General features: G+C 39.6%; 1 protein-coding gene across 1 annotated transcript; it reads left to right on the top strand.

Annotated features, from left to right (window-relative positions):
* The first annotated feature begins 70,375 nt into the window (after nt 1–70,375).
* On the top strand, nt 70,376–71,956 carry LOC143878910 (uncharacterized). The gene is made up of 2 exons (XM_077381123.1): nt 70,376–71,149; nt 71,231–71,956. The coding sequence occupies exons 1-2, from the start codon at nt 70,376–70,378 to the stop codon at nt 71,954–71,956; spliced, it is 1,500 nt and encodes a 499-aa protein (XP_077237238.1).
* Nucleotides 71,957–72,089: the final 133 nt, after the last annotated feature.

Here is a 72,089-nt window from a genome sequence, read left to right as displayed (position 1 = left end):
CTTTGTGCCAAATACAAAGAAGATGAAAGGTTTTAGCTTGCTTGCCTCTAAATAGGCTAATTATAAGTAAAGCTCACTCACTCTCAATGGAAAAGGATCAACAAATGAAAACCCAAAAGTCTTTCAAGAATAATCTAAGGTAAAGGCACAAGAGAGAGATGGAGAGTGAAAATCTTGAGGAGAAGGAGAATCAATGCCTTTTAGAGCTCTTAGAATATTTTTTGAACTCCTTAATTGGTTCCCCAAAAGTCCCAAGGTTTATATTTATTGAGGGGAGAAAATACACCTTTTTTAAACTCCCTAACGGTCTTCTCAGACTCCAGGCTCGGAGCTCTGAGTGGGCCGAAATCCCTTTAAATTTAAACCTGGAACCATTCTCGGAGTTCCGAGAATTTTTTCGGAGTTCCGAGAATCCTATGCACAACAGTTTTTCCTTATATTTTTGCTCACTTTGTTTGGGCTTTTGGAACTTTAATTAATGAAGTTAAATGGAATGTCATGAGGGTCCAACAATGTTGGGACACCACTATGAACATTCACAAACCCATTAAGTTCTACTTAGTTTGATTTTAACTCTCCTTTGTGCCATAGACCTAGATTATACATGAAGGACCATTTACATTTTAATTCTACTTGGTCTTCAATCTTGTTGGCACCTTGTAGAGGCTTTGCCATGTCTTTACTCAACTCCATTGATGCTTGAGCCAAGCTTGAACTTTTGAGTTGATTGCTATTCTTGTTAGGGCAGAGTTCAACCTTGTCTTTGAATACCTTTGAGATGGTGATGCCTTCTTCATGCCTTTGATATCACTTTGAGCTTTAATGATTTGCCATTTGTCATGCACTCTTGAGGATGCTATGCTATGAACACCATAACTTTGCCAATGGAAATCATTAGTGTATAAAACCTTTATTTTATAACAAATTGAGTTTGTTAATCATCAAAACATTTCAATGGGAGTACTTGTTGAACCCTTGGGCTAACAATCTCTCCCTTTTTTATGATGACAAATATAATTTGTTTTAGGGTAGGAGCTCCCCCTTTAGGGATGAATAAAACAATTTGTGCTCCCCCTAAGAGTTTGATTTAATTGAACATTTAAAGCATTACTTTTAATAATGGAAATTTGATTGCAAAATTATAAGCATGGAGCTTTGCTCCCCCTCAATATATGCATATTATTATGACTTAGGAGCTCAAATATTCTCCCCCTTTTTTCATCACAAAAAAGGTGGAACAAAATGAAAGAAGGTAGGTGAGAGCCAATGAGACAAGTGAATTGCAATTCAATAGAGAAAGCAGGCATAAGACAAGGTCTGCGAGCAAAAAAAATAAAATAGAGAAGCACACCGCATAGTAAACCAAAGAGAGATATATATATATATATATATTTATATATATATATATAGATGATGTGAAATGTCATACATAGAAGTGCATACAACTAGTCAAAGGACATAGCATCTGCGACACATCATAATAGTGACATAATTATATAAACCGAATACATCCCAAAAAAGATCCAACTGACCATAGAAGCATCTAGCTAAATAGGATCCATACAACCAACTTATAATCCAAAGACGACCGAGGCAAATAGAAACATATAGATAAGCCTAATATAAAGAGAAATCTGAGCAAAACGGGATCCATCATCAGAGAACGAGAGCCATCTACTGCTCCGGAGGAGGCGGTGGCTGATGAGAAGAACTGCCCGGTGCTTGGCCCCACTGGCCACTGGAGAGGTAGCGATAATAGGCGGCCCACTGGTCATCAACGCGGGTAGTCATGGTCTGGAAGCGAGTATAAATCTCAGAGTCGACATGGGTAGACAGCCGCTCAAACTATGAGGCCATGGATCGCTCAATGGCCTCCTGCATGTGAGCCAAATCCTGGCGAGTGCAGAACTGAGATGTATCTTGTGACGGCTGGGGTGCCGGTGCAGCCTGGTCCTCAGCTTCGTAGCCGCCGCCATCGTCAGAATCAATGTCAATCGCTGCTTGATTAAGAGCCATGCGGTTAAAGGTCTGATCATCAAACGGGGCAGTAGGAGTCATGGTCATCTCTTCATCCAAGATGATGCCAAAGTGGCAGAAGACACGGGTGAGAATCATGCCATATGGCAAAGAAGAGCGGTAGCGGCCAGAGGTCTGAAACATGTAGCGAAACATGATATAAGGCAGACAAAGCTGGCGGCCCTTTAGGATGCTGTAGATAATATAGGCCTCTAAGGGTCTTAGGGCTTCACGCATCCCAGCACGAGGTATGAAGATGTGGTACATGAAGTTATGGAGCATGCGCGCAACCGGAATGAGGTCGGCAAATTGTATGGGCATATTAGGTTGGTAGCGCCGTGTAATCCAATCATAGACAGTGTCATGATCAATATCATCAAGTGAATGTGTCCCATCTTCCGGCCAAAAATAGTGTAAGAAGCCCTCATGGCTAATCCCAAGAAGTGTGGCAAAAGTGTGATAGGTGAGTTTGATGACAATTTTCTTGATCTTAGATTCGATTCTGAAGAAGGAAGGAAAAATGGTGAGATTGGCATAGAAGAGACGCACCAATCGAGGGTAAACAGGTTCGTTGATGTGAAGGATGGGTGTCCAATGAAGGGCATCAAATTTGGCCTTTAAATCAAAATTTTGAAGGACAGGGGGATCAATGTACCTACCGGTGAGGATGCCCCTAGTGCCGACGTCGGCCCAGAGTTTCTTGGCCTTATCCCCAGTGAAATAGGAGTTTGGCACAACCTCGGCCGCCACAGCCTCGGCCTTCGCCTTCTTCCGTGAAGGCCCTTCGTCCCTGGGAATGTCTTCAGGAACGTATTTGGGGTCTGCAACTTGGGAGGAGCCTCCAATGTTGAAAATTTTAGTTTTAGGAGGCATGGTGAGAGAAAATGTGGGTGGAGAGAAAAATAATGTGTTAAAGAAAAATAGAGAAATAGCCCTAAAGTGGAGGAAAACTGTAACCCCAATGGTTCCCACCTTGGCAATTCCCATCTTATTTTGATGATTCCAATACACAAGTGATTTATGATCACTAATGTGTTTGATTGTCTAAGTTGTAGATCATAATTGCTTAAAGACATCATTGCTTGGATTAAGGCCAAAGAAGCTCGCATTGGACCGCTTATGAAGGCCAAAGACATCGGAGATCCAAGATAAATGAAGACTTGATGAATCGCATTGAAGATCGAAGTCAATTTAGATTGTATAAAATCCAATCTTAGTTTTAGATTTTAAGAGGCATAATTAAGGAAATAAACACACACCCTAAATTTATATGTGATTGTCTTTGTGGTGTTCCAACACCTTGGAACCCTCATAGCAATCCCAACTTGGTGTTAAGTTGGAAGCCCAAAAACATGAAGTGAAAAACTGCTCTTCATAGGCTTCTCGGAACTCCGAGAGAAATTCTCGGAACTCCGAGAAATGGTCCAGTAGACTTTTTTCAACTTCTGTGTGTATTCTCAGAACTCCGAGATTTTTTCTCGGAACTCCAAGATTTTTTCTCGGAACTCCGAGAACACTACAACGGTCGGAAAAAGAGCCGTTTGGAATTTTGCTGGAATTACCACAATGCCATTGAACGGTCATATTTTGGTTTTCCTATATATATGGGCATTCTAAACTTCAAGATAATTAATCCTAACACTCTAAAAACCTACTTGAACATCCTTAGAGTGAATCAAACTTGTTTATGCCTCTCATCATCTAAGATTAGGATTTGGATCATAGGCTCAATTTGTACATCTTCTACATTTTGTAAACCCTTGTGAGGGATTGTTTTCTTGTTCCTTCTTTCTTTTCAAGAACTTGTATTGGGCGAGTGTTCGGAGAAGCGTAGCCCTCTCTCCGTGGTGAAGATCGCCACCAAGGTTAAAGGCGGTTGGAATTTGTAATCGGCACTGATCTTCGCCGAAGTTAAGAAGATCACATAGTGAAGCCATCAACGGGTTTGGTTGGTGGAGTGGAGTAGGCCTCGCGTTTTGAGGACCGAACCACTTTAAATCTCGGGTGCAATCTCTCTTACTCTTGCTCTTTATTTTGCATTTGCACTTAAGATTTAACTTGTGTAATTGAATTTCATTTTGATCTCTTAATTTCCAATTTAGGTTTGAGTTTTCAAAAGATTAAAACTTGTTAGAAACCTAATTAATTTTCACTCCTCATAGTTGCCGTACTCGGGACCACCCTTGGAATTTCAAAAACAGGAGAAATAGAGAAAGAGAATGGACAAAGATGGAGGAAGATAGAGGAAAATGAGAAAGAAAGGGAGAAAGGCAAGAGAAAGGAAAAAGAAGAAAGAAAAAATGAAAAAGGGGTGAAATCCTAGGGTTTTAATTGAAAAAAGGGTGTTAGGAAGAAGAGAGGGATTTGGAAGGGAGAAGAGGATTTTGGAAGAAGATGTAGGGGGGAAATGAAGAAAAAAAAGAAAAATGGAGTTAGGGTTTGAAGAGAACTGGAAGGAAGAGGGAAAGAAGAGAAGAAAAATAAGAAAAACTGAACCGGGTACAGGGTTTTAACGCTCCTGGCCCGATTCTCGGAGTTCCGAGAACACAAGAATTTTTTATTTATTTTCTACTGGCCCGAATCTCGGAGTTCCGAGAAATTTTCTCGGAGCTCCGAGGACCACCTGGACGAAATCTCGGAGCTCCGAGAACCTTTCCAGGTTCCCTCTGCCCCTATTCTCGAAGTTTCGAGATTTTTTTTTAATGCAAGGAGGACATAGTTACATATGGATAAGGTGATATTTCAAATTCACTTACTTGTAACACTATACACACATACACATAGATAGATATGTATATAGGTGACATTGCAAGTTCAAACCATGATCCAATGCATGAATCACACATATGACTTACCGAAGGTTTAGATGATGGCACATGGCCAAAGTTTTAGGTATCTTAATTAAGGGTGATGGTACCGACTCCCCCTTGAAATGAAGTGTGCTATGGGTACCAATTGAGTGAGTTTTAGAGTTAGGGCTGGATCATCTGAAACCATGTAGTCACTATCAAAACAAGATATATATATATATAGATATATACAAGGAGAATTTTGTCTTCTATTCATGCTTCATGTGCAAACTCTTTGACTTGATCCAAACTCTAAATGTTGAGTCCACTCCTAAGGTCACAAAATCGATCCTCATTAAGGGTTTTTGTGAAGATATCCGCCAATTGTTCATTAGTGTGGATGTACTTAATTTCAATATCTCCTTTTTGAGAATGATCTCTTAAGAAATGATGCCTTACCTCTATGTGCTTAGTTCTAGAATGTTGAATTGGATTTTTTGTCAAGTTGATGGCACTTGTATTATCACAATGGATTGGAACATTACTAAATGCAAGATTGTAGTCTATGAGAGTGTTATTCATCCATAGGATTTGTGCACAACAAGCGCCGGCCGCAATGTATTCTGCTTTAGTAGTAGACAAGGCTACCGAGTTTTATTTTTTGCTAAACCAAGACACTAGAGACCTTCCTAGAAATTGACAAGTGTCACTTGTGTTTTTTCTATCAATTCTACAACCGGCAAAATCGGCATCCGAAAATCCTACTAGGTTGAATTCATTCGATCGTTCATACCATAAACCTAAAGAAGGAGTTCCTTTGAGATATTTGAATATCCTCTTAACGGCACTCAAATGAGACTCTTTAGGAGCCGATTGAAACCTAGCACAAATACACACGCTAAACATTATATCCGGCCGACTAGCGGTCAAATATAATAGACTACCTATCATTCCTCTAAACTTCTTCTCATGAACCGGTTTGCCAATTTCATCCTTTTCTAATTTGGTGGAAGTGCTCATAGGAGTTGGCTTGATTTATGAGCTATCCATGCTAAATTTCTTAAGGAGTTCCCTAGTATACTTCGCTTGGTTGATGACAATTCTATTTTTACATTGTTTGATTCGAAGTACTAGGAAATAGGTAAGCTCTCCCATCATACTCATCTCAAACTCTTTTTGTATGGATTGTGCAAATTCTTCACACATCTTATCATTAGTAGCACCAAATATTATATCATCTATATAGACTTGAACAATAAGCATATTTTTTCCTTTTCTTTTAATGAACAAGGTTTTGTCAACCGTGCCCATTTGAAAGGCACTCTCTAATAGGAAGGAGCTAAGCCTCTCATACCAAGCTCTAGGAGCTTGCTTTAGACTATACAAGGCTTTGTCCAACCTACATATGTGATTAGGGTATTTGAAATCCTCAAAACCGGGAGGTTGTTCAACATAAACTTCCTCCATAATATACCCATTTTGGAATGCACTCTTCACATCCATTTGATACAACTTAAAGTTTTTATGGGATGCAAATGCAAGTAGCATCCTTATGGCTTCCAATCTAGCAACTGGAGCAAAGGTCTCATCATAATTGATACCTTCTTCTTAGTTGTAACCTTGGGCTACCAATCTAGCTTTATTCCTTTGAATATCTTCATGCTCATCGAGTTTGTTTCTAAACACCCATTTAGTCCCAATAATCGGGTGTTCACTAGGCCTAGGAACTAACCTCCATACTTAGTTTCTCTCAAATTGGTTTAGTTCTTCTTGCATAGCAACCATCCAAAATTCATCATTTTTAGCTTCTTTTTTGGATTTGGGTTCTATTTGGGAGATAAAGGCCATGTTGGCACAAACATTCCTATAGTGAGATCTTGTCTTGACTCCTTGTGAGGCTTCACCTATCATTTGAGTAGAAGGGTGACTAGACATGATTCTACTATGTTTGGGAAGTCCTTCTACTTCAAGCTCTTCTATAGGTTGACCTTCTAAATCAAGATTTTCTAAGGGTTGAACAATGGACTCTACTTGACTATGAGGCTCTAGAAGATTGACACCATCATCATCTTCATTAATGACTTTAGGAGGTTCAAATGACTCATCAAATTTGACATGCACGGATTCTTCTACAATTTGAGTTCTTTTGTTATAGACTCTATAAGCCTTACTATGGGTTGAATAGCCTAAGAAGATACCTTCATCGGATTTTGAATCAAACTTGTGCAAGGTGTCTTTCATGTTTAATATAAAACATTTACAACCTAAAACTTTGAAATAGCTAACTTTGGAGGGTGTTCAACTCCATAGTTCATAAGGTGTTTTATTAAGGTGAGGTCTAATGAGCACTATATTTAAAAGATAGCAAGCCGTGTGAACGGCTTCCGCCCAAAAGTTTCTTGGAACATTATGCTCATTTAACATGGTTCTAGCCATTTCAATAAGTGATCTATTTTTCCTTTCAACTACCCCATTTTGTTGGGGAGTTTTTGGAGCTGAGAAATTGTGCTTGATTCAATTTTCATTACAAAAGGTATCAAACTCAATGTTTTCAAACTCGGTTCCATGATCACTTCTAATTTTATTTATGAAAACCCCTTGTTCATTTTGAATTCGCTTGCACAAGTTGACAAATTTCTTGAAGGTTTCATCTTTACTAGTTAAAAATAACACCCAAGTGAACGTAGAGTAGTCATCAACAATCACATATACATATCTACTTCCTCCTCTTCATGGGACCAAATAGGTTCATGTGAAGGAGTTGTAGTGGACAAGAAGTAGATAATACACTTATGGGTTTAAAAGAGTCTTTAGCATGTTTTCCATGAATGCAAGCATTACAAACTTTATCTCTAATGTATTTGAGTTTAGGTAACTCTTTCACAAGATTCTTAGAAGATAATCTTAAAATCAAATTCATATGAGCATGACCAAGTCTCCTATGCCATAACCAAGGGTTATCATCCATGGCGGAGAGACATTGGATGTTTTGATTTTCAAGGTCTTCTAATGCTAATGAATACATATTGACATCTCTATATGCAACAAATTCAACTTCATTATTCTTAGCATTCAAAATCTTACATCTATCTTTTTCAAAAAGAACTTTGTGACCAAGATCACATAGTTGACTAATGCTTATCAAATTAAATGAAAGACCGTCAACAAGCAAAACATGTTCAACTCTAATGTCCTTAATTTTAATGGTACCTTCACCGATGATTTTGCTTCTTGTATCATCCCCAAAGGTGACATTTCCTTGATGACTCATGGTGATGAAGGCGAACTTGGTTACGTCTCTCGTCATGTGTCTTGAGCAACCGCTATCAAAGAACCACTTGTCCTTTGAGGGTTTTCCTTTCAAGCACACCTACAAGAACCAAAGCTCATGTTGAAGTTTTAGGTACCCACTTTTTCTTGGGTTCTTCAAGGTTAGCAACATCATAAAGCTCATCTTTTTTAACCCACATAAATTTAGATCCTTTTGATTTCTTACCATTGCATGCAAACCTTAAGTGTCCTATTCTACCACAATAGTGACAAGTAGGAATAAAAGCACTAGTGTCAGCATGGATGTGGGAGGAATTCATTATAAACTTATTTTTGAATGAGGCTTCTCCTTTAGAAAGGGGTTGGTAACCAAGACCAATTTTTTTATAGAGAGACAAGCTTATTTTCAAGAATTTCATCTAGTTTATTTTTGCCATATGAGAATTTTCTAAATGTTAAATCAAGTTCTTTGCATTTCAAAACAAGTTTCTCATTTTCCTTTTTCAAGCTTTTATTTTCAAAAATTAATTTGTTTCTTCATTCAAACCTTTGTTTTCCAAAATCAATTTTTCACTTGTATTGGTTTGCAAATCGAATTCCTTTTTCAAGAACCCAAGATCTCTAGTTATATCTTGTAAGGAATTTTTCATTGTTTTGTTTTTGGCAAGTTGTAAATCCAAATTTTCATGAAGTTTTTCACAAGCAAATAATAGTTCATCATTAGAGAATTCATGAGACATATCATCAACTTCATTTACCTCGGATACGGAGATGTCTTGTGTCACATCGGCGAGTCCCATGAAGCAAAGGTCATCTTCATCCTTTCCGTTGGATTCATTTCCGGATGAAGCACTCCCTTCATCCCAAGCCACCGCACACAAAGCCTTTTTGCCATTTCTTCTATTCTTCTTATTCTTGTCATTGTTGTTGATGAGTGGGCAATTTGGCCTTATATGACTAACCTTGTTGCACTTATAGCATCTCATCTCCTCTTTGCTTGAAGGCCTATTTCTTCCTTGGCTAGGTTGCCTCCTCTCTTGAACTTGAGAAATTTTTTGAATCTCTTGGTGAAGAGAGCAAGATCATCATCTTGTGTGTCTTCTTCACTCTCTTCCTCCTCACTCTCAACTCTTGCTTTAAAAGGTATTCATTTCCTTTTTGTATATTCCTTTTGTTTGTTAAGGTTTCTCTTCCTTTTAAAACTATTTCAAAAGTTATTAAGGAACTATTAAGTCTTCTAAGCCCATTTTTTATACGTCTTTTGCTTCTTCAATGGCGGTGACCTTGGGATCCCAATCTTTAGGTAATGACCTAAGTATTTTGGTAATGTGGACCCCGATCCGAGAGAGGCGGGGGGACGTGCCCCCACGCGAGTCTCAGGATCATCCACGTGAAGGAGAGCTCCACCAAGAAACTCTCGAAAGAGTGCCCCTCACAGCATGAACGGCGATGTAAAGTGAGATACCTCTCGATTCGGGGACCAGCCCGGATTCGAGACGCACCTTAAACAAAGAAAGAGTCGCCATCCAAGGAAGTAGGCCCTGGATCCCATGCTGTGCTCTGTCGCAACAGATAACCAGAGATACAAAAGGTCCGTGCCTGATGACGAATGGGGAAGGGGTTAGGCGCCCCCAATTCGCCCAAGTGCAAGCACCTGGTCTCTTATGCCATTTATTATTAACTTTGAAGAGCTTTGGGCAAAAATCATGTGAAATGGGAACAATCATCCCCGAGAAAACGTCTATCTAAGCATGCATGACCCGGGGATGGGCAAAGAAAGTGAACATCCAAATCCTAACTCATCGCATCTAATCCTAACTCATCACATCTAAGAAAGCAATAAACAATCGCATGCATAGCTACAACTAAGCAGATAATGATAGATATAATGAGATAAGGAAAGCAAATATCTAAGTTTAGACAGATAATCAAACTAAGACGAATGGATAAACGCTATAGCTAAGCAATCAAAGCAGTAAAGTAAACACACTAGCATGCGAGCCTATGCAAGAGATAAGACTAAGAAAATGGCAATCGATTGCACGCTAGAAGAACAAACGAACTAGAATGCATGAGAAATCTAAGATAAGCACACAACAAGCTAAAAGGTGTAAGAAAAGAAAGAAATCGGAAAATCAACGGCATGTGAGAACCAAAAATGCCAGGGGAAAGAAGATGGAACACACGATAGGCTCAGAGGGTGATTCAAAAGGAATCAAGCCCAGCGATCCTAATCTGCTGAAGATCGGAGAAGTATCGCGATCGTCATAACCTATCGTTGGGCTCAGCGAGGGCAATCCCTGTAAAGGGGCCACGCTATGTCATCGCCCGTCCCAAAACCCGATAAAACGTCAGAAAACCGATGGAAACCGAAAAATCACGATGAAAACCGGAAATGGAATGAAAAGAGGGCTCCAAGTGACCTGGTAATCACCATCCTTGCCCATTTTTGCTTTTGTTTTGAAATGTTTGAAAATATTTATTAAAAAGGTTTGACTGAACTTGGGTGGACGAAAATGTGAGAAATATTTGTAAAATGGTGATTTTAAAAAAAATGGTGTAAAAAAAGGGTGTAAAAAGATGGTGTAAAAAAAGGTGTAAAAAGATGGTGTAAAAAAAAGGGTGTAAAAAGATGGTGTAAAAAAAAAGGGTGTAAAAAGATGGTGTAAAAAAAAGGGCGTAAAAAGATGGTGTAAAAAAAGGGTGTAAGAAGATGGTGACTGGACTCAGGATGCCAGCTGCACGCCTGAGCTGCCTACGTACCCCTCAGCTAGGGATCAAGCCATCCGTAGTTCGGACCAAAATTTCCTAACTACTCTTAATGACTCTTGATTTTTGAGATTTTTTGTTTTTAGATGTTTTTGAAGTGTTTTTGAATTTTTGACACAAGAGGACAGAATCCTCTCATCATAAGGGTAGGATAGACTCCTGATATCCCGCAAAGGTTGGACAGCATCCTATGCTTTGCGGGGGGAATGGACAGAATAACAACTCTGCAAGGGTTGGACAGCATCCTATACCTTGCAGGAGCGGATAAAAATCACATGATTTGATGAGGGGATGGACAGACTCCTAATCCCTATGATGATAGGACAGACTCTTGAAAGACTGAAGGACTGACTCCTATGCTGAAGAGTGACTCTGAAAGATGGAAGGACATACTCCTAAACTCTCTAAGGGTAGGACAGACTCCCAAACCCTAGGACGGTGGACAGACCCCTAAACTCTCTACGACTGACTCTATAGAGGAAGAAATCCCTTACCCTACGAAGACTCTAAGGCAGGGAGGGAAATGGTTGGCTTAGGATACATTCCGTCATAGCCTTAACCTGAGAAACAGGAAATCCTGGTGTTCGAGAATGGAACAGCAATGCCCACATAAAGTCCTAATGGGGTCCTAAGGAAGACGAAGGGAGGATCCGACACTAAACGTAACTCAATGACAAAGAAATTATTTACAAGGAATGATATTACAAGAATGATAACTTTGAAGCTCTCAAGTAAAGCTACTTCCTTTTCAAGATTGAAGAAGAAATAATTTCTTTACTGCCATTCCATATTCAAGGCGGGTTACACACCAAAACAAATTAAATTCTGTCACATCACAAAGAGAATCCCACAGAAATTTGTATGGCAAAACGCATGCGAGCCATACGCAACCAGCTCAAGTATTGATTTCAACAAGAACTACAAGACTTAACAAAAAAACCTTGACTCCATAAACCATGATAACTTTAAATTGATATTCCTCTAAGGAATCAAAATCATACACGCATCTGAGTATACTCGAGTTAAAATAGACATTGACAGAAAATCCTTCTATTCACTGAAACTATTCATGCCATTGTCAAAGAGAAACGAAGCCATAAGATTTTAAAGAGCAAACCCCAAACAAACAAGGTATACATAACATCAGCAATCAGTAAATACAACACACAGCCAACACAATTTGGTCATGGAAACAGCAAATGCTAAGAAGAAGCTAAGGATTACCTCCCTTTCCTTTTGCTGAAGTTGCAGGATTCCGGTCAAATTACCAGAACAGATGGAGAGGCTGAGTGATTGCTCAATTTGGGTAACAAATGGCTCGATCCAGGAGAGGGTTAGCCGGATCGACGAAAATGCATGCCAGAGAAGATGACGCTGCCGGAATTAACGGCTCAATGAAATCGATGCCTGGAATCAGGCGAAATAACTTGAAAAAATATCTGGAATCTCTTTCTCTTTCTCTATATATTTCTCTATATGTCTCTCTCTCTCTTTTCTCCTTTTTTTTTCTTACAGAAAGAAACAGAGGGATCGAGGGTTTAAGGGAGGCCGGTGGTGGTGGCTATGGGTTTTCGAGGTGGGTTTGGGGTAGGAATGGGTTTCGGTTTTTATAGGTGGGGGTCGGAGAAGATGAGGGTGGAAGAGGGTTTTCGAAGTGTGGAGATGGGTTTCGGTTTGGTGGTGGTTGGTGGTGGTGGGTTTCAGTTTTTGGAGGTGGGGAAAATGGGTTTCGGCCTTGGGGGTTAGGGAAGGTGAAGGTGGAGGATGGTGGAGGATTTTCGAAGGGTGGTGTTGGGGTGGAGATGGAGGTAGACGATGGTGGTGGTGGTGCCAGATTTTGGAGGTGTAGAAATGGGTTTCGGTTTTTGGGGTTGGGGAAAATGGGTTTGGGCTTCGGTGGTTGGGGAAGGTGAAGGTGGAGGATGGTGGAGGATTTTCGAAGGGTGATGTTGGGGTGGAGATGGAGGTAGAGGATGGTGGTGGTGGTGCCGGATTTTGGAGGTGCAAAAATGGGTTTCGGTTTTTGGGGTTGGGGAAAATGGGTTTGGGCTTCGGTGGTTGGGGAAGGTGAAGGTGGAGGATGGTGGAGGATTTTCGAAGGGTGGTGTTGGGGTGGAGATGGAGGTAGAGGATGGTGGTGGTGTTGCCGGATTTTGGAGGTGCAGAAATGGGTTTCGGTTTTTGGGGTTGGGGAAAATGGATTTGGGCTTCGGTGGTTGGGGAAGGTGAAGGTGGAGGATGGTGGTTGCTGTTGGGTGGAGCTTGAGCTCCCTATCTCCTCCTTCTTCCCTCAATTTCTTCCCCTCTGTTTCCTTGATCTTTGTTGTTTTTTTTTTGCTTTTTTTTTTGAATGGGTTTTGGGTGACAGAGGAGGTGGCTGTGGAGAGGCTCGGTGGTAGGGGTGGGGTTGAGCTTGCCGGATTCCGGCAAGCTTACCAGAGAAGATGGAGATAGGTGGTTGGGGCAAAAATCTGCAGAGGAGGTGGTGGTGGCTGGAATGGAGGACTGGCCGGAGGTGGAAGAAGGTGGTGGCCGGCGGCTCCTCCTTCTCCCTCTCTCTGCTTGTTGATTTTTTTCTCCCCCCTAAAAAAAATGAGGCCTCCCCTGAGCTAAATAGCTAGATTTTAGGGTTTTCTTTTCTTTGCTTTGATCTCCACCCTCCATTCATCTTATCTTACTCTTCTTTTCTTTTCTCTTTTTTTTTGTATCAAACAAGGAAAATGATATGAGCACAGCCAGTTTTGATAATGGCATAAACTCGGCTTGTCTTTTTGACCATTTTTTTTTGCCCATTTCTTGCCTAATTTTTCGAGAGGATTTTGGAGAACACTGACAATATTTTGGGTAACACTCTGTGCTCAAGCAGATAAGATGGGTTAGCGAAAATATCACGATAAGGTTGTACAATTAAGCCTCAGGACTCGGGAACTCAACCAGGAGGGGTTAATGCCAAGAACACTGACAATATTTTGGGTAACACTCTGTGCTAAAGCAGATAAGATGGGTTAGCGAAAATATCACGATAAGGTTGTACAATTAAGCCTCAGGACTCGGGAACTCAACCAAGGGGGGTTAATGCCAAAATTTTGGGATATTACTCAACCTCGGGGATTTATTTGAATTTGGGGAAAATTGGAGGTCAGGTCAAAATGGGGTGTCTACAGATGCCCCTCTTTGGCAGAGGGTGCTCGTCACACGAATGTCAAAGCCAAAAGGACAACGCATTTTGACCTGCCCCGGAAATTGGTTTAAAGAAGGAAAGAATTAACGAAATTGATTTTGCGAATGTTGAATTCTTAAAGAGCGCCAGATGCCTCAAGGGTCTTACACAGAAGGGATGCCTCAGGGGTCTTACACAGATGGGATGCAAGGGGGCGACGAGATGGATCGACGAGACAGATTCTCATCGAGAAGGAATGATAAGATGAATTGACGAGACAGATCCTCGAAAAGAAAACTGAGATGGACTCTCAAGGGATAGTGAGATAGACTCTCACAAATTGCAGAATGGAATGATTAGACAGTCTCTAATTAAGCCACTCAGAGATTTGGAGATTATAAAGCGGAACGATTAGATAGCATCATGATCAAACCTGAATTAGGATCTAAGAAGACAGCATCTTGACAGGTCGACAAGGCGGAATGATTAGACAGCATCATGATCAAACCTGAATTAGGATCTGAGAAGACAGCATCTTGACAGATCAACAGAGCGGAATGATTAGACAGCATTATGATCAAACCTAAATTAGGATCTGAGAAGACAGTATCTTGACAGATGAACAAAGCGGAATGATTAGACAGCATCATGATCAAACCTAAATTGGGATCTGAGAAGACAACATCTTGACAGATGAACAAAGCGGAATGATTAGACAGCATCATGATCAAACCTAAATTGGGATCTGAGAAGACAGCATCTTGACAGATGAACAAAGCGGAATGATTAGACAGCATCATGATCATTCCTAAATTGGGATTTGAGAAGACAGCATCTTGTCAGATGAACAAAGCGGAATGATTAGACAGCATCATGATTAAACCTAAATTGAGATCTGAGAAGACAGCATCTTGACAGATGAACAAAGCGGAATGATTAGACAGCATCATGATCAAACCCAAATTGGGATCTGAGAAGACAGCATCTTGACAGATGAACAAAGCGGAATGATTAGACAGCATCATGATCATTCCTAAATTGGGATCTGAGAAGACATCATCTTGATAGATGAACAAAGCGGAATGATTAGACAGCATCATGATCAAACCTAAATTGGGATCTGAGAAGACAGCATCTTGACAGATGAACAAAGCGGAATGATTAGACAGCATCATGATCAAACCTAAATTAGGATCTGAGAAGACAGCATCTTGACAGATGAACAAAGTGGAATGATTAGACAGCATCATGATCAAACCTGAATTGGGATCTGAGAAGACAGCATCTTGACAGATGAACAAAGCGGAATGATTAGACAGCATCATGATCAAACCTAAATTGGGATCTGAGAAGACAGCATCTTGACAGATGAACAAAGCGGAATGATTAGACAGCATCATGATCAAACCTGAATTAGGATCTGAGAAGACAACATCTTGACAGATGAACAAAGCGGAATGATTAGACAGCATCATGATCAAACCTGATTTAGGATCTGAGAAGACAACATCTTGACAGATCGACAAAGCGGAATGATTAGACAGCATCATGATCAAACCTAAATTGAGATCTGAGAATACAGCATCTTGACAGATGAACAAAGCGGAATGATTAGACAGCATCATGATCAAACCTAAATTGGGATCTGAGAAGACAACATCTTGACAGATGAACAAAAAAGAATGATTAGACAGCATCATGATCAAACCTAAATTGGGATCGGAGAAGACAGCATCTTGACAGATCAACAAAGCAGAATGATTAGACAATCATCATGATCAAACCACTCTAGGAATCAAGAACAGGAAACTCAAGAAGGAACAATTTTGATTCAAGAAATCGAGATTTCGATCGATTCCATTACAGGATTGATTGTCTCTTGCCGAGAACTTTAGGAGTGCGCGATCTCTGTTGAGAACTAGACACAGGTAACTTGCTGAGGTTTTGAGTATTGACCATTTTTTCTGAGAGAACTGAATTTTGCCGGGGATTGAAGGCTGCGCGAGCAAATTCTAGACTCCGCTAGGGAAACTGATTTACTTGGAGAATTGACTCTTCTGAAGATGGACTCAACTGAGGAGTTTAGAGGCTTGGCTTGAGATGTGCTCGTACCCCTCTTATCTTAACTTGCTGGAGACATTATTACTGATTGCCTTTGTGCTCTTGACATCTTTTATGACGCAAGTCATAAAAAATGCCCCTAGTAATTTGTGTTTCCATGACAAGAGTTTTAAGGAGGCAGGACAATGATGGTTGAAGAAAAGATGCTTCATTTCATGAAGGCTTGAGGTTGCACAATTTTTTTTTGTATGGAGAGAGTAGGACAATCACCATGATGGCTGAGTCTGAGAATCCTTTCTTTCGCATTGCTCACTTTTGGAGGCTTAAGTTCTCTGGTAGGTTTGAACAAGATGTCTCCCGCCCCTTCTGATATCTAAACCAGGATTTACTCTGAATTTTCTTTGCATTTTGGAGGACACGCTCCCATTCTTCCAGCACCCGACAGTTTGGACTTTGCAAGGAAAGAGAACACAAATATGAAGGAGGAACAGATTTCCAAGGACTCAATCAAAGAAGACTCTTATTGCTCGAAGGACTAGACTCGCTTTCGACTCATTCTTGGATCTGATGTGTCATTTTTTAAGGGTTTGGCTTAGCCACTCTTAGAGTATTTCGAAGACCGTGTCAAGAGGCACTACTCTCCTCTTTCGGTGTTTATGTCATGGTTATTATCTCTTTCGGATTGCTCGGTTTCAATGCCCCTAGTTTAGAGGAATGTTGAAGTAAGCTTGCTGGCACTACTTGGACTCCGAGATTTTACCCTGGTTGAAGACTGTTTCTCCATCTCAATGATTCGCTTTTTGTTGGAAGTCATTGCCATTGACCAGATTGCCTTTTCAGGTTTTCAATCTGACGGACCACTTGCCCTAACTTTTGCCCGGTTCGCCCTTTCGGGTTTTCAATCCAGCGGGCTTGATACCCTAATTTTTGCCTAAGCCGACTTTTCAGTTGTCAACTTAGCGGGTGAATGACCCTAAATTTTGCCTAGACCGCCCTCTCGTGTTTTCAGACTCCATCGTTTTTTCTTCTTGACTTTGAACCTCTGCTTGTTCACCAGAAGGACTTTCTAGGCGGGCTTTGGTTCAAAAGGGTTGGATATTTCTTTTGGATTTCAAAGTTTCAACCGAACCTGGATTGGTCAGGTTGCCTAAGTACTCCAAAAATGGAGGATCAGGTCCGTGTAGTTCGCTGGGGTTTGGAACCGAAAGATTTCGCTTTTAAACTCAAAGGTTGAAAGGGAATAATTTGACTTTTATTCCAAAGGTTGACCGAACCTGAATTGATCAGGTTGCCTACGTACCCTGTAGAAAGGGATCAGGTCAGACGTAGTTCGGAACGAAATGTCCCTGGTTTGTGGGTGTTTGAAAAGAATGTTTGATTTTGTTGAGGCTCGAAGGTGTTTGCAAAAGGATTTTTTTTAAACTTGGGATTTTGGCATTTAAGGCTCAGGCGTCCAAGGATGGCCTTCTGATGTTTTGGCATACAAGCTTCTTGAATGGCTAAGGTTCAATGGCTTTGAACTTTTTCTCTTTTTTTTTAGGAGTCTGGCGGCATTTCCTGGCAAGACTTCATCTGCACTGTGCAAGCTAGACTGATTGAATTCCCACTTTGTCTTTGGGATCTTGGACTGATATTCGGGATTCTACGACTCTGGGTCTTCTCTGAATGCTGAAGATTTTGAAATTTTCAATCTATTTATCGACTCCGCTTCCTGCGATTCTGACGTTCTTGAGGAGTTGACGTGGGGCACGTTCTCTTCTCCTTTCTTCTCTGGATTCTATCTTTTTTTCTCTTTTTGTTCATTCTTTTTTTTTCACTTGAAATGCGGGAATGCCCTTACTCTTTGATTACTTTGACTTGAAATTCCATCGGAATGTATAGCCCAAGTATTCTTTTTGGGGTTCATGTTCTATGCTCATAATTTTGTTGTCCGAAAGTCTTCTCTCAATTTTTCATTAACTTCACTTGATGTCTGGTATTCTTCGTTTGAAATTTTCTTTTTCTTTTTTTCTTTTTGACCTGATGTCTGAAGCTGAGGGTGACTTACGTTGAACAGTGCCAAGGCAGGCTTCCGGCTTGTCCTCATAGGACCAAGCAACACTTCTTTGAACCCTCTAAATAGGTTTATCGATTCTTTGCGCTCTTAGGGAGATAAAATTTTACCAATCCTTATTTCTTGAGTTTCGGATTTCGATACCACTATCCACGGTATCGATTTCATCTTCAAGTGGCTTTGCTCGACACTCTTCCTCTCGTTTGATCATCTTTCAAATCTCGAGGAGAATTTCATCGGCATCCTCGTCCGAGGAGGGTGTCTTAATTTGTTTATTAACATTAGATCCAAGAGTGAACATATATAAGAATATTGACGACACTGGAATCAAATGTTCATTGCATTGAATGTTTGAAGTACATACAATGATTTTTTACGCGCCACGATAGGCTCTCCATCAAATTCAACAAAAGACTGGACATTGGCTCACAATGAGAAAGACCAATAAACACAACATACTTAGAATTGATATTGGAATGGTTAGACTTACCAACTTTGACAGGAGGGTTGGTATACACACTTCAAAACAAATTTCAAAGATGAGACACTTCATCGGAGGCAACGGATTGGCGCTGAAAGTTCAAGGACAACGTGCCTTCCTTAATGATGATAATGATTGGAGAGATCGACCCTGGTGTTAGAATCTCAGAAGGGACAGTCCTATAATGTCCTATCAACTTGGCTCAAACTGATCCATTGGCATTGGTGGGATTTTCTCTGCCATGGTGATATCTCCTGAATTTCAGGCTCTGACATCCTTCATTTTTCCTGTGCAATCAATCTACCTCCTAGCCCCAGGGTGGTACAGGTAAAGGTAGTAAGGTATATGAAGGGTTGAATGGGTGAAATGGTTCCCATGGTGTGGGTGTACGAGGTGCAACACGATTAGGTGTAGGGTTCTTGGAAGCACTTGAGTTCAAGAATAATGAGGGGATCCCTGTCTATCAGGTCATGGATATCATCATCATCTCTCTCATTTCTCTCAAGACGAGACTTTCAGTATACTCAGCCATTTGGGCAATGTGAGAGGAAAAAGGTACAGCGGACTGGCTAGACCAAGCAAGTTCAGAGATGAAAGCTCTTTTGGGGTTGATGGTAGACGAGTGACTAAGACTCCTATCATGGACACCATAAACACTAGGCTCAATGAGAATTAATCACATGGCAATGTAATGTGCAAGTTGAGACAAAAGGCAGCACAAAGACATCCTTCCCTTGGATAAAATCCGACAGCATAACAACTGTACACAAAGATGTGGTACGGCCAGTACATGGTTTGTCAACAAGCCTAAAAGGATGATAACCACAGTCAAGGTATTTTGAGAAAATTCGGCAGCATAACGGCTATACCAGGAGATGTGGTAAGGGGAGCACATGATTTGTCAACGAACCCAAAAGGATAATGATTACGCTCAAGGGTTCTGAAAAAAAAATCGGCAGCATGACGGCTATACTAAGAGGGTCTCAGCAACTAAACATGAAGAGTATGCCGTCATGGTCAAGATGAAGCAGGGCTCTCAGCAAGAACACACACTCCGATAATGATAATGGCAAGATAGACTCACAATCGACATGTGGAACACGGTCTGATTAGGATCAATTAAAGGATCAGGCTTACGGAAGACAGATCATGACTAAAAGAGCCAAGAATCTGATGATAATCCACAGAATGGATAGATGGGGAAAATTTGATTAGATTAGAAGGAAACCTAACCAAGAAGCAAGGTCTAATCTAATAATAAATATATACATATATATACATCCTAACCAGAGGCACCAACCCTAATCTAATCTAGCGGAGCCAAGGAGGTCTCGACTCGTGACAGACTGATGAGTGTACTAGGACCGCGATGTAGCCACGCAAGGTGAGCTACCCTAGTCTACAAATGGGACAAGGCTCCTAACTCTAGGCTTCACATGTGTAGGCAACACATGTTCGTCCTTATATGAATGCAATATACTTATATAAACACGTGTACTTCCTAGTTGGATTTCACTAAGTCAGTAAGTATATACATAATATATAAAATAAAGTAGGGCTCCGGACTCAATCTATCGGGTACTATGCTTATGAATCATACTTAATATGTATAACTCAAGTGCACCGAGTGTTATACATAGTATGCTTCATTACTCATCGGCTGCTGTAAACACAAGTGCACCGAGTGTTTACGGCTGCAGCGCTGGCGCATAGCTTGGAAATAGATTCAACAGCACCATCAGGGTGTAATAACATCCCAGCCGGGCACGCATTGAATCTATCTCGTGGAGCCAATAATGAAAAATAATGAAAGAAATAAAGAATGAAGAATACAGCAACATATGATGTGCAGTGTGTGAATCCCTCGTTTTATTTACGCACCTACTTGGTGCCCCTGGAGTTCTAAAGATAAAGCTCCTATTTAACTTGGTTTTGACCCAAATTTCTTCAAAATTAATTAAAATGGCATTTTTACAGAGTTAGGCAATGTTTTAAAAAAATCCCCAGCAGAGTCGCCATTCTGTGGACCCCGATCCGAGAGAGGCGGGGGGACGTGCCCCCACGCGAGTCTCAGGATCATCCACGTGAAGGAGAGCTCCACCAAGGAACTCTCGAAAGAGTGCCCCTCACAGCATGAGCGGCGATGTAAAGTGAGATACCTCTCGATTCGGGGACCAGCCCGAATTCGAGACGCACCTTAAACAAAGAAAGAGTCGCCATCCAAGGAAGTAGGCCCTGGATCCCATGCTGTGCTCTGTCGCAACAGATAACCAGAGATACAAAAGGTCCGTGCCTGATGACGAATGGGGAAGGGGTTAGGCGCCCCCAATTCGCCCAAGTGCAAGCACCTGGTCTCTTATGCCATTTATTATTAACTTTGAAGAGCTTTGGGCAAAAATCATGTGAAATGAGAACAATCATCCCCGAGAAAACGTCTATCTAAGCATGCATGACCCGGGGATGGGCAAAGAAAGTGAACATCCAAATCCTAACTCATCGCATCTAATCCTAACTCATCACATCTAAGAAAGCAATAAACAATCGCATGCATAGCTACAGCTAAGCAGATAATGATAGATATAATGAGATAAGGAAAGCAAATATCTAAGTTTAGACAGATAATCAAACTAAGACGAATGGATAAACGCTATAGCTAAGCAATCAAAGCAGTAAAGTAAACACACTAGCATGCGAGCCTAAGAAAATGGCAATCGATCGCACGCTAGAAGAACAAACGAACTAGAATGCATGAGAAATCTAAGATAAGCACACAGCAAGCTAAAATGTGTAAGAAAAGAAAGAAATCGGAAAATCAACGGCACGTGAGAACCAAAAATGCCAGGGGAAAGAAGATGGAACACACGATAGGCTCAGAGGGCGATTCAAAAGGAATCAAGCCCAGCGATCCTAATCTGCTGAAGATCGGACAAGTCTCGCGATCGTCATAACCTATCATTGGGCTCAGTGAGGGCAATCCCTGTAAAGGGGCCACGCTACGTCATCGCCCGTCCCAAAACCCGATAAAATGTCAAAAAACCGATGAAAACCGGAAAATCACGATGAAAACCGGAATGGAATGAAAAGAGGGCTCCAAGTGACCTGGCAATCACCATCCTTGCCCATTTTTGCTTTTGTTTTGAAATGTTTGAAAATATTTATTAAAAAGGTTTGACTGAACTTGGGTGGACGAAAATGTGAGAAATATTTGTAAAATGGTGATTTTAAAAAAAATGGTGTAAAAAAAGGCTGTAAAAAGATGGTGTAAAAAAAAGGGTGTAAGAAGATGGTGTAAAAAAAAGGGTGTAAAAAGATGGTGTAAAAAAAAGGGTGTAAAAAGATGGTGTAAAAAAAGGGTGTAAAAAGATGGTGACTGGACTCAGGATGCCAGCTGCACGCCTGAGCTGCCTACGTACCCCTCAGATAGGGATCAAGCCATCCGTAGTTCGGACAAAATTTCCTAACTACTCTTAATGACTCTTGATTTTTGAGATTTTTGGTTTTTAGATGTTTTTGAAGTGTTTTTGAATTTTTGACACAAGAGGACAGAATCCTATCATCATAAGGGTAGGATAGACTCCTGATATCCCGCAAAGGTTGGACAGCATCCTATGCTTTGCGGGGGGAATGGACAGAATAACAACGCTGCAAGGGTTGGACAGCATCCTATACCTTGCAGGAGCGGATAAAAATCACATGATTTGATGAGGGGATTGACAGAATCCTAATCCCTATGATGATAGGACAGACTCCTGAAAGACTGAAGGACTGACTCCTATGCTGAAGACTGACTCTGAAAGATGGAAGGACAGACTCCTAAACTCTCTAAGGGTAGGACAGACTCCCAAACCCTAGGACGGTAGGACAGACCCCTAAACTCTCTACGACTGACTCTATAGAGGAAGAAATCCCTTACCCTGCGAAGACTCTAAGGCAAGGAGGGAAAGGGTTGGCTCAAGATACATTCCGTCATGGCCTTAACCTGAGAAAGAGGAAATCTTGGTGTTCGAGAATGGAACAGCAATGCCCACATAAAGTCCTAATGGGGTCCTAAGGAAGACGAAGGGAGGATCCGACACTAAACGTAACTCAATGACAAAGAAATTATTTACAAGGAATGATATTACAAGAACGATAACTTTGAAGCTCTCAAGTAAAGCTACTTCCTTTTCAAGATTGAAGAAGAAATAATTTCTTTACTGCCATTCCATATTCAAGGCGGGTTACACACCAAAACAAATTAAATTCTGTCACATCACAAAGAGAATCCCACAGAAATTTGTATGGCAAAACGCATGCGAGCCATACGCAACCAGCTCAAGTATTGATTTCAACAAGAACTACAAGACTTAACAAAAAAACCTTGACTCCATAAACCATGATAACTTTAAATTGATATTCCTCTAAGGAATCAAAATCATACACGCATCTGAGTATACTCGAGTTAAAATAGACATTGACAGAAAATCCTTCTATTCACTGAAACTATTCATGCCATTGTCAAAGAGAAACGAAGCCATAAGATTTTAAAGAGCAAACCCCAAACAAACAAGGTATACATAACATCAGCAATCAGTAAATACAACACACAGCCAACACAATTTGGTCATGGAAACAGCAAATGCTAAGAAGAAGCTAAGGATTACCTCCCTTTCCTTTTGCTGAAGTTGCAGGATTCCGGTCAAATTACCAGAACAGATGGAGAGGCTGAGTGATTCCTCAATTTGGGTAACAAATGGCTCGATCCAGGAGAGGGTTAGCCGGATCGACGAAAATGCACATGCCAGAGAAGATGACGGTGCCGGAATTAACGGATCAATGAAATCGATGCCCGGAATCAGGCGAAATAACCTGAGAAAATATCTGGAATCTCTTTCTCTTTCTCTATATATTTCTCTATATCTCTCTCTCTCTCTCTATCTCTCTCCTTTTTTTTTCTTACAGAAAGAAACAGAGGGTTCTAGGGTTTAAGGGAGGCCGGTGGTGGTGGCTATGGGTTTTCGAGGTGGGTTTGGGGTAGGAATGGGTTTCGGTTTTTATAGGTGGGGGTCGGAGAAGATGAGGGTGGAAGAGGGTTTTCGAAGTGTGGAGATGGGTTTCGGTTTGGTGGTGGTTGGTGGTGGTGGGTTTCGGTTTTTGGAGGTGGGGAAAATGGGTTTCGGCCTTGGGGCTTAGGGAAGGTGAAGGTGGAGGATGGTGGAGGATTTTCGAAGGGTGGTGTTGGGGTGGAGATGGAGGTAGACGATGGTGGTGGTGGTGGTGCCGGATTTTGGAGGTGTAGAAATGGGTTTCGGTTTTTGGGGTTGGGGAAAATGGGTTTGGGCTTCGGTGGTTGGGGAAGGTGAAGGTGGAGGATGGTGTTGGGGTGGAGATGGAGGTAGAGGATGGTGGTGGTGGTGCCGGATTTTGGAGGTGCAGAAATGGGTTTCGGTTTTTGGGGTTGGGGAAAATGGGTTGGGCTTCGGTGGTTGAGGAAGGTGAAGGTGGAGGATGGTGGAGGATTTTCGAAGGGTGGTGTTGGGGTGGAGATGGAGGTAGAGGATGGTGGTGGTGGTGCCGGATTTTGGAGGTGCAGAAATGGGTTTCGGTTTTTGGGGTTGGGGAAAATGGATTTGGGCTTCGGTGGTTGGGGAAGGTGAAGGTGGAGAATGGTGGTTGCTGTTGGGTGGAGCTTGAGCTCCCTATCTCCTCCTTCTTCCCTCAATATCTTCCCCTCTGTTTCCTTGATCTTTGTTGTTTTTTTTTTCCTTTTTTTTTGAATGGGTTTTGGGTGACAGAGGAGGTGGCTGTGGAGAGGCTCGGTGGTAGGGGTGGGGTTGAGCTTGCCGGATTCCGGCAAGCTTACCAGAGAAGATGGAGATAGGTGGTTGGGGCGAAAATCTGCAGAGGAGGTGGTGGTGGCTGGAATGGAGGAGTGGCCGGAGGTGGAAGAAGGTGGTGGCCGGCGGCTCCTCCTTCTCCCTCTCTCTGCTTGTTGATTTTTTTCTCCCCCCTAAAAAAAATGAGGCCTCCCCTGAGCTAAATAGCTAGATTTTAGGGTTTTCTTTTCTTTGCTTTGATCTCCACCCTCCATTCATCTTATCTTACTCTTCTTTTCTTTTCTCTTTTTTTTTTTGTATCAAACAAGGAAAATGATATGAGCACAGCCAGTTTTGATAATGGCATAAACTCGGCTTGTCTTTTTGACCTTTTTTTTTTGCCCATTTCTTGCGTAATTTTTCGGGAGGATTTTGGAGAACACTGACAATATTTTGGGTAACACTCTGTGCTCAAGCAGATAAGATGGGTTAGCGAAAATATCACGATAAGGTTGTACAATTAAGCCTCAGGACTCGGGAACTCAACCAGGGGGGGTTAATGCCAAAATGTTGGGATATTACTCAACCTCGGGGATTTATTTGAATTTGGGGAAAATTGGAGGTCAGGTCAAAATGGGGTGTCTACAGGTAACTAAGTCCTTGCTGGACAATTGTTTATCTAATGATCTCAAATCATTTTTTATGTTTGTGAACCTAGTATGCATTTCGGCAATGGTTTCATTAGGGTCCATCATGAATAGTTCATACTCTCTAAAGAGAAGATTCATCTTGGACTCTTTCACTTGATTTGTCCCTTCATGAGCTGTCTCTAACATATCCCAAATCTCCTTAGCGGTTTCAAGAGTAGAAACTCGATTGAACTCCTCAGGAGATAAGGCACAAATCAAGGCATTCATTGCTTTTGCATTGATAGTGGACTCTTTTCTTTCATTATCATCCTATAGTTCCATATCAATACTAGGTTCTTTATATCCATTTTGGATACTTCTCCAAACATCAAAATCTAAAGATTTCAAAAACACTTTCATTCTAGCTTTCCAATATGGATAGGTTGAGCCATTGAAGAGGGGAGGTCTAGTAGTGGATTGCCCCTCATTGCTATGAGAAAAGGTTGCCATTTGGATATTTTCCTTGTAGGTTTTCAAAGAGAAATCCTATGTAAGAGCCTATGCTCTTATATCAAGTGAAATTCCACTTAGCAACCCAAGAGGGAGTGAATTGGGTTTCTTTTCAAATTTTAAGGATTTTGAAAACTTAGATTGCACTAGTTTTATATTGAATAGGAAATCAAAAATAGTATTTAAAGCAATAGTAAAATGCTTACCACAAGAGAAGAGGTGAAGAGACAAAGAAGCTTTGACACAAGGATTTTTATAGTGGTTCGGTCTTAGCTCAAGACCTACTCCACTCTTCTCAAGTTACTCTCCTTGAGGATTCCACTATCTTCTCCAAGGAACTTAAATACGGTGTTCCTTCCGCCTTGTACAAATCGAGCCTCAAGCTCCAAGGGTCTACTACGGCGCCCTTTGTGCCAAATATAAAGAAGATGAAAGGTTTTAGCTTGCTTGCCTCTAGATAGGCTAATTACAAGTAAAGCTCACTCACTCTCAGAAGAAAATGATCAACAAATGAAAACCCACAAGTCTCTCAAGAATAATTTAAGGTAAAGGCACAAGAGAGAGATGGAGAGTGAAAATCTTGAGGAGAAGGAGAATCAATGCCTTTTAGTGCTCTTAGAATGTTTTTTGAACTCCTTAGTTGGTTCCCCAAAAGTCCCAAGGTTTATATTTATAGTGAGGAGAAAATACACCTTTTTAAAGCTCCCCAACAGTCTTCTCGGACTCCAGGCTCGGAGCTCCAAGTGGGCCGAAATCCTGTAAGCCCAAGGGTTCCCCATGGGTTCAGTCAATCACCTTGTTTTGATGATTAACAAATACAAATTGATTAGTCGTTTATGGACTGATCAGTTGCCTTGAGTGTTGTGTCTTAGACAGGAACTTGACATGCTTGACATGTCATATCGCCATTACACAATGCAACACAACACATGCTTGAGGATCAACATGCAAAGGAGCTTGAACACATTGGTGGCATCATCCTTGGAAGATGTTAAAGCAAGGAGCTCAAGTGAAGATCCCACAAGCAATCCAAGAACCACATTGAAGATCAAATGAAGATTGGCTCAAGAGTTCATTCAAGAGAGTGTTCAAAAGGGTAGTATGTATCACCTTTCTCTTTTGTGTTTTCTCTTGACAAAGGCACATCTTAAAACCCTTAAAAATATGTTTTTCAAAGAGACTAACACACCCTTTAAGGACTTAAATGGATAAGTGAATGGCCATGGTGGTGTACCAACATGTTGGGACCCATATGGCATTCAACACAAGAATGAACAAAACAGAGTTCCGAAGCAACAACCTGGACCAGCAACTAAATCCTATCAAAACTTATTTAAAACATTTTCAAATATTTTTGAAAATATTTTTAACAGATAGCTCTCATTTTTCTCATATCCGTAGAGTATAGAAACGTCAAAATCCGACGAGAAATGAGGGAGATATGAATTTTACAAGTTCGACACTGTTTGCTGGAAACCAGTCTCGGAACTCCGAGAATTATTCTCGGAGCTCCGAGCTCGGAACTCCGAGAACATTCTCGGAGCTCCGAGAAATGCACCAGATTCTAAATTTAAAGGCTCTGTTTGAATTCTCGGAACTCCGAGATTTGCTCGGAACTCCGAGAATTTCGCTCGGAACTCCGAGAATTTTTCTCGGAACTCCGAGAAATGTTTTTCTTCAAAAAAATATAGCCGTTGGGGTGCAACGGCTAGTTGATTTTTTGACCCAGTTTTGACTGTTTTACCCCCCAAACGGTCACATGGAGTTGGGACTTTATATATACCCATTCAAGGGTCCAAAACACTAGAGGAACATTGTCCAACTTCAAGAAACCATAGAAAATCATTTGTGAACTATTTTTGGGTTAAATTCTCTCACCAACCAAACTCTTTGTGCCTTGATTTGAGAAAATCTTTTGAGATTGGTTTAGGCTTAAACTTGTTTATTCTTGAGAGCATCCTTGGAGCTTCAACTTGCATTGTAGCCTACATAGAGGCAAAGCTTTTATCTTCTTCTTTATTCGATCGGTGGCAAGGGCATCCGTTGTTTTTAATTCCCTTGGGTGAACCGCTTAGAACTCGGCGGAGAAGGAGAGTCATTGTAAAGGTGGAAGGGCATCCTTATTTAATTCCCTTGGAGTGTAAAAGCCTCGGAGCCGGGCGTCGTGGAGGTCTCAGTAGTGGAAATCCTCAAGTGCGACCTTGAGAAGAGTGGAGTAGGCCGTTTGCCGAACCACTATAAATCTTTGTGTCACTTGTGTGATTGGTATTTCTCTCACTCCCTCTCACTCTCTTATTTGATTATTTGTGCTTAGAATTGAGTGAGTAGTTAGCATTGATAATCAACCTAAATATCTTAACCTTGCTAACTAGGCTATATCAAAATTACCTAATTAAGTTTGCTAATCAACAAGGGTTTTGAACTTATATTAATTTGTAATATTGTTTAAGTTCAACTATTTCAAACTTAATTAAACAAGGGATAAGTCTTTGGTGAAATCTTAGCAAAAGTTTTTAAAAGGTAAAGATTTTATAAACATCCTATTCACCCCCCCTCTAGGTTGCCAAACCAAGTCACTACTTGGATTTCAATTGGTATCAGAGCTTGGGCTCTTGATTAAGACCCTAACCGGTTAAGAGTTGAACGATCTAGTTTTTTTTTTTTGGCAACTTAAAAGATGGGATCTAGACTACCTATTTTGGATGGTTCGGATTATGGATCATGGTTGATCCATATGAAGACATACTTAAAAGGTCTAGATAAAGATATGGTAAAGATAATTGAAAATGGATTTATTTTAAATGCTAAATCTAAAGGATTAAATGAATATAATAAAAAATTATCTTTATTAAATACGAAAGCCCTAATTGCAACATGTTGTGCATTACCACCACACATTTATGAGAAGGTATCCTCATGTACTAATGCTAAAGAGATTTTAAACAAACTTGAAAAATCTTGTCAAAGTGAAATCCTATGCTTAAGTGGAATAATTGAGAAATCTAATGAAAATGCTTTGGAAAATATTGATTTCACATTTGAAGAACTACATTGTGCTTTTCAAGATTTGAATAAGAAACTTGAGGATCAACTAACTAAGAATTCAAACTTGAAAAATAATTTAGCTAGTATTCACAAGGAGTTTAGGTCACTAGAAATAGACCATGCACATCTTAGTGAAGAGAATGAAATGTTTGAAAATAATTTTATCGAACTAAGTGAAACCATTAAATCACTAAGAGAAGAAAATGAACTCCTTAAAGAAGAAGAAGATAAAATCAAGAATTCCTCATCTCTTGAAACAAATAACTTCAAAATGGAAATCAATGATTTGAAAATCAAGAATGAGAAACTTGAGTTGGAAAATTACAAACTACAAGAAAGTGTAAAACATAATTGCCATCATGACCATTCTTGTAGATCATCATATTCATCCCGTCCATCTACCTACTCATATATGTCTTGTGATTTTTGTGGTAGATTAGGACATTACAAATCTAAATGTATGTTTAGATTTGTAAAAAGCAGTAAGTTTGTTTGGGTTAAAAAGGACTTATCACCTAGAGCAAACTTGCTTGGAACCAAGATGGTTTGGGTTCCAAAATCCCCTACTTGAATCACATCATATGATTAGTAGATTTAGGGGTAATGAGCTTAAAATGAAATATCTTTTGATAGATTTGTTTGTGTAGATACCATGTACTTATTCTTGTTTGATTCTCATGTATCTATACGTTCTACTCTAAGTGCACACACTATGATTTAGATCTTATTGCACTTAGTATTCATCCACATTCATGCCACTATAGAATTTAATGTGAAAACCATAATTTGATCCTAATAGAATATACAACCACATCACTTGCCCATGTGTTCAAATTAAATCTACAAGTATATCCTTAGCATTTGAACCTATATTGGTAGTTGCTAGTAATTACATTAAATGATCACATCTTTCTAGCAAAACCAAAGGAAACCCATAGGTTTAAGACTTGAACCTAAATGGTTTTAAAATCCTTGGTCTCTTCCCAAAATTCATAAAAGGATATAATTTGTAAGGAAGTTGAAAATATGCCTAGATTCAATGTATCACTTGAAATGAAAATATCATAGGAATCTAGAATCATATTTGGGCATTTACTCACTTGAGTAAAATTAAAATTCACTATGGTGATTATGTACACTAGATTATGATGGGAACATATATCTCTCACACATCTTGGTTTTCAATGGGCTTATGCACTATGTGCTTAATGCCTTATCTTTACATTTGTGGTATGTGAATGTAGGAAGAAGATGTTTGGACCATGTACCTTATATATCATGATCATTGTGTCCAAACATGGTAGACTATCCATGGAAGCTTTGATATAGATCATATCTTCCTCATGATTACCCATAGTGGTATACTCTCACTCATGAGCCATGGATGTCTCTCTTAGACATGGTTCTTTAATGTCCATTCTTCTATGTCTAAGTTCTATAGAATCAAGTCAAATTGGAATTCTTATATATATATATTCTATAGATATCACCCCTTGGTTGATTATATCTACATGTATGAGATGTCAAACTTTAACTTAAAAGTCACTCAATTGGTGCCCTTAGCCTTCTTAGATTCTAAGAGGGAGATGGTACACTCACCGTAATTAAAATATTTAACAAATTGGCATTGTGCCTACCTCTCAAACATGAATAGGTATACATTTACATGTGATCTCCTTGGCTAGTTATATATGTTGCATACTTAGGGAAGTAAAACTTAAATTTGAAAAATATTATATTACATTTAGGGGGAGCATGAGCCAAAGATTGAACATCTTTTGTGCTATGCTTGTTTATCATGATGAGCTAGACTATGACTATCATTTTATCATGATAAACCGACACTTGGAGAGTAAAGTGTCTTCGTAGCCCAAGGGTTGATCTAAAATCATTCATTTGAAGATCCTTAGAGTCTATGTTAGGACTACACTTTGGATTCATGCATTGCATGACTCTCTTTCAAAGGGGGAGCTTAAAGGTCAAGATTTGTCCTTAGTGGCTTATCATATGATACTCAATGTATATATCATTTGGATTATGATAAGTACACCCATTAGGAGCCATGATTGCTCCATATGTGGTTAGTTCGGGCTTGTCTTATGCTCCTAAATTGGTATCATCTAGCATGTGACTGTTTTAAGACAAAAAGCCCATAGCCTAGGACTTAAAGTCATATCTTTTAGGCTTTTAGACTTATCTTGGATGATCTAGATTGTTATCATCTATTCCAAGAATAAGTTTTGATGGCCAAGCATTCAATTGTCATATCTTTGGCCTATTGTGTAATGTCATACCTTGTTTTTATATAAGGCAAATGACAAATACAAAGGGGAGAGATTACCTTTGCTATATTCATGTTTAAAATGACTATAATGACTTGCTTATATAGTTCATTTTTTCATTCCCCACCTATACGTGCTTATATGTTCATACTTTAATAATAAAAAAAAAAAACAAAAAAAAAAGGCTTAAATGTTCATCTTTTTGAATTTTGTGCTCAATCTTGAATATCTTTCTTGTTTCCCATTCATAGGAGAAAATTATACTTTGTAATCTTAATCTCTATGAATTTGATTGCTTATCATGTGTACTTTCACTTGAAAATTTGTATTTTCATGATAAGTTTCACTGTCATGCCATATATCCTAATAGTTAGCCATATTAGGATCAAATGTCCATTTCTATGCATGACAATTTAAGAATATATTTTTAACTTGAAATATATATATTCTTGCTTATCATGATGAGTCTATACTTACAAATCACCTCATGATAAGATTCTAATAGGAATTTTAAAAACAAAAGGGGGCTTATCATGCTAAGTCTAAAACTTGCTTAATTTCTTTCATGATAAGTAAAATATAAGCTTTAACTTGCTAATCTATTACTATATTTTGGGTCATAGGGTAGATTTATATTGGAATTATATATATACTAAGATATACCCTAAAAAGTTGTGCTAAATTTGGAATGTCTCTTTGTTTTTCCAACATAGGCTTGATTTGTTTTGTGTCATTCCTTTCCTATGTTGATTATATCTTATCATGCCATATATAAATTAATTTAATTGGTAAATCATGATAAGAAACTAGGGGGAGCATCATATTCTCATTGTATATCTTGATGCTTTATGTATTGTGCTTAAGTGCTTAATTCTTCCTTTTTGCTTATGCCAAAAGGGGGAGAATTTGTATAATTGATTAGATCCATTATCATATGCATTCTTGTATTATACCTTGTTGAATATATCTCATGCATATGTTGAGGGGGAGTAGTCATGATTAAATTGTCCATCTAATCCTCATAAGAGGTTCCTCCCACCTATCTAATCAATTTGGTTTGTCATCATCAAAAAGGGGGAGATTGTAAGCCCAAGGGTTCCCCATGGGTTCAGTCAATCACCTTGTTTTGATGATTAACAAATACAAATTGATTAGTCGTTTATGGACTGATCAGTTGCCTTGAGTGTTGTGTCTTAGACAGGAACTTGACATGCTTGACATGTCATATCGCCATTACACAATGCAACACAACACATGCTTGAGGATCAACATGCAAAGGAGCTTGAACACATTGGTGGCATCATCCTTGGAAGATGTTAAAGCAAGGAGCTCAAGTGAAGATCCCACAAGCAATCCAAGAACCACATTGAAGATCAAATGAAGATTGGCTCAAGAGTTCATTCAAGAGAGTGTTCAAAAGGGTAGTATGTATCACCTTTCTCTCTTGTGTTTTCTCTTGATCAAGGCACATCTTAAAACCCTTAAAAATATGTTTTTCAAAGAGACTAACACACCCTTTAAGGACTTAAATGGATAAGTGAATGGCCATGGTGGTGTACCAACATGTTGGGACCCATATGGCATTCAACACAAGAATGAACAAAACAGAGTTCCGAAGCAACAACCTGGACCAGCAACTAAATCCTATCAAAACTTATTTAAAACATTTTCAAATATTTTTGAAAATATTTTTAACAGATAGCTCTCATTTTTCTCATATCCGTAGAGTATAGAAACGTCAAAATCCGACGAGAAATGAGGGAGATATGAATTTTACAAGTTCGACACTGTTTGCTGGAAACCAGTCTCGGAACTCCGAGAATTATTCTCGGAGCTCCGAGCTCGGAGCTCCGAGCTCGGAACTCCGAGAACATTCTCGGAGCTCCGAGAAATGCACCAGATTCTAAATTTAAAGGCTCTGTTTGAATTCTCGGAACTCCGAGATTTGCTCGGAACTCCGAGAATTTCGCTCGGAACTCCGAGAATTTTTCTCGGAACTCCGAGAAATGTTTTTCTTCAAAAAAATATAGCCGTTGGGGTGCAACGGCTAGTTGATTTTTTGACCCAGTTTTGACTGTTTTACCCCCCAAACGGTCACATGGAGTTGGGACTTTATATATACCCATTCAAGGGTCCAAAACACTAGAGGAACATTGTCCAACTTCAAGAAACCATAGAAAATCATTTGTGAACTATTTTTGGGTTAAATTCTCTCACCAACCAAACTCTTTGTGCCTTGATTTGAGAAAATCTTTTGAGATTGGTTTAGGCTTAAACTTGTTTATTCTTGAGAGCATCCTTGGAGCTTCAACTTGCATTGTAGCCTACATAGAGGCAAAGCTTTTATCTTCTTCTTTATTCGATCGGTGGCAAGGGCATCCGTTGTTTTTAATTCTCTTGGGTGAACCGCTTAGAACTCGGCGGAGAAGGAGAGTCATTGTAAAGGTGGAAGGGCATCCTTATTTAATTCCCTTGGAGTGTAAAAGCCTCGGAGCCGGGCGTCGTGGAGGTCTCAGTAGTGGAAATCCTCAAGTGCGACCTTGAGAAGAGTGGAGTAGGCCGTTTGCCGAACCACTATAAATCTTTGTGTCACTTGTGTGATTGGTATTTCTCTCACTCCCTCTCACTCTCTTATTTGATTATTTGTGCTTAGAATTGAGTGAGTAGTTAGCATTGATAATCAACCTAAATATCTTAACCTTGCTAACTAGGCTATATCAAAATTACCTAATTAAGTTTGCTAATCAACAAGGGTTTTGAACTTATATTAATTTGTAATATTGTTTAAGTTCAACTATTTCAAACTTAATTAAACAAGGGATAAGTCTTTGGTGAAATCTTAGCAAAAGTTTTTAAAAGGTAAAGATTTTATAAACATCCTATTCACCCCCCCTCTAGGTTGCCAAACCAAGTCACTACTTGGATTTCAAATCCCTTTAAATTTAAACCTGGAACCATTCTCGGAGCTCCAAGAAGCCTATGCACAGCAGTTTTTCCTTATATTTTTGCTCACTTTGTTTGGGCTTTTGAAACTTTAATTAATCAAGTTAAATGGAATGTCATGAGGGTCCAACAATGTTGGGACACCACTATGAACATTCACAAACCCATTAAGTTCTACGTAGTTTGATTTTAACTCTCCTTTGTGCCATAGACCTAGATTATACATGAAGGACCATTTACATTTTAATTCTACTTGGTCTTCAATCTTGTTGGCACCTTGTAGAGGCTTTGACATGTCTTTACTCAACTCCATTGATGCTTGAGCCAAGCTTGAACTTTTGAGTTGATTGCCATTCTTATTAGGCTAGAGTTCAACCTTGTCTTTGAATACCTTTGAGATGGTGATGCCTTCTTCATGCCTTTGATATCACTTTGAGCTTGAATGATTTGCCATTTGTCATGCACTCTTGAGGATGCTACGCTATGAACACCATAACTTTGCCAATGAAAATCATTAGTGTATAAAACCTTTATTTTATAACAAATTGAGTTTGTTAATCATCAAAACATTTAAATGGGAGTACTTGTTGAACCCTTGGGCTAACACATCTTTTGGTCCACTGACTTGCCAAATTCATCATTTTCTAATTTAGTAGTTGTACTCATTGGAATTCTTGATGTCTTACTGCTATCCATCCCGTACTTCTTAATCTTGCTAAGTTCATTTGTTTTCACCTTAGCATTTAATTTGGTTTTGTCTTGTTTAGCATACATGCAAGCAACGTTATAATATCTTTCTAATCCACAATAAAAACAAGTTTTAGTACCACTAGAAAAAGCTTTCACAAATTTGTTCTTATAATTTGACATTGTAGTATCACATTTATATCCAAGTCTACTCTTATCATGTGACATTTTTTGAATGTTGACAAGTTTATCCAATTTTAATGAATCATTCTCAAACCTTTCAAATAGTTTTTTCAAATTGTTATGTTCATGAGTCACTATGTTCATGCTTTAGTTTGTTGTTTTCAATGGATAGTTCTTGTCTACTTTCATTCAAACTCTTGATGGTAGCATTCAAATCATGAATTTCAAGTTTAACTTTTTCATTCTCCTCTTCTAGGAAATCGTGATCCTTTTTAAACCACCCAAATTCTTTTGTCAAACTAGAAAGAGAGTTTTCAAGAGATGCATTTTTATCAAGTTCAATTTCTAGTTGATCATATGCATTTTGTACGGAATGAAACACTTCTTTTAAAGTAATAATATCATTTAAAGTACTTACCTCTTGATTGTCATTCGTTGAAGCCATGAAGCACACATTTCTTGCAATCATGCAATCTTCTCCATCATCCGACTCACATTCGCTGTCATTGTCTTCATCCCATGTAGCGGTCATTCCTTTCTTGCCTTCTCTCCTCTTGAATCTATTGTTCGGAGTAGGCTCATTGTTGAGTGGACAATCCGGACGAATGTGTCTAAGTTTCTTGCATCCGTAGCATCGGGGTTGAGATGATCCGTCACCGAGCTCTTCTTTCTTCTTGAATGGAGTATAGGCTTTTCTATTCTTCATGTTTCCTATATTCCTTTGCAAGAACTTGATTCTTCTTGTTAGGAAGGCTACCTCATCTTCCATGTCTCCTTTCGCTTCTTCGTCATCACCTACATTACAAGTAAAAGCAACACCTTTTCCTTTTTTCTATTTTATTTTCAATTTCGGGTGCTTTTATTTTGAAAATCATTTCATGAGTTATCAAAGACCCTATTAGTTCATCTAGATTTAATGTGTTCATATTCTTGGCTTCGGTGATTGCAGAGGTTTTGGATTCCCATGATAGAGGTAGGGATCTAAGGATTTTGGTTACTAAATCTCGATTTGAAAATTATTTCCCAAGTCCCCTTAGTCCATTGATTAAGTTAGTGAATCTAGTGTACATATCAGCAGTGGTCTCATCGGGTGTCATTTGAAAGAGTTCAAATTGCCAAAATAGGTGATTCATTTTAGATTCCTTAACTTGGCTAGTTCCTTCATGGGTCACTTGTAAGGTGTCCCAAATTTCTTTAGCCAATTCAAGTTTGAAACTCTATTGAATTCTCCGGGTGACAAAGTACAAATTAAAGAGTTCATGGCTTAGGCATTATAGTTTGAGGCTTGTTGTTCGGCTTCGGTCCATTCATTTAGATTTCTAGTGGGCAAGGTATATCCATTTTGAACGGCTCTCCAAATTTGGCAGTCTTGGGTTAAAAAAATTTTCATTTTGGTTTTCCAAAATCCAAAATTTGTTCCATCAAAATAAGGTGGCCTAGTGTTTGAGTAACCTTCTTGGTGTTGAGGGTAGTTTGCCATTTTAGGATCTTTTCTCTAGACTGATTAGGATTTTGAAAAATAGAGACGAGGCTTTGATACTAATTGAAATATTGGTCTAGGGAACCAAGAAGGGGGTGAATTGGTTTTTACAAAAATTTATCCCATTTTTAAATTCAAATATTAAACCTAATTCACATTTTCTTTGCTTGCTTAGTTTTTGGTTAGTTTCAATAATATTAAAAATGAAAACAAGAAGTTCAACCAAAAACACAAAAATGAAAGTGCAAGAAAGATAAACAAACACACTGATGTATAGTGGTTCGGGTAAAACCCTACTCCACTCTTCTTGAGATGATCTTCAAGGATTTCCACCATTTTAGACCTCCACGATACCCGGCTCCGAGGCGATTACAATACCAAGAGTATTAAATGAGGATGCCTTTGCCACCTTTACACCAACTCTCCTTCTTCGTCGAGTTCTAAGCGCTTCTCCCTAGGGTATTAAGAATATGATGCTCTAGCCACCTTTACAATGAAGAAGAAGAATGCTATGCCTTCCTTTAAGGCTTGACGCACAATGAAGTCCCCTTGAATGCTCTCCAAGATAATACCAATTGAATCCTAAACCCAAACTCAAAAGATTGCAAGTGAAAGGCAAGTTTGGTGGAGAAGATGAAGTGTTTAAGCCAAAAAGATTTGCAAGTGTTTTTGATGCTTAGAATGATTAATGAATCATTCAAGAAGAATTAATGAACCTCTTGAATGTATATTTATAAGCCCACATCAATATATGACCGTTTGGGGGTGGAGGTATAAAAAACATCCCAAAACACAACTAGCCGTTCGAAACACAACGGCTATATTTTGTGCTGTCGCGACGTTCTCGGAGTTCCGAGAAAACGACCAGGGAATGAATTTTAATCCGTGGACCATTTCTCGGAATTCCGAGAAAAATCTCGTAGTTCCGAGAAGCCTATAACAGCCGATTGTTTTTTATTTTTTGCTCTGTTTGGTTTTAGGCTTTTGGAACTCAAATTTACAAAGATGAATGGAGTGTCATGAGGGTCCAAGTATGTTGGTGCACCTCACGAACATTCACTTAACCATTTAAGTTTAATACGGGGAATGTTAGTCTTTTTGAAAATATATTTCAAAAAGCTTGCCTTGACTTAGAAATCCAAAGAGAAATGATGTACAACAAGTTTAAATATAGCTACACTTCTCTTTGGTCTTGGTCTTCATAGATCTTCCATTTATATGCTTGCATTGCTTGAGTGTTTGAGGTGAGCTCCACATTGAATGTTCTTCCAAGGTAAGTTGGCCCATGTGATCTCTAGCTCCTTTGACTCTTGTGTGGTACATCTTCAAGCAAGACCAAGTGGTGTGTTGGTTCCTTCCATGATTATCCGGTCTTAAATGAACACTTCAAGGCAAATTGATTAGTATTAAAAAACATAATCAATTTAGTTTGAGAATCATCAAAACACGGTAAGAGGATGAGCCCTTGGGCTTATAATAACTACATTGAAATCGAAAGCTACTGCAATGATCTTTTGTCTCAGGGATCCATGGAGATCAGTCTACTACTCCTCGATGCCTGAAATTTTTTGTTAACCACATAATGAGCTAATAGCCCAGCCGGTTTTCCAAATCCAAGTCAGCTAATAGGAAAATACATACATGTTACTGCGGAATAAGTAATCAGGAGACAAATTCTGACAATTTTTACACCCAAACTATTCCAAGCTGAAAAATAAAAACATTATTTTTCGGGGGGGGGGGGGTGGTTGGGTGGGTTGCCTCCTTGCCCCCCCACCCCTTGATTTTGTCCATATGTATACAGACAAAGCAAAATTTTCATTTTTCAATGTAGGCAAATGCCCCCTCGCCCCCTTCTGGCTCTGCCACTGGATCTAGTGTATGCACCCGTTAACCGAAGGGATCGAGTGCAAGACAACAGAGTATATCAACGACTTTGTCGAATGAGATTCCGTGGCCATTATTAGGTCGATGGTGACTATTAGGTCAATGATGTCACAATTGGTATCTGCTACAGAGACATTGAACTCGCAGCCCATGGTTGAACCCACCACCTGCACGAAAGAGGTGGAGGTTGAGAGTGACCAAGTTAATTCTCGCCTTCAAGAAAAGAAAATCAATGTCCGCCCCTTCTCACTAGAAAAGAAAATAAGAGAAAACCCAATAATCTTTTCCCTTCTTTCTTTCCTCTTTTCCTAGTAGGAAAAACAGTCTCGTCTACTCTCACTTTGGCCGTGTTGGAGAATTTGCTGTGGAGATGGTGGAAATAAAGAATAGAAGAGATGCTTCAAGGCATGATGTCGCTTTCCTTAAGAGAATATTCGCCCCCACCAGTAAGTGTGAAAGGGGTACCACGAATTTGACTCCAAAATACAATGAAGCCCGATGTAATCTACACCAAAATGGTTGTTGACGCTTTGCACCAATCGGAAACAAACCCAAGAACCACCTTTGGAAGGAACAAGTTTTTGAGATACAAGTTACTGTTTCTATAGAAAATAGTATACTTGAATGAATTTTGTAAGGTGGAGTAGGGGGAATACCACTGGTTTAGATCATACAAATAGGTGGCCCTACTACGCCATTTTCTGTTGCTTCCCCAGAAATACATTCTGAGCATATCATGTAAAATCAAAATCTCTAGTGTATTTATGATACGTACACTAGGGGCAGCCCAATCCAAGTGAAGAAAAGTGGGCGAATGTCACAGCCATTGTCAGTTTGTTATATTTGAGTTTTCTTTTTATTCTCTATGCTGGTCAAAATGATTTTCTGCTATTTCCTCAGAAATACATTCTGAGCGTACTGTACAAAATTGAAATCTCTAGTGTATATATGATCAGTACATTAGGGGTAGCCCAAACTCAGGGAAGAAAAGTGGGGGAATATCACATCCCTTGTCACTTTACTATATTTGGGTTTTCTTATTATTCCCTCAGTTAGTGAAAATGTTATTTTGGTCACTCTCCAACAATCAAAAGCATGTGATATATGTCACGCCTCGACCAGAGGTGTGGGCCTGGGCAAGCGCGATAGCCGCCACGTGCCCGCAGGGTTGCCGCCACGACCACGTAAGGCTTAATCTCATCCACCCATTCATTACATACAGAGTTGCTAAATAAATTTGCGGAAACATGATTTATTTGAAACATTAAGATCAAACACGTTACTTAAGGAGTTCCTGATTAGTTATCACACCCCATAGCTAGTTATTTATGACAACACCTTGAGTACAAAGTCAAAGGAAATTGAAGAACATAACTACATTGAAACTGAAACCTACTCCAATGATCTTCTATCTTAGGGATCCACGGAGATCTGTCTACTGCTCCTCGTTGCCCAAAAATTTTTGTTAACCACATAATGAGCTAATAGCCCAGCCGGTTTTCCAAATCCAAGTCAGCTAATAGGAAAACACATACATGTTACTGCGGAATAAGAAACCAGGAGACAATTTCTGACAAGTTTTCCACCCAAACTACTCCAAGCTGAAAAGTAAAAATGCTATTTTTTTTGGGGGGGGGGGGGGCGTGGGGGTGGGTGGGTTGGCCCCTTGCCCCCCTCACTTTTGTCCATATGTATACAGGCAATGAAAAATTTTCATTTTTCAATGGAGGCAATTGCCCCCCCTCGCCCCCTTCTGGCTCTGCCACTGGATCTGGTGTAGGCACCCGTTAACCGAAGGGATTGAGTGGAAGATAATAGAGTATAACAACGACTCCGTTGAATGAGATTCAGTGGCCATTATCAGGTCGATGGCGACTATCAGGTCGATGATGTCACAATTGGTATCGGCTACAGAGACATTGAACTCGTAGCCCAAGCTTGAACTCACCACCTGCACAAAAGAGGTGGAGGTCGAGAGTGACCAAGTTACTTCTCTATGCCAAGATAGAAAAATCAATGTTCGCCCCTTCTCAATAGAAGAGAAAACCCAATGATCTTTTCCCTTCTTTCTTTACTCTTTTCCCATTAGGAAAAACAGTCTCGCCTACTCTCACTTTGGCCGTGTTGGGGAATTTGCTGTGGAGATGGTGGAAATAGAGAATAGAAGAGATGCTTCAAGGCATGATGTCGCTTTCCTTAAGAGAATATTCGCCCCCACCAGTAACTGTGAAAGGGGTACCACAAATTTGACTCCAAAATACAATGAAGCCCGGTGTAATCTACACCAAAATGGTTGTTCACGCTTTGCACCAACCGGAAACAAACCCAAGAACCACCTTTTGAAGGAACAAGTATTGGAGTTACAAGTTACCGTTTCCATAGAAAACAGTATACCTGAATGACTTTTGTAAGATAGAGTAGGGGGAATACCACTGGTTTAGATCATACAAATTGGGCCCTACTGCGCCATTTTCTGCTATTTCCCCAGAAATACATTCTGAGCGTATCATATAAAATTAGAATCTCCAGTGTATTTATGATCAATACGCTAGGGGCAGCCCAATCCAAGTGAAGAAAAGTGGGCGAATATCACAACCCTTGTCAGTTTACTATATTTGGGTTTTCTCTTCTTTTTTTCTCTCTGCTGGTCAAAATGATTTTCTGCTATTTCCCCAGAAATACATTCTGAGCGTATTGTATAAAATCAAAATTTCTAGCGTATTTATGATCAATACATTAGGGGTAGCACAAACCCAGGGAAGAAAAGTGGGGTAATATCACATCCCTTGTCAGTTTACTATATTTGGGTTTTCTTATTATTCTCTCAGTTAGTTATTTTGGTAACTCTCCAACAATTGGAAGCATGTGATATATGTCACGCCCCGAACCGAGGTGTGGGCCCGGGGCAAGCGTGACAGCCGCCGCATGATGCTCGCAGGGTCATCCCCACGAGCACGCAAGGCTCAATCTCATCCATCCATTCATTACATACAGAGTAGCTAAATAAATTTGCGGAAACATGATTTATTTGAAACGTTAAGATCAAACACATAACTTAAGGAGTTCCTTATTACTTATCACACCCCATTGCTGGTTATTTATTAAAACAAACTGAAGGACATAACTACACTGAAACCGAAACCTACTCCAATGATCTTCTATCTCAGGGATCCACGGAGTTCAGTCTACTACTCCTCGATGCCTGAAATTTTTTATTAACCACATATTAAGCTAATAGCCCAGCCGGTTTTCCAAATCCAAGTCAGCTAATAGGAAAATACATACATGTTACTGTGGAATAAGTAATCAGGAGACAAATTCTGACAATTTTTCCACCCAAACTATTCGAAGCTGAAAATTAAAAACGCTATTTTTTCGGGGTGGGGTGAGTGGGTTGCCCCCTTGGCCCCTGTCGCTTTTGTCCATATGTATACAGACAATGGAAAATTTTCATTTTTCACTGGAGGCAATTGCCCCCCCTCGCCCCCTTCTGGCTCTGCCACTTCATCTAGTGTATGCACCCGTTAACCGAAGGGATCGAGTGGAAGACAATGACTCTGTCGAATGAGATTCAGTGACCATTATCAGGTCGATGGCGACTATTAGGTCGATTATGTCACAATTGGAATCTGCTACAGAGACATGAACTCGCAGCCCATGCTTGAACCCACCACCTGCACGAAAGAGGTGGTGGTCGAGAGTAACCAAGTTACTTCTCGCCTCCAAGAAAAAAAAATCAATGTCCGCCCCTTCTCACTAGAAGAGAAAATAAGAGAAAACCCAATGATCTTTTCCCTTCTTTCTTTCCTCTTTTCCCAGTAGGAAAAATAGTCTCGTCTACTCTCACTTTGGTCGTGTGGAGATGGTGGAAATAGAGAATAGAAGAGATGCTTCAAGGCATGATGTCGCTTTCCTTAAGAGAATATTCGCCCCCACCAGTAAGTGTGAAAGGGGTACCACGAATTTGACTCCAAAATACAATGAAGCCCGATGTAATCTACACCAAAATGGTTGTTGACTCTTTGCACCAACCGGAAACAAACCCAAGAACCACCTTTGGAAGGAACAAGTATTCGAGATACAAGTTACTGTTTCTATAGAAAACAGTATACGTGAATGAATTTTGTAAGGGGGAGTAGGGGGAATACCACTGGTTTAGATCATACAAATAGGTGGGCCCTACCGCGCCATTTTCTGCTATTTCCCAGAAATACAATCTGAGCGTATCATATAAAATGAAAATCTGTAGTGTATCACTAGGGGCAGCCCAATCCAAGTGAAAAAAGTGGGCGAATATCACATCCCTTATCAGTTTACTAAATTTGGGTTTCCTTTATAGTCTCTCTATTTGTCAAAATGATTTTATGCTATTTCTTCAGAAATACATTCTGAGCATATCGTATAAAATCAAAATCGCCAGTGTATTTATGATCAATACATTAGGGGTAGCCAAAACCCAGGGAAGAAAAGTGAGGGAATATCACAACCCTTGTCAGTTTACTATATTTGAGTTTTCTTTTTATTCTCTTAGTTAGTTAAACTGTTATTTTGGTCGCTCTCCAACAATTGGAAGCATGTGATATATGTCACGCCCCGACCTGAGGTGTGGGCAGGGGGCAAGTGCGACAGCTGCCGCATGCCCGCAGGGTCATCCCCACGAGCGCGCAAGGCTCAATCTCATTCACCCATTCATTTCGTAAAGAGCTGTAAAATAAATTTGCGGAAACATGATTTATTTGAAACTTTTGGATCAAACACTTAACTTAAGGAGTTCATGATTACTTATTACACCCCATATCTAGTTATTTATTACAAAACCTCAAGTACAAAGTGAAAAGAAACTGAAGAACATAACTACCTGAAACCAAAACCTACTCCAATGATCTTCTATCTCAGGGATCAACGGAGATCAGTCTACTGCTCCTTGATGCCTGAAAATTTTTGTTAACCACATAATGAGCTAATAGCCCATCCGGTTTTCCAATCCAAGTCAGATAATAGGAAAATACATATATGTTACTGCGGAATAAGTAATCAGGAGACAAATTCTGACAATTTTTCCACCCAAACTTTTCCAAGCTGAAAAATAAAAATGCTATTTTTTTTGGGGGGGGGGGGTCGTTGCCGCCTTGCTCCCCTCGCTTTTGTCCATATGTATACAGACAGTGGAAACTCTTCTTTTCAATGGAGGCAAGTCCCCCCCTCACCCCCTTCTAGCTCTGCCACTGGATCTAGTGTATGCACTCGTTAATAGAAGGGATCTAGTGGAAGACAACATAGTATATTAACGACTCTGTCGAATGAGATTTAGTGGCCATTATCAGGTCGATGGCGACTATCAGGTCGATGATGTCACAATTGGCGTTTGCTACAGAGAAATTGAACTCGCAGCCCATGCTTGAACCCACGTCCTGGCCGAAAGAGGTGGAGGTCGTGAGTGACCAGGTTACTTCTCTCCTCCAAGAAAAAAAAAATCAATGTCCGCCCTTCTCACTAGAAGAGAAAATAAGAGAAAACCCAAAGATCTTTTCCCTTCTTTCTTTCCTCTTTTGCCAGCAGGAAAAATAGTCTCGTCTACTCTCACTTTGGCCGTGTTGGAGAATTTGCTGTGGAGATGGTTGAAATAGAGAATAGATGAGATGCTTCAAGGCATGATGTCTCTTTCCTTAAGAGAATATTCGTCTCCACCAGTAAGTGTGAAAGGGGTATCACGAATTTGACTCCAAAATACAATGAAGCCCGGTGTAATCTACACCAAAATGGTTGTTGACGCTTTGCACCAACCGGAAACAAACCCAAGAACCACCTTTGGAAGGAACAAGTATTTGAGATATAAGTTACTGTTTCTATAGAAAACAGTACACTTGAATGAATTTTGTAAGGTGGAGTTGGGGGAATACCACTGGTTTAGATCATACAAATAGGTGGGCCCTAAAGTGGGCGAATATCACATCCCTTGTCAGTCTACTATATTTGGGTTTTCTTTTTGTTCTCTGTGCTAGTCAAAATGATTTTACGCTATTTCCCCCGAAATACATTCTGAGCGTATCGTATAAAATCAAAATCTCTAGTGTATTTATGATAAGTACATTAGGGGTAGCTGAAACCCAGGGAAGAAGTGTGGGGGGATATCACATCCCTTGTTAGTTTACTATATTTGGGTTTTTATTTTATTTTCTCACTTAGTTAAAATGTTAATTTTGAGCACTCTCCAACAATTGGAAGCATGTGATATATGTCACGCCCCGACTCGAGGTTTGGGCCCGGGGCAAGCTCGACAGCCGCCGCATGCCTGCAGGGTCGCCCCCACGGGCACGCAAGGCTCAATCTCATCCACCCATTCATTACATACAGAGCTGCTAAATAAATTTGCGAAAACATGATTTATTTGAAACATTAAGATCAAACACATAACTTAAGGAATTCCTGATTACTTATTACACCCCATAGCTAGTTATTTATTACAACACCTCGAGTACAAAGTCAAAAGAAACTGAAGAACATAACTACAATTAAACGGAAACCTACTCAAATGATCTTCTATCTCAGGGATCCATGGAGATCAGTCTACTGCTCCTCGATGCCTGAATTTTTTTTTTTAACCACATAATGAGCTAATAGCCCTTTTCCAAATCCAAGTTAGGTAATAGGGAATTACATACATGTTACTACGGAATAGAATTGTCGTGAAATTCAGCTTGTGCAACAATAATTATAATTGCATAAATAGTCTAAAAAATATGGTGCATGAGTAGAATATTGCTTTTACATAAAATAATTTCAACCACTCGGTTTTTGTAGTTTGTCTCAATTAATAGAAAAATATATATTTCCAACCACTGAGTTTTAAAATGTTCACGTTGAATTGAAGAGTGTGTATTAGTCTTCTCTGTGGCCAATTTCCAACCTTATTGGCAAGTAGTGTACCTCAAGGCGAACACTCGTTCGCAGGACTTCCGGGTCCTAAAGCGTGCAATATGGTAATATCAATGGCCAGAGGACTCCCTACTGGCAGCCCGAGATCGACCTTACGGGTAGATGAGCTCGACCGGTCTACGTGATCACGACTAGTGTACCCGCCCTCTGGTAAGTTAGGTATTAGGTGCCCACTAGAAATCAACCTTACTAGTGGAACCCATTCCACACCAACACCGTAGGTAAAAACAATTAAATTCTTTTTCTAATATCATGCAAATGATACTTCACCATGTTTCAAACCATTTGGAACTCCCCAGTGCTAAATCCATGGAATTTAAATGTACAATCTCATTGGAATATCAAATCAAGTTTGCAATAATGTGCAAAAATAAAACGATTATACTGAGTTCACAAATCCTGCCAACATCAAGTATTCAAAGCATAAATAAAGTTTAATACTTCAAATCCAAAGTGCCTACCAATATTTTAAAGAGAATACTAATCCTTATATTTAAGTTGTAAAGTGGGAAACGTGGATGTCATGCATATAGAATATGGATATATGGTAGACAAATCATAATAAACTGACATAGGGTAGAATCACCAACCTCTTACGCAAAATTCCAAGATCCTATGTCAAGTACCAACTTGTTATTGTCTTGAGGCTTGGATGTCGCCAGCAAGGTTACTGTTGCAACTTTAGTTAACTGTCCATAATAAATTTTCTAAATTCTTTTAGATGTAATACCAAGTAGACCCCTGGCGAAACAACAGTTTGGCATTGCCGATGAAGTCAATGCAACTGAGAGAAATATGGTTTCTTCAACAATTGTCCTAACCAAAGTAAGTTTTGGGTGTAAGGCGAAGATATGTGAACTAGGGTGCATAAGTGGGGTTGTTTGAGGAAACAAGGTAACATGAGGTTTATTGGATAAAAATATTGGTTTCTTATACCTACACGAGCACACTGATTTGTTGTTTGCACTCCCTCTTTGAATACCCACTTCTAAAACCTACCATATTCAAGATAGAGGACAAACTAAAACTGATTCGCACCAGGACAGAAGGAACATGTCTTAGTTTAAGATGTTGAGTTTCATTGCACACGAATAATAAAATACGACCTACGAGGATGCTGCTCTTGTAAGAATCACATGTAAAAAAATACATGAAATCATAGAACTGATCAATCCATAAATGAAAAGGTATTGGTGGAAAGTGATGGATAGCATCACTGAGGCTAAATGGCCGAATGGAAACGATGGACAACAAGCAATCGTTGTAAATGTGTTCTAAAAGTGAAAAGGATACTAGTTTGGGCTGATCAACAACAAAATATGGTGAGAAATATTTGTCAAATTTTGAGACAAGGATACACAATCACCAACATGATACCCATTAAACACAGATGAGTTTATTAATTTCATCCTCAAGCTTACCTTGGGCATTCCAAGTCCCCACACGAGAAGCAACTCAGAAATGGTTAACAAAAAGGTCAAGATCTAGAGCTCGCTGATGCCATCTCCATACAAAAGAGGAACCTTCCCCAAGTAAGAGACAGAAGCCTAATAAAATCATACTTAAGCTAATAAGAAAACCTATACAACTTCTCTTGGGATTTCTATAAAAAAATCGTTTGAATCCCAATGTTTCTGTGGGTTTGTAGGTTTCACTTAGAAACAAAAGACAATAACAACATGGGTGTAGAATTCTTCCTAAAGTTCTTCTCGTAACATAAATGTAAAGAAGATTCAGAAAAATTTAAGGCTTACCCTTGGAAGTCTTCTTCTTCCTCCTACTATACTTCTCCTTCTTGGGTTGCAACTTCACTAAAAAGTGGTGAAGCTCTTTCAATCTTACATGAATAGGGCATTAAAGGGCTTTTGGAGGCATGAGTTGTGGTGGGGATCAATTTGGTCAAAGATGGAGAGAGGGGTCTGCTATGAGAAAATGAAAAGGAGGTGTGCTCTTATGGGAGAGGGAGAGGGAGATGGAGTGGGTAGTAAGTAGGGGGTTATGGGTTATGGAAGGGAAGTAAAGAAGGGTATGGGGTGGTGGGGTATCTCGTTAATTCATAGGGATGGAGATGTAAATGGAGTGGGGCACTCTATCCCCAATCCGATTCCTCACTTCAAGACACTTGCAAAAGTGAGCTCAAAATCCATTTGTTACCTACTCCCAAATTGATTAGTACACCCCAATTTCAAAAATTTGTCATGTGTCAAAATTGGTAATGACACCCATTGTCTTGGATTCCAATTGATGCCCGCTAATGTAATTGATAAAGCCACCCCCAAAGGAACATTTTAGGCTTATTTTGATAAACACACTCAATTTCAAAATAATGGTCATTGGCTCAACTTTGGTAATGAAACTCATTTCAAGAAAGAAGAAAAAAAATATTAATGTGTGTGTTGGTGGGTGGCCTGGGTAATACAATATAAATATTGGAAACTTGGCCCTTTTGGATATTTTGTTCATTCGGATTCTCTTATATTTGGAAACAAAGTGGGAAATAGTTTTGAAAGGCTTTTCAAGAGAATTTTTGCTTTGGAATTCCTGAAGTTTTAAGTACCCACAAGTGTATTCCGTATATATCTGCAATAGAACATTCTGCTGTTTTTATACAGTTTCTGACACCCTTTCTATTTGATTTGCACCCTTACAGAGCACCTATTAAGAGCGAGTTCGAAATTTAAGTGCTCCAATTGTTCCTCGCAACAACGCATTGTGCAAAGTGCAAAGTGTGCCATAAAAAGTGCCACTAGCGCCTTACAACCCATTGTTCATGCCGCGTGTGCGCTTGCGGTGCGTTGCACCGTCCGGCGGGTCCACCCAATGGCTAAAACCTATTGTGCCATAAAGCAATAGAGAGAAGTGGGAAACGCTATATAAACCTCTCTCCAACTTTTGCCTAACCGATGTGGGACTATCTTTTCAAAGCTACTCTACTCTTTGAAATACAAGTGTAACAACCCAAGATGAGGGTGAATTGGTCAATTAGAAATTTTAGGCTTAATTAAGATAAGATTAAAAATTAATTCATTTATAGTGGTTCGGTCTATCACAAGACCTACTCCACTCTTCCAAGTTTTCCTCCTTAGGATCTTCACGAAAAATAAAGAAGCCGTACACCCGACTCCTCCATCTCCAAAGGGAAGAAATCCTTTCTGCACGAAGCCTTGAGAGGGGACACACCCTCTTACATGATTCACCTTTGTTAACAGGCCGAATCGGAGACCCTCGCCATGTCTTCTCAATTCTTGACGGGCCGAAGTGAAAGCCCTCGTCTTCACCTTTGTTAACGGGCCGAAGAGAAGACCCTTATCTTCACAATTCTTACCGGGCCGAAGAGAAGACCCTTAATGAAGAACAAAATAAAAAGAAAAACTCTCATGCCTCTTAATAGGCGGATTACAACTTTATCAGCTCACAATCACTTCAAGAAAATACAAATGTAAAGCCCTATGGAGTGCATCTTGATAGAATGTAAAAATCAAGATCAAAGAGGTTTTTGCTTTTGAAATAAAATGTTGAAGCTCAAAGAGAAATTGGATTTGATCTTTCTCAAATATTCAAAAGCTTGTTTAGATAGGTTTTAATCATGTATATATAGTATATTTGAAAATATGACCGTTTGAGATAAAACTGTAAATAACTGGCTTGAAAAAATCAAGCAAAAAACTCCCCAACGGCTAGTTTGCCCGACCGTCGCCGTCAACCGAGCCACCGCGGTCGCCCGCCCCTATCGGGCGCCCTTTTACATTTTTAAATTTCTTACCATCGCGGTCGACCGGCCCCATGGTTGTCGTCCGGCGAGGCTAACCTGTTAGCTCAAAAATTCGACTCAAAAACCTATCCGCGGTCGACTGACCCACGACGGTCGCCCGCCCAAACCCATGACAGAATGGTTCTGTATGAAACAGACACATATCCGCGGTCACCCAGCTTGACCCGATCAACCAGCCCGATAAATTTTGAGATGCCCTGGAATTTCAGGTTCCATCATGAGGTCGCCTAGAATAGCCCGGTCGACCGGCCCTGTGTAAAATTCTATTTTTAACTTTAAAGTTCAGGGGCTTTTGGGCCATGGTCTTTGGGCTAAAGTCCTAGATTTTCAAACACATTTCTGGGTGTGTTAATGGTTTTCAAAGATGTAAAATGTTAAGTGTAAAACCATTTGAAAACCCTTTTGAAAGTGCATTTTACAAAAAATCAAGAGGACTCTAAATACATTCTAAAAATAAGAACCTTGAGTCTTCTTGGAATATATCAGCTCCTTTGCACTTCCTTGGACTTCTTTGGCTTGAGGAGAACATCTCCAACTTGTCTTGCTCTTGTGACATCCTCCAATCTTCATTGCATTTGTGAGCTGCATGAGGTGTCACCATTGCATGTTCAACTCCAAGCTCCTTCTTGACACTTGTTGGGAACTTGTGGAATCTTCATGATGAGCTTCTTGATTTGAACATCTTCAAATGAGGATGTCTTCACTGTAGGTGCAAGCTCTTGGTTCCTTTGCCCCTTGATCCACAAGCCATGTGTTGTGAAAAGTTGTGTAATGGCGATTATGACATGAAATTCCTATATACAACACAATACCTCAAAGCAACACATCAGTCCATAAATGCTAATCAATTTGGTTTGCTTGAATCAGAACAAGAAGGTAAGGTGAACGATTACGCCTTGGAAACCCTTGGGCTTACATTCTCCCCTTTTTTTATGATGGCAAACAAATTGATTAGGGAGGTAGGAGATTTTAAACAAATAGATGAATAAGCATTAAACACTATAAACAATGAAGCAATGCTCCCCCTCATTATATGCACAAGTTTAAACGGATAATGTAAAGCATGTGGTGCATACAAAATATGGACAACCTAATCAATTCCCAAAAAATCTCCCTCTTTTGGCAACAACAAAAAGGTAGGGATATGCAAGTGAAAGTGCAAGTGGGGTGTCAAGATGAATAATAGCTTGTCTAAGCTATGTGCCTTGTATATGATATATCATTCAAGCTCATATGATGCCTATCAAAATATAAAACAAGGTAAAATGCATGATAAGCAGATTTTTTTATTTTTTATTTTGATCTAAGGATTTGCATTAAAAGCACATGTATGGGGGCAGTAAACCATGTGAGCACATCACAGTGGTCTATATAAAGATGAGTATATAACCATTTTGTTCTCCCCCTATGTGTTCGTCATTGGCCCTAGGTGAAACCTAAGTGATAGGGCATGACAGGACACTATGATGGAAAAGGTGTGATTTTCACACTTGGGCTCCATGAATAACTTTTGATCATGTAAGTATCTACCTAAGCAAGGATATGCTCAGATCTATGACAACCATTTAAGTTCACAAGTTGCTCCATGAGGGGATCTCTGGACAGTAAGCAGACAAGTTTCTTCTAGAGAATGGTTATGCTATGAACTGTGATATAACTTTTAGAGATCACTTGTTGCTTGCCCTTAGAGATTTACACATATGAAAAGTAAGCTCCCCCTGACTATGTGCATCTAATATAAATGTTAGAGTTCAAGCACATAGGCCCTTGATTCAAGTTCAATCACCTTTAACCATTTTGAGTTGCTCTATTCAATTGATAGTCACATATGAATTATAATGGATGATTATTAGACATGAGATATGGCAATTAAGAGAAAATAGTCTAATAAACACATGGATACAATAATGAAATCACTGACGTACATATCCATGGCAACCAAAGGATCATGTATACATAGATAAGAACAATAGAGGTCAATATACATGATCAAAATGGAAGATTAATACCATATTTCTTTTATCACTTCAAGAAATGATAAAAGTGGTATTTGGAAATCTCTCGAAAGAAGTAAAACTGAACTTCTTTTCTTTTATCCGAAACTCTTCTACTGATGAATGTTTAGAAGAGCTTAGATCAATGCTTGACCATTTCTTCCATGTAAGGGAGCATCTTTTAACAAATCTTTCTGGATTGAGAGATTGGGTACTTGTTTTAAATCTTTGTCCTTCATCAAAGGGTCATCCTTGAGAAGACGAGCATGAAGTGCACATGCCAGCCTTTAGACATGAATCTTCAATTTTCTTAGTCTCTTTTCAGCCTTCACAGTGGAAGAATGTAGAGATAGACAGAGGAAAATTGAGTACATCTACCATCTTATTACATCTGGCGCGATGGAAGGAGACAAGTGCCATAGACAAGCTGCGAAGGACATATGATTTTAGTGGAGTCCTCCGAAGCTAGAATCTTGGAAGGGATGATGGGACATGACAAACTCAAAAATATTTTTGAATCATCCCTCTTCTAAGAAATTGTCATTGGCCTTTGATAATTCTTATAACGTAAGGCCTGACAATATACAATGGCTTAGATATGAATGTAAAAAGCACAGCCATTGGATCTTATCATGATAATACATTTTCATTCAAAAATACATGATAAGAGACTACTCCATAAACAATGAGATGATCATCTCAAGCATTGTCTAATGAAGAAGAGTTCTAGAGATTTTTCAAACTCTAGAACAAAATACTTATCATTGGCAGAGATAGAAGATATAAGTCTATCCAAGATAAGTATAAGGCCTAAAAGGATATGACACTAAGGCTTTAGGCCAAGGAAACTTGTCAAAAGATGAGAGATGGTATCAAATATAAAGAATATGACAATACCCAAATACAACACATATGGAGCAATGTGGCTCCACATGAGTGCACTTATAATATGTGATGCACATCAAATATCATATGATAAGATGGATGGACATACATTGAGTATGTATAGCTCTCCCTTTGAAAGTGACTCATACATTGTATGAATCCAAAGGGCTGTCCAACCAAAGGGACACCAGGGGATTTAAAGGTGAATGATTTTCAAACCACCCTTGGGCCATTAATGCATGATTTGCTATAGGTAGTCATATGATACCAAAAGAGATGACGACAACCTAGCAAACCATGCTCCCCCTAAATATGTGCAAATAATATATATAAGTATAGCATACAAAGCACATATGGCTTATCATGGTTAAGATGATGGCTAGAAGCCAAAGTAATTAGATGTTTTGATTAAAGATGAGTGCGCTCTCCAACTTACTAGGTAAGAGGACTCAGAGTACCAATTGAGTAGCTTTTAAATTTAAGTTTACCATCTTTACCATGTACCTAATATCATACAAGGGGAAATAGCTATAGAATATATATATATATATATTATCAATAAAGTATAATTCTATAGAATCTTAGACATTAAAAGAGGGATCAATAGAATCCCATGTCTAAGAGAGACATCCATGTCTCATACTAGTGAGAGCATTCATGGATAGTCTACCAAGTTTGGACACAAGAATCATGGTCCAAACATCTATGCTTATATCCACAAACTACTATATAAAATATAGGGCATTTAAGCACAATTGCAAAAGCCCATGGAAAACCAACATGTGTGAGATACAAGTGTTCCCATCACAATGTGTTACATGATAACCACTACAATGAGTAGCTACCCAACAGAGATACTAGATTCCTATGACATTTTCAACTTTACTCAATTGCGTTTCACACATTAAATCTAGACTCATTTTCAATTCTCTACAAAAAAAATATTCATGTAGGACTGTAGAGAATAATCTAAGGACTTCTAGATAATGTCAAGTGATGAACACCTTGGACACATGCATTCCAAAATTAACTACTATGACTAGATAGTTTTATCTTAGTCATGAGAGGCTATTCATTTTAAGCCTTTTTGGAATACATCAATTTAACCCATCAAGATTTCTTATGCATTTAATGATAATAATTAAGCACATAAGAATGGGTTTAAAGGACAACTAGGTGAATAGTAATAAACATACTTACTCACCTAGGCATAAGAGATGTCTAAGAAAGGATTTGAGTGGATTTCCTTAGACATGGCTTTTAACACTCAATCTTGCTAGAAATGATATTCTACCTAAGTTGAATATATCAAGATCTAGCAAATGCCAAAATTGTCCTAAATAAAGTTCAAGAATGAAGGGAATGAACTTGAAAGATCAATTTGAACTCAAGGGCAAAGAGGGATGTTAATTTTCATGAAAGCACATATATGGTTTTCACATTGAATTTTCTATTGTGGATTTGCTATGTAAATGCTAAGTGCACGAGTGATGTGATTTGCACTTAGATAGGCTTTTCAAGTAAAGATATTTAATAAAGCACAAAAAAGAAAAATGTGATCATTTAAACACAAAGAGCAAAGATACAAACTATTAAGAACATGAATAATGCTGAGTATTTAAGCTCAAAATTAAAAAGATATATCATTAAGCTCATGAAAACTAGATACAAAGAGTATTCAGTGAATTAAAGTATCTAGTAAGAACGTGAATGAAATGAACATTTACATTTAGCATAGCCCATAAACTAACTAATTCACTGATTAGATTAGAGGAATTATTTTGGAACCCAAATCCCTTTGGTTCCATCCAAGTTTGTTTGTGGGAGTGAACATTTTCTTATCCAAACAAACTTGTTAGATTTCACAATTCTAAGCTTACACTCAGAATTGTGATGTCCAGATCAACCACAATGGGTACAATAGTAATGATTGGTAGATGAGGAGCAACTAGAATCACAAGACATTGAAATATGTTTATCTTTTTCTTCATGAGGTCTTTGATTCTTAATGGAAAGTTCTTCATTTTCATGTTCTTCATTTTCACAAGCATGTTTATATTTTTCAATTGATTCAATGTTGGTGATTTCAATGCTTTTAATTTCTTTCTCAAAGACATTGCATCTTTGAAATAAGTCAACATTTTTATTTATAAAAAATATGCTCAATTGACTTAATTTTTTATTTCTTTTCAAACTTTCATTTATTTCCAATTTCAAATTTTCAATTTGAATTTCCAAATCAGAAATTAAATGTTTGCAAGAAACTTCATTTGCAAAAGATTTTTGTAAAGTCTCTTTTTGTTCAAAAACAACATTTTTATCATTTGAAGAGAGACTATCATTTTTCTCATAAATTTTTTTAAGATTGGTCTAAATATTTTTTGCATTTGTACATGATGAATTTTTCTCAAAAGCATTGGGACATAATCCACAATATATTATAATAATAGCTTCTGAATTTAATGAAAATAATCTTGCATCATTTTTAGTACATTTCCCTGGAAAAGAAAATCCCTTTTCAATGACATATAATATGTCATAGTCTATGGATTTAAGATAGGCTAGCATTTTAATTTTTCAAGCTCTAAAATTTGTTCCATCGAAGAATTGAGGAATTTGAGCTGATTGGACTAGCTCAAAATCCATTTGGATTGTCACGGGTCTTTCTCTTGTAGATTTTAAAATTAAAAATCGCTTTAAGAGCCTTAGCTCTGATACCAAATGAAATACAAGTGTAACAACCCAAGAGGGGGGTGAATTGGTCAATTAGAAATTTTAGGCTTAGTTAAGGTAAGATTAAAAATTAATCCATTTAATTAAGCACTAATTAGTCTAACTCTTGTTCAAAAGGTATATCAATAAAAGCTAGGGTTTAGACTTTCTAATCAAGTGCATTTACTGACCCTTGTTTAATCAAAAGCACAAATATAAGTTAGGTTAGAGATTACCAATCACCATACGTGCAAGAGAGAGGGAGAGAGAGAAAGCATCCACAAGGCACAAGATTTATAGTGGTTCGGTCTATCACAAGACCTACTCCACTCTTCCAAGTTTTTTCTCCTTGGGATCTTCATTAAAAATGATGAAGTCGTACACCCGACTCCTCCATCTCTAAAGGGAACAAACCCTTTCTGCACGAAGCCTTGAGAGGGGACACACCCTCTTACATGATTCACCTTTGTTAAGGGGCCGAATCGGAGACCCTCGCCATGTCTTCTCAATTCTTAATGGGCCGAAGTGAAAGCCCTCGTCTTCACCTTTATTAACGGGCCAAAGAGAAGACCCTCATCTTCACAATTCTTACCGGGCCGAAGAGAAGTCCCTCAATGAAGAACAAAATTTAAAAAAAGTCTCACGCCTCTTAATAGGCGGATTACAACTTTATAAGCTCACAATCACTCCAAGAAAATACAAATGTAAAGCCCTATTGAATGCCTCTTGATAGAATGTAGAAATCAGGATCAAAGAGGTTTTTACTTTTGAAATAAAATGTTGAGGCTCAAAGAGAAATGTGATTTGATCTTTCTCAAATGTTCAAAAGCTTGTTTAGATAGGTTTTAATCATGTATATGTAGTATATTTGAAAATATGACCGTTTGGGGTAAAACTGTAAATAACTGGCTTGAAAAAGTCAAGCAGAAAATGCCACAACGGTTAGTTTGCCCGACCACCGCGGTCGACCGAGCCATCGTGGTCGACCAAACCACCGCGGTCGCCCTCCCCAATGGCGGTCGTCCAACGAGGCTAACCTGTTAGCTCAAAAATTCGGCTAAAAAATCTATCCGCGGTCGACCGACCCACTGCAGTCGCTCGCCCAAACCCATGACATAATGGTTCTATTTGAAACAGACACATATCCGCGGTCACCAGGCTTGACCCGGTTGACCGGCCCGATAAATCTGGTCGACCGGCCCTGTGTAAAATTCTATTTTTAACTTTAAAGTTCAGGGGCTTTTGAGCCATGGTCTTTGGGCAATAGTTCTAGGTTTTCAAACACATTTTTGGGTGTGTTAATGGTTTTCAAAGACGTAAAATGTTAAGTATAAAAACCATTTGAAAACCCTTTTGAAAGTGCATTTTACATAAAATCAAGAGGACTTTAAATACATTCTAAGAATAAGAACCTTGAGTCTTCTTGGAATGTATCAGCTCCTTTGCACTTCCTTGGACTTCTTTGGCTTGAGGAGAACATCTTCAACTTGTCTTGCTCTTGTGACATCCTCCAATCTTCACTGCATGTTGTGAGGTGCATAAGGTATCACCATGGCATGTTCAACTCCAAGCTCATTCTTGAAACTTGTTGGGAACTTGTGGAATCTTCATGATAAGCTTCTTGATTTGAACATCTTCAAATGAGGATGTCTTCACTGTAGGTGCAAGATCTTGGTTCCTTTGCTCCTTGATCCACAAGCCATGTGTTGTGAAGAGTTGTGTAATGGCGATTATGACATGAAATTCATGTATGCAACACAACACCTCAAAGCCACACTTCAGTCCATAAATGCTAATCAATTTGGTTTGCTAGCATCAGAACAAGAAGGTAAGGTGAATGATTAACCCTTGGAAACCCTTGGTCTTACACTCTCTTTTCTAAAAGCACCCACTTTTACAAAACAAAAGCACTTTTCTTTATAAACTCCTTTCAAAAGCTATATTATTTTGAACACTGAGTTGACAAGAACGGCATCGTAGATGTGTCTTTGAACTAGCGATTATACAGCCAATCAGATACGTTTCACACATAAGAAATTCATTTCCTCAAGTGATTCTAACAAGCAGCCACGTGAACAGTCATTGTGTCTGTTTATCGATTTCATGAGTGCTCTAGAAACTAACCATGTCTCATAGAAGACAGCACCACCTTCACACTCATATAGGTAGGCTTAAGAGTGCCCCTGTAACCGCAGCACCCTAATAATTCTGTTACAAGCCGATTAAGGGCCCACCGCTCCACCTCCTCCGTTACACATTACAAGTGCCAAGCACTTTACCTTGGGATGATATTTATATAGTGCTTGCAACCACTCTATATGATGTACTTGCGCTCATTTAACTCAAGACTTGATGTCTCTTCAAGCGTTGAGTCGAGTTTCCATTATTGGTAGTCTTATGTTACTGGCTTTAGACCCATTCCTATTGATGTCTTAAACACCATATCTCTTGCAAGATCTTTTGTTAAAGGATCGGCCAAGTTTTGACTTGACTTCATAAAAGCTATAATTACTACTCCATCAGTAAGTAACTATCTGACAACACTGTGTCTAAGTCCAATATGCCTGGACTCACCATTATATACATGATTGTATGTCCTTGATAGTGTGACTTGACTATCACAATGCACATAAATCGATGGCATAGGTTTAGGCCAAATCAAAATTTCTAGCAGCAAATTCCTTAGGCATTCTACCTCTTTACAACATAAGCCAATGCTATGAACTCGGCTTGGCATAGGTTTAGGCCAAATCAAAATTTATAACAGCAAATTTCTTAGGCACTCTACCTCTTTACAACATAAGCCAATGCTATGAACTCGGCTTCCATGTTTCAAGTCTGCTTCTTAGAGGCCTACGAGATAGCTCCCCACCAAGAGTGAATATCCAGCTACTCGTTGATGAATGATCATCATGCCCAGTTAACCAACTGGCATCTATGTATCCCTCTAATACCATAGGATACCCACTATAGTACAACCCATAGTCTATAGTGCCTTTTAGATACTTTAGTTTCCTATTTATAAGATTCTAGTGTATGTAACCATGATTATTAGTAAATTTACTTAGTTTTCCTACTAAGAATGCAATATCAGGTCTAGTGCATGTCATATCATACATCAAACTCCTATGACACTGGCATACTTTAACTGAGAAATAAACCTACCATTGTTAGGATATAGTTTTACATTTGAATCAAAAGGTGACAAAACCTGTGTGCAATCAAAGTGATTAAACTTTCTAAGGACTTTCTCTATATAGTGTGATTCGGTAAGAATAAGGTTATTACCTTGCCTAATAAATCTAATACGCAAAATCACATCTGCTACACCTATATCTTTCATGTCAAAGTTAGATGACAAAAACCCTTTAGTATTAGTGATACTATCCATATCAATACCAAATATCAACATGTCATCTACATATAGACAAATAATGACACATTTACCATTCTTATACTTACTATATACATACTTATCTGATTCATGTATTTTGAATCTATTTGACACTAAGACCTTGTCAAATCTCTCATGCCACTATTTAGGGGCTTGTTTAAGCCCGTACAAAGACTTAATTAATTTACAAACTCTATGCTCTTGATCTGGCATGACAATACCTTCAGGTTGTTCCATGTACACTTCTCCATCAAGTTCACCATTCAAGAATGCTGTTTTAACATCCATTTGATGAATGCGAATTTTTTATGTGGTTGCAAGAGCAATTAGGACTCTAACGGTGGATATCCTACCAACTGGAGCATAAGTATCAAAGTAGTCTATTCCGGCTTTTTGTGTAAAGCTTTTGGCAACCTATGGACCTCGATCCCGAGGAAGGTGGCGAGGACACAAGATCCCCGTCGATCCTCTCAGATCTCCACACGTGAAGGAGAGCTCTACCAAGGAACTCTCGAAAGAGTGCCCCTCACAGCATGAGTGGCGATGTATGTGAGATACCTCTTGATTCGGGGATGAGCCCGGAACCGAGACGTACCTAAAATAACTCAGAGTCGCCATCAAAGGATGTAAGCCCTGGATCCCATACTATACTCTGTCGCAATGGATAACCAGAGATACAAAAGTCTGTGCCTGATAACTAATGGGGAAGGTGTTAGACGCCCCCAATTCGCCCGAGTGTAAACCCCCGGTCTCTTATGCCATTTATTTATTAATTTTGAAGAATTTTGGGCAAAAATCACGTGAAATGGGATCGAATATCCCCGAGAAAATGTCTACCTAAATATGCATGACTCGGGGATAAAAACAATAAGCACACACAAAAGATAAATGAAAGAAGTGTCACCTAGACATAGCTAGGTTATGAGTGTCATACATAATTGGTGTCTAAGTTCTGATGGACAAACACATGCATGCTACAGCTAAAGGTATAAGGTCTGTACATGAAAGTAAGAAAACACAACAAAACACACAACACAACTCGACTCCACACATGACTCCACACAACAAACCCTAGACTCTAATGTGGTACTTGACTCGGACCAGGATGGCAATCTCGGCTGCTCTACGTATCCCGGCCTCGAAAAGAATCAGAGTCAACGTAGTTCGGTGACCTATTCTAAACTACGATGCCTAACCATCTAGAACTGCTATCCTAAACTCGATCAACTAGACTCAACTAGTTTTTAAAGCTTCTTATGCGATTGCTTAAGTTCAAGTGAATTATAACTTTTAGGATTCCCTATATGCCCTAACTAATGCAAGTTGGTTAGCCTTAAGCTAATGCAGGTGGTTCCTATATCCTATGTGTAACTAGGCAGTATGTCCTAAGAAAAATAATGGGCTAACTAAGTGCATCATAATCTAGCCATCGGTTCGACTAAGTGTCTAACCGGCGACGACTCGAGACCTCCTAACTCTAGGGACACTCACACACAAAGCATCAACATAACCAGGATAGACTCCTAACCCTAATACACCCAAATATCTAGGACAGACTCCTAACCCTAGGGGAAGATCTTTTCGAAGAACTATTTTTGAAGGTTTGAATGCCTTTTGAAATGTTTGATAATGTTTATTTTGAAAGGTTTGACTGAACTTGGGATAAGAATCCCAAACTGCCTACGTACCCCGTGGGAGAGGATCAAGCCAACGTAGTTCGGAAACAGACTCTCCTAACTACTCTCCTAATGACTCAATAACTTTTCAAATGTTTTGGATTTTTCAGATGTTTTGATGTTTTGAAGTGTTTCAATATTTTTGTTTTTTAAAGTCTTTCAATATTTTTGAATTTTTAAAGTATTTTCACCCTTTTAGCCAAAGGGAACCCATATTTCTGCACCCCGTGATCCATAGCATGGAAGAGTGTCAGTGCTAAGGGTTGAATCCCTATATCTAAAAAGGAACTCTTATCCAATGACAGACTCACAAAAGGAATGGACAGACTCCTAAACATCTATAAGGGCAAGATAGACTCAGAAGATTTGTAAAGGTTGGACAGAATCATACACCTCGCAAGGGTTGGACAGATCCCATGATCTGATGAAAGGTTGGACAAAATCCTAGCTCCCTATGATGATAGGACAGACTCTAGAAAGACCGAATCCTATGCTACAAACTGACTCTCTAGCTAAGGATATACTCATATACTAAAGGACTGACTCCTAATGCATAATCCTAAGAGGTGAGTGCTAATGAGACTAGGCTAATCTCCTAAAATAAAGAGATAACTGGGGAAAATGAGACAAAGCGTGTATTCTATGGGGGAAACAACTAACTCTAGTGAGACACTGAATGTCTCCTATAAAGACTTCCAAGTAACCTTATCACTGCCCCTGCAATGATAAATAGGGTCAAGGCAACTATAAGACTAGGTTAGTCTTTATCCTAGAGGCATCTTATACTTGAGACTTGGATAGTCTCCTATGGGCGACTCACTGATGAGACAAAGTGTGTCTCTAAAGGATATGACTTTTACTCCATGAGACATAGCTTGTCTCCTAAAGGGGCTCTAGATGACTCTTTCATTGCCCTTGCAATGAGAGAAGGGTTCTAATGTCTAAAAGGTGTTTAAAGACTAGGCTAATCTATTAAATAAAGAGGGGAGTGCTACTTGAACCAAGTGAGTCCCCTAAGAATGGGCTTGGGCTGTCGCCTTCATTGCCATTACAATGGAGGGAAACTAATATCTGAGGGTGTCTAAAAGTCTAAGAAATCTCTATCTAAAGAAATAGAGAATAAGAGGAAAGAGGGTACTACCACGATCGGGTAAGTCCCTCCAATGATGGGCTTGGGCTAACGCCTTCATCGCCATTCAAATACACATATCAAGAACAAAACATGGTAGAAAAAAATGAGATGAAAATCTGGGTGATGACAACATTGACTAAGAGTGTAATCTCAAAGATGTAAGAAATGGAATGATGTTGGGAAGGCTACTGACATTCACAATACCACACTTTCACAATGGTCCAAACTCGACTTATCTTTTCCTCCTTAGTTGGTTTTTTAAAAGCACATCAATATGTATACTAGCCTTTGATAATCAGCTAGATAATGAAAGAAAGTGGAGTCTGTCTAATTATTGACAACATGAAAGTGAAAATATCAATATCAATAAATGTAAACTGCTTTAAGTATCAACATTGGCAAAACCATATTTTCTTACGCATACTTTTCTATCTTATCCTTTATTACTCAAATGAACATTAGGCATTATTATAACCCATAAAGTCCTTACAAACCAGTTAAGGGAAAGAGACAATAATCTGAGTTAATTCGATTAATAAAACATGATAGTGCTCACGAGGAATATAGATATCTTCACTCCTATTTTTAAATGGTTATACCTTACCCATTTTACCTCTTTCAGTCAAAATTTTCTTCCTGGATCATGAGAACTCTCAAAGGAAATCAAAAGTCAACTGAAGCGGAGAAGACAAGCTAAAATCATATGATTAAGAAAATATGGTAGTGCAAACGTTAACAGCCACTTGTATTCTGTTTTGATACCTACAACGATTCACTCCATTTTGTTAATAGTTAACGCAATAAATCACTACAAATTCCAAGGACTACTACGAGGAAAACAATTAGAACATTAAAGGAATAGGCTAACTGTTCATTCAATTTTAGATCTTTGGAGTGAAAATACCATCAGGTGGAGGTAGAGCATTACCTGTATTGGAATTGCACCAGTTAATCTTGTCTTCTACCAAATCCTAACTGATGCGATTAAGATTCTCAAAAGAAAATAAAAAGAATAATGAAGATGGCAGAGACAAGTATAGAAATGTACACCTTGCAACTTGTCAAGAGATTCCATCTTTTGTTGGTAGATACCATCCCTTCTATACTCATTCACCTCACTCAACCTTGCTTTCTTGAGGTCGATACATGGGTTTGACTTCTGAGCAAGGAATGGAATGTAGAGTGTAGACACCCCATTTTGACCTGACCCAAATTTCCCAAAAATTGAATAAATCCCGAAATTTGAGCCCCGAGACCAAATTGAAAGTCCTTCAGAATCAAGTTTCAAGTTTGCGAATCAATTCCGAAACCAATTCCCGAGATCGAATGAAAGTTCTAAAAATCGAGCTCCAATTGCGAAAGAGCCTGAAAAATTCGAAATTACCCACTTGGAAATTATTTCTCAAAATATTCTGAAAGCCCGAGTGATCTCCAAATCTCATTGATATCATCTGTTCCATCACCCCGACCTTCCCTTTTATTTTTTTGGAATTTACAAAAATTGCAAAATACCTTGAGTTCTGGTATTGGCACCCCTCTATACAAACCTTGGTATTGGCACCCCTCTACACGAACCTCCCAAGTGCAGATGATGCTGACACAATCTCGCTTTGATATTTTCACTAACTTACCTTGTCTTTTAGTGTTTAAATCACGATTAAATGATCATTACATTCTCATGAGTTTAAATAAGAAAAGACGGGCGAGTTGGTGTCGTTATCAAAATACGAATGTGTCAATATCATTTCCCTAAGAAAAGATACAAGAAAAAGAAGTAATTCACTCTTCCCCTTTTCTTGCTTAAACCCCCCCCTATAGCTAGAAATAGGCTAAAGAGGGCTGTCCGAGGAAGAAAGGGGAGGCATATATATTTTCCCTTTTTAGAAGAGGGGAGTGAAACAACCAAGTGGGGGTGCCCATTGATAGGAGGAAAAGGCAAGTAGAGCCTAATGGTAGGAGGTTGTAAAATCACCTTGTCCTAGGGGTATTTTGATAAAATGAGTGTTGCTTCCTTTGCAAGCAATAAACATGGGCTTTAGGATCTAAAAAATGAAGTGTAGGCTTGGATTAGATTAGAGGCTTTTAGATTTTTAGGGTTTCTAAAAAGGCATTAGGGCTAGCAGAGAGAGGGGGATGGCTGAGATGAGAAGGCACCAAGTGGAGGGTAGGGATTAGATTAAAAAAAATGATAAATATAAAACCAAGAGAGGGGGCTCGAGGATTTTTCTGAAAAGGAGAAAGAGAGAGAGGAAAAGAGAGAGAAAAAAAAAGGAAAAAAGGGAGGAGTTCCGGTCATCTTCCCCGTCGACTCCACCGGAGTTCCGTCCCCTTCCTGTAGCAGTTATCACCCCCTTCTTCTTCTTCCCCCATCTTTATCTACGAAACCCTTCTTCCACCGCAACCCTCACCTCTGCAATTTTAGCCGCCACCACCATCATCACCCATTCAACCCATCCGAACCACCACCACACCCGCCAAACCTATCCCGGCCATTTCCATCTAATACCCAAACTCTCTCCTCAAACCACCTTCCACAAACCCCACTCCATTACCGCCAACCATTAAACCCAAACCCAAACCCACCTCTTAAAACCCACCTCCATCTCCACCTTCATCTCTGCGAATCCGACCACCCTCATCATCTTCTCTCCTCAAACCACCATCCACAAACCCCACTCCATTACCGCTGACCATTAAACCCAAACCCAAACCCACTTCTTAAAACCCACCTTCATTACAGCCACCCCATCTGAGCATCGAATCCTATCTACCAAACCCATTTTCTGCCCATTTAAACCCCATTCCATTTTATCTTCTCCGAGAACCCTCGCCGGAATTCGACCAAAACCCCATTAAATCCGATCCTCCTTTCTACCACCTCCTCCATTAAACCCCATCTCCTTTAATCTCTCATCCCCTGTGTCTTTGAAACCCAAAACCAATTCAAAATACCATCAAATCTGGTGAGTCTCCATTAGGTCCTGTGATCTACTAAATCCAGCCACCATTTCCTCCCTCTGCGAATTCCGGCAATTTCACGGCTCTGATCGTCATATTCTCGTCATTCGATTAATCGCGCACAACACAAGAAGAAAAGAAGAAGAGAGTTTTGATTGGTTCGACTAATTCAGGTAATCTATATTACTTTCGTTCAATACATATTTGAGTTGGGATCATGCCTATTATCATGGAGTGGGATTTGCATCTTGTTGTTGTCACTAGCGAGCTGTGTTCCCCATGCCCTAAAAATTCTAATCGGTTCTGTGAATTAGATTTGCTCTTCTCTAGATCCTCTTAAATTTGCATTTTACACCAAGCTTTATGTCTTGATTGTCTAAGAAAGCGAATTTTGGGTGTGGTGTTGCAAGTTTCTTCTAGTGCATTTTCTTCCCATGTGTAAAATCTAGCTCTTAGGACCATTTGCTTTTCCGTAATCTGATTTCAGGTGGTAGTTAACAGATTGGTGGTTTGTTTTGGTTGGATTAACGTGGTATATGATGAAGGTTCTGTAACTATCTTCTTTATGTCGGAGTCCAAACCCCAAGTGGATCTAGTCTGTGAGGGTCTGTGGTGATTGCGGGCAATTTAACCTCATGTGTTTATTAAAGCCAATGATGCCATACCAATATCCCTTTTCAAGGCCCTTAAAATGGTTGATTTCTACAAGAGTTCAAATCGGTTGTGACAAATTAATTACCTGTTACAATTTTGCATCTCTTACTCTTGGTAATTACATACAAAGCATAAGACTGATACCCTATTTTAAACTAGTTTTTCAAAATTTATTTGCTTAAAATCAGTCAGTTGTTCTTAGCCAAGATCGTTTCGGTTGATCTTTTTTCGAGGCAATCATAATGAGCCTCTCGTGGTAAGAACTAAAGTAGGTTGGATATGGTTATTAAGACGAGAGAGTGCTCATGCTAATACTCTTAGAGAGTAGTAGCGTTGGTATGGTGTTGTCTTAATGATTTATATGTAACTGTTTGATCTTTCCATCGCTCTTTGGTAACCTCCGTCGGGTTACGGCGATGACGGAATGATTCTTGAGCCAACCCTTTGCCCTTCACGTCCTCTTTCCCTTCTTGGGATTCTTACAAGGTATAGGGGTTTTCCCTTCTTTCTGAGGTCATCATTTCTTATAGGATTCAGGGGTTCTACCTTGTCTTCTTCTTGGGACTACTCTCTTCACGTTCCTTGGGATACTCTTTGCATTTCGGGATCCCATCGATTTTGGGAACACTTTGTCACTCCTCTCCGGGTCAAGGCGACGACGGACGGAAACCTCCTGAGCCAAAACCCCTTTCAATCAAAGGGATAAACAAAAAACACATAAAAATCAAATAGTACAAATCCAAAAACTACAAAAATCGTCAAAAACATCAAAAACATTTTTCGAAAAAGCTGTTTCGAACTACGTTGGCTTGATCCCTTTTCACAGGGTACGTAGGTAGCTTGGGTCCACCCAAGTCCAGTCAAACCTTTTTAATAAATATTTTTCAAACATTTTCAAGCATTTCAAAACAAAAACAAAAATGGGCAAGGATGATGATCATCAGGTCACTCGGAGTCCCCTTTTCATTCCATTTTCGATTTCGATCGTGGTTTTCCGATTTTCATCAGTTTTCCGACGTTTTATCGAGTTTTGGGACGGGCGATGACGTAGCGTGACCCCTTCACAGGGATTGTCCTCGCTGAGCCCAACGATAGGTCATGACGATCGCGAGACTTGTCCGATCTTCAGCAAATTAGGATCGCTGGGCTTGATTCCTTTTGAATCGCCCTCTGAGCCTATCGTGTGTTCCATTTTCTTTTTCCTGACAGTTTTTGGTTATCGCATACTGATGATTTTTTGATTCTTTACTTTTCTTGCACCTTTTTAGCTTGTCGTGTGCTTGCCTCAGATTTCTCATGCGTCGCTTCTAGTTTGTTTGCTTCTTAAGCATGTGATTGATTGTTATTTTCTTAACCTTATCTCTCGCATAGGTTCGCATGTTAGTGTGATTACTTTACTGCTTTGGTTGCTTAGCTATAGCGTTTATTCATTTGTCTTATCTTGATTATCTGTCTAGATATAGATCTTTACTGCTTTCATTATCTCATTATATCTATCATTGTCTGTTTAGTTATAACTCTACATGTGGTTGTTTACTGCTTTATTAGATGCAATGAGTTAGGATTTGGATGTTCATTTTCTTTGCCCATCCCAGGGTCATGCATGCTTAGATAGACATTTTTCCGGGGATGATTGTTCCCATTTCACATGATTTTTGCCCAAGAGTCTTCAAAGTTAATTAAAAATGGCATAAGAGACCAAGTGCTTGTACTTGGGCGAATTGGGGGTGCTCTTCAGATCTTCCTCATTCGTCACCAGGCACGGACCTTTGCATCTCTGGTTATCCGTTACAACAGAGTATTTCATGGGGTTCCAGGGCCAGCTCCCCTGGATGGCGACTCTGAGTTATTTTAGGTGCGTCTTGGTTTCGAGGCTCCTGTCTCAGGATCAAGAGGTATCTCATACATATACATTCGCCACCCATGCTGTGAGTGGCATCATTTCGAGAGTTCCTTGGCAGAGCTCTCCTTCACATCGTGGAGGTCTGAGAGGATTGATGGGGGATCTCGCGTCCCTCGCTCACCGTCCTCTCGGGATCGGGGTCCACAGGTTGGCGACTCTGCTGGGGAATTTTTTGAAATATTGCCTAACTCTGTAAAAATGCCATTTTAATTAATTTTGAAGAAATTTGGGTCAAAATCAAGTTAAATGGAAACGAATATCGTTAGAAATCCAGGGGCACCGAGTAGGTGCGTAAATAAAATGAGGGATTCACACACTGCACATCATACATTGTTATATTCTTTATTTCTTTCATTATTTTCATTATTGGCTCAGGGAATAGATATGACGCGTACCAGATGGGTAATTATAACCTTGAGGGAACCGTTGCATCTATTTCCAAGCTATGCGTCGGAGCTGCAGCCGTAGACACTGGGTGTGCTGGTGTTCTACAGCAGCCGATGAGCAATGAACACACTCTGTATAATGCTGGGTGTGCTGGCGTTATACATCAAGGGTATGGTCATAAGCATAGTACCCTGCAGAAATGCCTGGGCCCTACTTTTATTTCATTATATTATGTATATATATTAGCTGCTCCCTTTAGAACCAAAATTAGGGAACCTTTACTAGGACACTATATATATGTACTCATATAGGACGAACATGTGCGACCAGCATATGTGAGCCTAGGATAGAAGTCAGCCTACCCTTGTAGTGTAGAAGGGTAAGTCACACCGTGATTACCCGCCGCGTTATCTAGTACACTCACAGACACTTTCGAGGCAAGATTTTCTTGGCTCCGCTAGATCAGGTTAGGGCTGGTGCCCCTGGTTAGGGTATGTATGTATATATGTACGTGCTTGTATTATATCTATTCTTAGATTAGGACATGTCTCCTAGATTAGGTTTCTGTATCTATTGCAGTCGTGCATTCCTTCAGACCTGATCGATGACCCTTACTCTTGCTCGGTTGTCTGCTAGATCATGACTTACCCTTTGATCTCTTATCATATGGTCATTCCGGTGTCTTAGGCCCATGTTTGTGAGTTTTTCTGATCTATTATCATCAGGTGGAGTTTGTTCCTTCTTTCAGTTTTGGGTCTGGCAGATGGTTTTGTTCACCACCTTTCATGGCCATGTTCCAGTCCTTGATTCCTTATTGTCCTGATCGGTCTTTGTGCTAACCTGTTAGACCAAGGTCTGTCTGTCAATAGAATTTTCTGGTCTAACTATTAGCTACATAGTTTCATTCTCCAGTCTTCAAAATGGTTAATCATTTTCCCTAGTCTTTATCCTGATCATGGTCTATGTTTTGTCTCCTGGGTGTACAGTGGTGTTGTTCCTTTGTACACGTATTACTCGCTGAGTCGATGTACATTTTTGCCATCTTCTTGTACATATCCTACTTGTCGAGTCGATCGTTCAGATCAGGCCCCCTTTTCCAGTAGGTATTCAAAGTCTGATTCATGCTATTTGCACTCCTTCGATGCAGTCGATACTATTTCTTTTACCATTGTTGGGACTATGTCTGTCGTTTTGTCTTCAGATTGTACGAATCTTCTCTGTATATTCAGTTTTGTCGGTTGGTTAGATTAGAACCCTCTTCTCCAGTGAGGGATTCCTGGTTTAAATCAATCATATGTACATTCTTTCAGAGTCACCTGATTAGTGGTCTATACCCGTCACTCTCATGACCACGAGACACTCATGTTGGGTACATAGATCCTTGCCGTATATGTATATTACCCTTCGACTGTGTACCCATTCTTTTGATGTGTCATAGATTCAAGCGGTGTATATGTATTACTCATTAGGCTAGATGTTGCTTACTCGCCTGCTCCGTCTTAGATATGGTTGATGGCTTGTCCGCTGTTTCTGTGACCATGATCTATCATTATCGATCCTCTTGATCATACAGTTGTCAATGTCCATCATCAGATTTGAGATCCAGTCTATGACCTACTTCTGTCATTTTATGGCCGTGGTCTACCTGTCTGATTTATTGGTTGTCCTCGATCATTGATGAACGAAATTCAGTATCACCAGTTGTATCCTTCCCATATGGTTGATCAAATTTATCCCTATTACCTCGTTATTCAAGATTATCTTCACTCTTCTGATCTTATCCTATCTGTGATTAGGTTAAATCATGTCGAACAAGGTGATGAGGGATTGGATAATTGAGTCAACTAGAGCTCTCCCACGCGAGCGTGCAGAGTGGAGTATGGCCGACAGGTTCATCAGCACGTTTAATCATTTGAGCGCATCCGGCGTGAATTGGCAATTTCTTCAAGCAGCTGCAAGACTTTGGGATCCTATTCTTCATGTTTTTCAATTTGGTCCCTTTGAAATCTGTCCTATATTCGAGGATTGGTGCGCCCTATTAGAACTCCCACCGGAGGGACTCTGGATCCAACCTTCGAGTGTAGCGTCTCTTCGTTCTCTTTTCTGTAAGTTTTTCGAGAACAAAACTGTTGATGCCATGCCCTGTTTCAAAGACACATGCGTGCAATTCGATGACCTCATTGAGCGTTTTTCTAAAAACGTTGACCCTACCGATTCCCGTTTTCAAAGTTGCCGGCGCAGTGCCCTAATCTTTGGTGTCCTTGCACGTCACGTTATCCGTGAAGACTCCAGTATTGCCCCTATGACCTTACTCAGTGTAGTCGATCAAATTAGCGAAGGAAGGAATCCTGTCCCAATCAAGCTAGCGGAAACCTTCTCTGGGCTGGATCTTATTGTTCGGCGAGAGGTTAAGGATAATTTCCATGGGTGTGTCAAAATGCTTTATTTGTGGCTTTGTGAAAAACTCACCATCCTTCGGCCACGGAACTCCCTTCAGTACACCCTCAAGGATCACCTTTCGTGGCAACCAATGGCCAATAAACCCCAATCCATTGATGAGTGGCATAATTGGTTGCAACTCGTGGAGGAGGATCAATTTCACTGGGTGAGCCATTCATGCTTACACATTATCACTAGCACCTACCCGCATCCATTTGTGTATCTTATGGGTTTGAAAAAGTCAACATTTTATGCACCCACTCGTTTGCTTTACCAGATCACGGGAAAGCCATGTCCTCCCAGATTTGTAGCCCTTCCCACTTGCGAAAAGCTTACTCCCGGTCTCATAAAGTCAATCGTAGCTGCTTGGGGAAACAAGGTTACAGATAAGAGATTTGCTCTATCATCTAAAGTCCAACGGAAGGAGTTACCAGAAGAACCTGCGGGGAAGAGAGGTCGGATCATCGAGCATTGAGGACCTTTTTCATACGATTGTCGTTTTCATGCAATTGTCATTTCAATTTCAAGTTTCATTATGCTCACTCGGTTTCATTTACTTGTAATTAAAAGTGACACGTTTTATCAATCGTAACTGCTGTTTGATTTGTGATCAATGAAAATGTGTTCTTTTCTATTTCTTTCGTCTTGAATTTGTGTGAAATATTCAATCTCAATTATCAAACGTGCAACCTAACTTATTAACTTCCATTTAGGAGTCTTAACTAAACACCATCGCTCCTCGAAAAGTTACCGCTTCTAAGCCTGTTTGGTTTCGTCCAACATCGAGACTAAGTCGTTATTCTACTTCACCAGAATCTTCTAATCCTGACCTAATGGCTGTGTCTACTGAGAGTAATTTCATGACTGAAATGAGAGAAATGATGATGAACCTTACCAGACAGATGTCAACCCTTACTGAAAAATTGACACGTCTGGAGGGTCAGGCAAATGAGAGGTTTTCAACCTCGAAGGACCCTGTAGTCCAGAATCCTCCAACTGGAGTCCATATCCCAGTCAGATCCATGCAAGTTCCTGCCTTTGATTACGATGATGAGCAGTACGCTGAGGAAAATCTTCCACCATCTTCTGCTAGAGCCAGAAAAGAGAAGGAGTTATCTGAGAAAGTAGACCAGTTGGCTCTCGAGCTTCTGAATTTGAAAAATCACAATCCAAGGAAAATAGACATGTCTGAATTCTCAATCTTCCCTGGCGTCACTCTCCCTCCCAAATTCAAAATCCCTGACTTTGCCAAGTATGACGGATCTGGGAGTCCCAGAAGTCATCTGAAGATGTACATCAATGCGCTTGAGCAGTACGGTCTGAATTCTCGGCAGATGGCTAAATTATTCCAAATGTCTCTATCAGGCGTGGCGTGTAAATGGTTTCTGACTTTGGATTCAGCTTATACCTAGACTTGGGAGGACATTGTTGAAAAGTTTATTGAACAATTCTCTTATGATGACGGGGTTGAGGTCACTCGTCGAGACCTGAAAATGCTCAAGCAGCAGATCCATGAGCCGTTCAGTACTTTTGTTAAGAAGTGGAGGAGAAAGGCAGCTCAGATGACTAACCGCCCATCTGAAGAAGACCAGCTCAGTATTATTGTCAAAAATCTCTCTGGCCCTTATGCGCAGTATATGGCTACTCAGCACTATCCGGATTTTAAGCATTTCATCCACACTGGGAACATGACAGACGATGCTTTAGCACAGGGTGTAATTCTGAAACATTACGTGAATCTGAAGGAGGGCAAAAGACCTGTCACTGCTCCCAAAGAAGTGAATCAATTGGGGACTTCTCGGCCGCCTCCGAGAAATATAGTAATGGGAGGAGAAAAACCCATTCAAAGGCCAAAGAAAGAGTTCACTCCATTGCCTTACACCCCATCTTCAATCATGAGAAATCTTGTCAGAGATGGTGTAATTGAACTCTTACCGCCAAGACCTCCCCCAGACCCTCTTCCAAGAGGTTTCAGAGAAGACCAGTTCTGTCAGTACCACCAAGGTCCTGGACACCATACTGATCGTTGTATAGCCCTGAGATACAGAATTGAGAAACTGCTAGCGGTGGGTGATCTGGTTCTACCCGAACCTAACGTTACTCGAAATCCCTTACCTAGACATACCGCTCTCCCTCCACCTGAGATAGGAGCCATCTTTGATGACAAGCCCTTTGTTGATCCAACCTCTCTTATTTGTACCATAACTCCTGCAACTCCCTATGTCTTAAATTTTGAAGAAGAGGAAGAGGAGTGTCTTGCTGAGCCTGTCATCAATCGTACCGCCTGAATTCCTTATGTTTTCCAACCTGCTGAGGAAGGCCAGGTGATTTACCCATGTGTCTATCAGAATGTTGAATCCACTGTCCATCAAGTAGCACGAACTCCATATGTTTTCCAGCCCGATGAGAAAGATCAGGAGGCCCGAATTCCTTATGTTTTCCAGCCTGATGAGGGAGATCATGAAGTTTGTCCTTATATTTTTCAGCCTGATGAGGGAGATCTGGAGATTGTTTGTGATGAGGTCCGCCATGTTACTCGCGGCGGGCGTGTCTTTAAACCAGCCGAGTTAAGGGTTGAGAATCCCGCTGAGTTGGCCAGAGCATCAGAGTTGTTTAAGTCGAAGTCATATGAAGAAGACAAAAACCTCCTCCGACAGTTAAAGAAAACTCAGGCAAATATTTCGATCTGGGGTTTGCTTATGAACTCTGCAAAGCACCGAGAGGTTATACTTAGAGAGCTGAATGCCGCTAAAGTGTCTGTTGATATCACTCCGGATCATTTGGTCGGACTTGTAGCTATGGTCTGGGTTTCCAAAACCTTGTCTTTCACTGATGAAGACTTGACTCTCGAAGGTCGCAATCATAGCCGCCCGCTCCGAGTCACCGTTTTCTGTAATGAGAAGAAAGTTCCTGAGGTTTTAGTTGACAATGGATCCGCTTTGAATGTTTGTCCTCTGAGTATCGCTACTGCCTTAGGATTTGAACCTGGTAATTTCATCCCTTCTGAACAAGGCATCTTGGCTTATGATGGTACGAGGCGTGATGTTGTTGGAACTTTAGCCACAGAAATCTAGATTGGAGGTGGAATGTTTGAAATTGAGTTTCAGGTGTTAGACATTAAACCATCATTCAATTTGCTCTTGGGCCGACCTTGGCTTCATAAATACGGAGTTGTACCTTCATCATTGCATCAAAAGCTGAAATTCA

This window comes from Tasmannia lanceolata, unplaced genomic scaffold (genome assembly GCF_043159265.1).
Source record: "Tasmannia lanceolata isolate RefF3 unplaced genomic scaffold, GAP_Taslan_0.1 ptg000006l, whole genome shotgun sequence".
NCBI lineage: Eukaryota > Viridiplantae > Streptophyta > Magnoliopsida > Canellales > Winteraceae > Tasmannia > Tasmannia lanceolata.
Note: the sequence above shows the minus strand (reverse complement) of the source record. Positions and strands in the feature narration are given on the sequence as shown.

Bases quoted from the DNA above. Each gene is read 5' to 3' on its own strand.
- LOC143878910 (XM_077381123.1), top strand. From the start codon at position 70,376: ATGCTCAAGCAGCAGATCCATGAGCCGTTCAGTACTTTTGTTAAGAAG. The intron at 71,150-71,230 runs GTCATCAATCGT...TGTGTCTATCAG, and splicing joins AGGAGTGTCTTGCTGAGCCT to AATGTTGAATCCACTGTCCA.